Source organism: Arachis ipaensis, chromosome B9, assembly GCF_059453495.1.
Source record: "Arachis ipaensis isolate K30076 ecotype BB chromosome B9, ASM5945349v1, whole genome shotgun sequence".
NCBI classification, from domain to species: Eukaryota; Viridiplantae; Streptophyta; class Magnoliopsida; order Fabales; family Fabaceae; genus Arachis; species Arachis ipaensis.
In genome coordinates this window covers 142406191-142478279 of record NC_142444.1, presented here as the reverse complement: position 1 = coordinate 142478279, position 72089 = coordinate 142406191, and the positions used below count along the sequence as shown (strand labels likewise).

Here is a 72089-nt window from a genome sequence, read left to right as displayed (position 1 = left end):
GATTGATTAAAGATTGATGAGCATTTGGTATTGACATAATGAATAATGTTGTAATGATGGTGGAAGAATTTCATGATGATGACAATATGTGTGTATATAGAGTAATATATTAGTTTGTGACTAAAACTTGTAAAGTTGGGTGAAATGTGATGTTATTAGGCTAATGTTGCAAGAATTGTTGTGCTATGGTTAAGGGCCAGTTATATTGATGGTTATGGTCTGTTGAGTTGAGTGGAAATGAGTTTTGAAAGGAAAATGTGATTTTGGTAAAAATGGGATTTGGTACAATTCGGTGAAAAGTGTGCTTGTATGATATAAATCATGGTAATTTCTGATAGGTACATGGAACTAAGGTTTTGGAGTAGAGTTATGATATAATTAAAGTAGATATGGTGATGAATGAGAGAAATTGTGGATTAGTATAAGTTGGAAACCTAGAGGACTAAATTTGGTTAGTGAAATTGAGAAGTCTTGTTGCAGAAATTCCTAATCTGTTTGGACAGCAACTTAAAATGAAAACTGGAAATAATCTGGATATGATTTTCGAACTAATCTATTTTTTTAACAAATTTCTATAAGTCAAGATTATTCCAAAAATATTTCAGGGAATTTAGCCAAGTGGTTTGGAAGATATGATTTTTTGAAGTCTAGTGGTTGCTGTAGATTTTTCTGGTTTTTTGGTTCTGCAGTACCAGTTTCCAAATGCTATAACTTTGGATTTAAACGGAATTTTGAGTTGCTTCCAAATGAGATTTAAAAATTTATCAGTCTATTTTAAGTAAGAATAAGTTTCAGGTCCATATCTATTTTGTAGGCTTAGATAAGTCATTTGAAAGATGGGTTATTTGCTAGAAATTCTAAACTGATTCGTAAACTTAGGAATGTTGACTATAATCCTACCAAAATTTAGAGGAAACGGATTAGAATTAGAATTATTGAGGAATTTATAAAAATACTGCTACTGTCTGTTTTTCTAGAATTTTGTAAATGCAGTAGCAGAATTTTAAATTTTGTAAAAAATTCAATTCTAATCCAAGTTCAGCAAAACCTAACTTAAATTGAAGATTAGGTTCTCTAGAGTTACCTTACCAAGAAAAATAGGTCGTGCATAAGTATTTACAACACAAGAAGGTTTTAGATTAAACAAGCTTAGGAAATGAAAAGAAATGTAAGTTGCCCTTAGGAAGGGTTAAAGTTAAAGACAATGATATTGAGAGATAAAGAGAAGAAAGAAGAATGTGTAGAACCTATGCACAATTACTCAAGAGGGGGGGGGTGAATTGAGTATTGCAACAACAATGAATATTTTTGCGAAAGTTAAAGACAATATACAAAAGTGTTATTGTACTAGTATTTTTCCAAGAGCTTAACTCAATTGCTAAGCATTTATAAGGAGCTTTTACTTTCCAATAGACACCAACTCAAATAAATTGATCAAGCTTTTCACCAATCGGACTTAAGCTATTCCTTAAGTACTTACGAAGCTACTTTTCGATCACAATTTATTTGCTCAAAGGTAAAAGACAATAATATTGAAGAGATGAGTTTGGAGAGATGCAAACGCTATTTAGAGTGGTTCGGCACAATCCTTGTCCTAGGTCCACTTTCTTTCTCAATCGCTATTGAGAAGTTCCACTATTGCTAAGCTTCAAGGTGCTCGCGCAAAACCTTTTACAATCCGAGTCCTTAGTTTCTAACACCTCACGGTATATGATCACCACTCGTATACTAACCCACTCCACTTAGAGATACCTTCTCTAAGATTTGCCTTGAGTACTTAGTATACCTCTTTGGTATTCTCACTGACTATAGTGTTTATAACTCTTGACTCAACCTTGGAGATCACACTCCAATTTACAAAGTGTTACAAGAAAACAATTCTCAAAGAATTGTTGAGATGAAATGAGTAATCTCTAGAAGAGTGTATGATTACAAGTTTAGCACTATTGAACCAATTGATATTGCTCTCTCAAATTGTGTATTATAACACCTTAAAAAATGTGTAGAATGAAAGAATATGAACAAGATAGTTTGCAAATACTCACGTATATGAAATAAGGCTTCAATCCATCTATTTATAGACTCCCCAAACCTTAGAAACGTTGGGGAGTTAATGGGATGGAGCCTTTTTGTCAAAACTAGCCGTTTTTTATGTTTTTGAATCATTTGCATCGATGCATAACACTTTGCATCGATGCAAATGTGTCTTTGAAGCTGAAATTTGAATTTTCAGCTAGGTTGCATCGATGCAAACATCTTTGCATCGATGCAACAAGTCGTCGCATGCTTTGCATCGATGCAAGATGAGTGTGCATCGATGCAAACCTTAAAGAATGGCTTAAAATCACTTCAAAATACTTAGGATTGATCTCAAACTTGTTGGAGTCAATTCCTATGCTTTTGTACCTTTGAAAACAAGTTTTAAACCATTTGGCTAGCATCGAATTGCAAGATGTGCATATGATATGATAATCAAAACATTTTGTGAGTGTGTGTTGAGAGATTTAGCAATTAGTTCTTAACAAGAAGTTACCTAAGTTCTAAGACACTATACTTGTCTTCAAATGTTGTGGACTTGAGTTTCTTGTTGTTGTTGTGTTGCTTTCAACTCTTCATTCCTCAACGTTGAATGTTGGTTGATCTTTCAACATGCTTGTTCATTCAAGTTGTTTGTTGGTTTGTCTTTCATGTCGTTTGTTGGTTTGTCATTCATCAAAACCTACGAATACAAACTTCGCATACAGGCAACATGATTTACAATTTCCCCCTTTTTGATAATGACAAACCAATTTTGAGGATATGCATTTATAAATGATTTTGAAAGCAACAATAATGCACTTTGTTTTATAGAAAGCTTTGGAGAAGACTTCACAAAAAAATTTGCAGGAGTTCCCCCTAGATATGTGCATTTGTTCCCTTAAAGGGCGTTTATCAAAGAAAACGATTTAGATATCAAAGTTTTTGCTTAGCGGAAGTCTTTTTGAAATCATTGTTTCGCAAACTTATTTCTTCTTTTCAAATCCTCAAACTTATTCTTTTTCAAAAGTTCAAAACTTCAAATATCCTCAAACTTTTCTTCCCCCTTTTGACATTATCAAAAAGAAAGGAGTTTGAAATGTGTCATAGAAGCATGCATAAAACAATGAATTTTTTAAGTTCAATATCTCTATTAATCTCAAGGATGAGATATTCCCCCTTTCAAAAAGAATTTGATTTCCTCTTTTTATATATAACAAGCATGCATAATTCCCCCTAAAGAAGTGAAATATATCAAGGCATGCACATTAACTTAAAATAGGGGTACCAAGCCTATTTTGAGTTATTCACCAAATAAGCATACAAGCATTAATCATTAAACAAAATTATGAAGGAAATATCAAAGTATTTAAACCATAATAGAAATCCTTAGCTTACTAGGAGTTAGTTTAACAATTCATATAATCAAATAAACATAAAGCAATAAAAAGTGACTTGATGAAGAGGAGACAATCAATCTTGGTCTTCATCATCATCATTATCCTCTTCATACGGTAGGTGGATGCCGAAATGCTCATATAAGTCATCAATACGACGATCCAAGCGACCCGTGCGATGATCTACACGAGACACACGACGATTAAGTGCTTCAAGTTGCCTACCATGCTCTACTTCAATCCTTTGGATGTTTTGGTTGATGGATTGTAATTCTCTCATTACATCAACCAAGGAGGGTGGTTCTTGAGCTTGAGGTGCTTGTGGAGGAGCTTGCTCTTGAGGACCTTGTTCATCAACATTTCTTCTTCTCATTTTGTTGAGAATATGAGTGTTGATACAAGATTGAGGTGGTACTTCCTTGGCAATCTCATTTGATATATCAATACCAACATAATCAAAGACTTTAGACCATAGGCAAAGGAATCCTAATCCACCATTCCTATCCTTCATCTTGAGCCTAATCATATGTTGTACTATAAAGTATGGCCAATTAATCTTAATCCCATTCATCATAGCCCACATGACAATCAAATCTTCATCATTTACATTCGCATGCCCGGATATTCTAGGTTGCAATACATAGGTGACTAGATATAACAAAGTTCTATGTTCCGCACTCATTGAATTGCAACTAGTTTTGGAGTGAGCTCCTTGTACAAGGTTGAACAAATGCATGGCATTGTCCTTTGAATAACCCCATTCATCAATTGGGGTTTTACCACCTTGAAACAAGTCACCTTGATTTGGCAACTCCCAAATGGTGGCTAACTCATCACCATCTAGCCTATAATCCTTTCTTCCTATCTTGAAGAATAATGTGAAATTTGATTCATCTTCCTCATTAATCTCAAGCATGAGTGTACTATAGGCTATGGCAACTAAATCCGGATAATATTTACTCTTAATTTGAACAAAATCCATGAGGCCTTGATGAACTAGAATAGCCTTAAGAGTATCAAACTTATGAATGACAAGAAGGGTCGGATCCAAATACCTCGGAGGAATTTCCTTTCTTCCGGCGAGCCTTGCCTCATAGAATTGAAGTTCTTCATTAGAAGAAAAGTACCTTGCCAAAGGATGATCATTTGGAGGTGGAACCACACTTGAAGAGCCTTTTGACTTCTTGATGGTTCTCTTGATTCTAGGCATTGTGGATGATTTTGTTTTATGGGTTTTGTAGAGGAGAATGTGGGGACTTCAAATATGTAATTTGTTTGTAGTGGGTGTCTAAGTTTTGTGAGTTGTATGAAGCTATATGTGAGCTTGTTTTGGAGGTTATGGAGGTTTGAATGTGGGGATATGAGTTGTGAGGTTGAAGATGATGAAAAAGTGGGGTTTTGTTGCTCAAAAATGCCAAATTCACGTATTTTTGTGCAATTTGGTCGTGTTTGCATCGATGCAAAGCTTGGTTGCATCGATGCAACATGCATCATTTTGCCCAAAATCACCAAATTTTCATCCTTTGGTGGTTCTTTCTTCAATCCTTTGAGTTCCATCATGTATATACTCACTTAAACCATTATAAACTTCAATTTGTTGATCCTCCATTGTTTATAATCTTCAAATTCTTCAATCTACCTCAAGATTAATCACTCATTCATCAACTCATAAACCTACAAAACAATGGCTAATTGGATATCTCCAATGCTTAAGTTAGTAAGAGATACAAAAATAGCAATATAAATACAATGAATTCAAACAAATCATATTAGATTAGAATCCAAGATACCAAGTTCATTTCGGATGTTAAAAAAACTTTCTTTACATAAAGGTTTAGTGAAGATGTCCGCTAGTTGTTTACTAGTTTCGACAAATTCAATAACCACATCACCCTTTTCAACATGGTCTCTTATGAAGTGATGTCTAATCTCAATATGCTTGGTTCTTGAATGTTGAACCGGATTCTTGGTTAAATTTATTGCACTAGTATTATCACATTTGATAGGAATGTGATCAAGCATGAGTCCATAGTCCACAAGTTGTTGTTTCATCCATAAAATTTGGGCGCAACAACTACCGGCGGCTACATACTCGGCTTCGGCGGTAGACAAGGCTACACTTACTTGTTTCTTACTATGCCATGAAACAAGAGAGTTTCCTAGCAAGTGACAAGTGCCGCTAGTACTTTTCCTATCCAATTTGCAACCGGCAAAATCGGAATCGGAATAACCAATCAAATCACAAGTGGATCCTTTCGGATACCACAATCCAACATTTAATGTTCCTATGAGATACTTCATAATCCTTTTCACCGCACTTAAGTGAGATTCCTTAGGATTAGCTTGGTATCTCGCACACATACATACACTAAACATGATATCTGGCCTACTTGCCGTTAGATAAAGTAATGATCCTATCATGCCTCTATACTTCTTTACATCTATGCTTTTACCTTGTTCATCTTTGTCAAGGTAGCAAGTAGTGCTCATTGGTGTGTCCATTGCCTTAGCATTGTCCATTCCAAATCTTTTGAGCAGTTCCTTGCAATATTTGGTTTGGCTAACGAAAGTTCCTTCTTTTCCTTGTTTGATTTGAAGACCAAGGAAGAAGTTGAGTTCGCCCATCATGGACATTTCAAATTCACTTTGCATGAGGTTTGAGAAAAACTTGCAAAGTGATTCGTTAGTTGAACCAAATATTATGTCATCGACGTAAACTTGTACCAAAAGGATATTTTTGTTTTCAATCAAGATAAATAAAGTTGTATCAACCTTCCCTCTTCTAAAACCCTTTTCTATTAAAAACTTGCTCAAACGTTCATACCAAGCTCTTGGAGCTTGTTTAAGACCATAAAGAGCTTTCTTGAGTTTAAAAACATGATTAGGATTTTCATAATCCTCAAAACCGGGAGGTTGTTCAACATATACTTCTTCTTGAATGAAACCATTAAGAAAGGCACTCTTAACATCCATTTGATAAAGTTTGAAGTTATAAGAGGATGCAAAAGCAAGTAACATCCTAATTGCTTCTAATCTAGCTACGGGAGCATAAGTTTCGTCATAATCAATGCCTTCCTCTTGATTATAACCTTTAGCTACTAATCTAGCTTTGTTTCTAACAATTGTACCATTTTCATCGAGTTTATTTCTAAAAACCCATTTTGTTCCTACAATTGTTTGATTACTTGGTTTAGGCACCAATTCCCAAACGTCATTTCGTTTGAATTGGTTAAGCTCCTCTTGCATTGCCATAGCCCAATGTTCATCATCAATTGCGGACTCAATGGTAGATGGTTCAATTTGAGAAACAAAAGCACTATATGCAAATAAATTTCTAAAAGTGGATCGAGTTGTTACCCCTTTCGAAACATCACCAATGACGTTGTCTAGAGGATGATCCTTTGAAGTACGCCAGTCCTTTGGAAGTGCATTTATTTGTGCTTGTGATGGTTCAATTTCTTCAACTTGAACACTATCCTTTGTTGAGCTTGTAGAGGCTTCATTTAAATCTTTTTCTTTGTCTTCACCATTCAAATTTAGTGAATCAAAGTTTTCTACATTTTCATCAAAATCTTTTCTAGCACAACAACGGTTAGTTTCATCAAAAGCGACATGAATACTTTCTTCCATAGTCATGATGCGTTTATTATATACTCTAAAGGCTTTGCTAGTTAAAGAGTAGCCTAAGAAGATTCCTTCATCAGCCTTAGCATCAAATTTGCCTAAGTTATCTTTTCCATTATTTAGAATAAAGCATTTACAGCCAAAGACGTGAAGGTGGAAAATATTTGGCTTTCTTCCTTTGTACAATTCGTACGGTGTTTTCTTAAGAATAGGTCGAATGATAATCCTATTCATAACATAACACGCGGTACTAACTGCATCCGCCCAAAAGTACTTAGGAACATTAGCCTCATTGAGCATAGTTCTCGCCATTTCTTCTAAATGACGATTTTTCCTTTCAACCACACCATTTTGTTGTGGTGTTCTAGGAGAGGAAAAATTATGCTCAATGCCATTTTCTTCACAAAAAGTTTCAAAAAGATTGTTTTCAAATTCTCCACCATGATCACTTCTAATAGATGATATATGCAAATTCTTTTCATTTTGAATAACTTTGGCTAATCTTTTGAATGCTCGAAATGCATCACTCTTGTTTGCTAGGAACAAGGTCCATGTAAATCGAGAGTAATCATCAACAATAACTAAAGTATAGTAATTGCCACCAAAGCTCATAGTCCTAGAAGGACCAAATAAATCCATGTGCAAAAGTTGTAATGGCCTTGTTGTTGAAACAATGTTTTTGGATTTAAAAGAGGCCTTTACTTGTTTTTCCTTTTGACATGCGTCGCAAAGGATGTCTTTTTCAAAACATAGCTTTGGTAAGCTAATTACTAACTCTTTAGAGACCAACTTGCTAAGATGGTCCATGTTAGCATGAGCTACTCTACGATGCCATAACCAAGTTTCATCATTTTTACTAACAAGGCATTTCACATCATTTGAGGAAACTTCATCTAGATTAATCATGTATACATTGTCAACACGGTGCCCAATTAGCACAATTTCATTAGTGTCTTGCCTTTTTATCAAACAACATTTTGAATCAAAGGTGACTAAGTTTCCTTTGTCACAAAGTTGGCTAATACTAATGAGATTATGTTTGAGACCTTTGACAAGTATAACATTATCTATGGAGGTAGAAGAATTTTTACCAACTTTTCCAACGCCGATTACTTTGTCGGTGTTGTTGTCTCCATAGATCACGTTTCCTCCGTTTGTAGGCTCTATTGCAGTGAACTTTGATTCATCGCCGGTCATGTGTTTGGAGCATCCACTATCAACATACCAATTTGTATCCTTAGCTCCAACACGTACCTACAAAACAATTAAAATTGGGATTTAGGTACCCAAGTGAATTTGGGTCCTTGATGGTTAGTATGAGCATAACGCCCATAAGGTGCCCATCTCGTATCTTGACTACGAAAGTTTATATGTTTAATTCTAGTAAAGCATACGGGTGCTATATGACCTACTTTATTACAATAATGACATATGACATTTGGATTATGCATCCTATGCATGTTTCTAAATGGTTGCCTAGGTTGTTTCCTAAATGCAACATCTTTTGATCTATATGCATTGTGATTATAATTTCTAAATGAAGCATGTTGAGGAGGATGTTTAAAGGCTTCATTCCTTTTAGGCATGCTTGCCTTTTGGGCTTGCGGTTGCCTAATAGGAGTTTTAGTATTTTTAAATTTTCCTTTTTCAAAACCTAAACCTTCCTTATTATGAACATGCTTTTGGTTTTTCAACATTTTATCTAAGTTCTTTGAAGATTCATTGAACTTAGCTAAAGTGTTCTTAAGATTTGTAATTTCATTTTCATGCATTTTACAAGATTTGTATGGATCACTACTTGTGCTACACTTATCTTTTCCAAGATTGATATTCTCGTTTTTCAACATCTCATTTTGTTTTAAAAGATCCATATTCTTTTTCTTTAGGAGAGAATAATCTTGGGTAAGTTTTGTGTACACCTCAAGTAAGGCATCATATTCATCTTGTAAATTAAAAGAAGTGGAGTTGTCATCACTAACCTTTTCTTCGCTTGCCATTAAGCAAAGATTTGCAACCTCGTCGTCATCGGAGTCAGATTCATCCTCGTTCTCCCATGATATGTATGCTTTCTCCTTCTTCTTAAATTTCTTGTTTTTGTCCTCCTTTTGAAGTTTTGGACAATTGGGTTTAATGTGTCCAACTTCTCCACACTCATAGCATTTTGGTACCTTTGTTTTGCTCTTGAAGTTTTTCTTCATTGCAAACTTATTGAATCTTTTTAATAAGAGTGCAAATTCTTCATCTCCTTCTTCTTCATTATCATCACTTTCTTCTTGTAGTGATGTTGTTTTAAGGGCGAGACTTTTCTTCTTGCTTTCTTCACCTTTTTGTCTATTTAGCATAGTCATTTCATAGGTGAGAAGATTACCTCGTAGTTGATCAAATGTAAGTTGATCATAGAGCCTTCCTTCCACAATGGCGTTCACTTTGGAGTTCCATTTTGGTGTAAGGCTTGTAAGCACCTTGGTCACAATTTGTTTATCATTGTATTTTGTGCCAAGCATGCTTAGGTTGTTGAAGATCTTGGAGAGTCTTTCAAGAGCTTCTTCAATGTTCTCTTCATCTTTCATTTTAAAATTTTCCCATTCATGAACCAACATAAATACCTTTGATTCTTTAACGTGGTCGGTTCCTTCGTAAGTGATTTGGAGTTTATCCCAAATCTCTTTAGCGGTTTCACATGTAGAGATCTTCATATAATCATGCTCGTTAAGTGCACAATGAATGAAGTTGATGGCTTTATCATTCATTGCCACTTTCTTCCAATCATCGTCACTATATTCATCTTCTCCTTTCAGTACTTGCTTTGAGACGGAGACTTCTCCTTCTTTAGCGCTTGTTGTCTTTGTTGGAATGTGATTTCCATTCTCAATCACTTTCCAAATTCTCACATCTTGAGAACGGATCCAAATTCTCATCTTATTTTTCCAATAAGAGTAATTTGTTCCGCTAAAAAGAGGAGGTCTAGCGGTTGAGTTACCTTCACTAGTGTTGTTGTTGTTAAAGCTTGTGCTTGCCATGATCTTTTCCCTTAAACGGTTAAGTCTTTCAAAGGGTTAAGCTCTGATACCACTTGTAGAACCTATGCACAATTACTCAAGAGGGGGGGTGAATTGAGTATTGCAACAACAATGAATCTTTTTGCGAAAGTTAAAGACAATATACAAAAGTGTTATTGTACTAGTATTTTCCAAGAGCTTAACTCAATTGCTAAGCATTTATAAGGAGCTTTTACTTTCCAATAGACACCAACTCAAATAAATTGATCAAGCTTTTCACCAATCGGACTTAAGCTATTCCTTAAGTACTTATGAAGCTACTTTTCGATCACAATTTATTTGCTCAAAGGTAAAAGACAATAATATTGAAGAGATGAGTTTGGAGAGATGCAAACGCTATTTAGAGTGGTTCGACACAATCCTTGTCCTACGTCCACTTTCTTTCTCAATCGCTATTGAGAAGTTCCACTATTGCCAAGCTTCAAGGTGCTCGCGCAAAACCTTTTACAATCCGAGTCCTTAGTTTCTAACACCTCACGGTATATGATCACCACTCGTATACTAACCCACTCCACTTAGAGATACCTTCTCTAAGATTTGCCTTGAGTACTTAGTATACCTCTTTGGTATTCTCACCGACTATAGTGTTTATAACTCTTGACTCAACCTTGGAGATCACACTCCAATTTACAAAGTGTTACAAGAAAACAATTCTTAAAGAATTGTTGAGATGAAATGAGTAATCTCTAGAAGAGTGTATGATTACAAGTTTAGCACTATTGAACCAATTGATATTGCTCTCTCAAATTGTGTATTATAACACCTTAAAAAATGTGTAGAATGAAAGAATATGAACAAGATAGTTTGCAAATACTCACGTATATGAAATAAGGCTTCAATCCATCTATTTATAGACTCCCCAAACCTTAGAAACATTGGGGAGTTAATGGGATGGAGCCTTTTTGTCAAAACTAGCCGTTTTTTATGTTTTTGAATCATTTGCATCGATGCATAACACTTTGCATCGATGCAAATGTGTCTTTGAAGCTGAAATTTGAATTTTCAGCTAGGTTGCATCGATGCAAATATCTTTGCATCGATGCAACAAGTCGTCGCATGCTTTGCATCGATGCAAGATGAGTGTGCATCGATGCAAACCTTAAAGAATGGCTTAAAATCACTTCAAAATACTTAGGATTGATCTCAAACTTGTTGGAGTCAATTCCTATGCTTTTGTACCTTTGAAAACAAGTTTTAAACCATTTGGCTAGCATCGAATTGCAAGATGTGCATATGATATGATAATCAAAACATTTTGTGAGTGTGTGTTGAGAGATTTAGCAATTGGTTCTTAACAAGAAGTTACCTAAGTTCTAAGACACTATACTTGTCTTCAAATGTTGTGGACTTGAGTTTCTTGTTGTTGTTGTGTTGCTTTCAACTCTTCATTCCTCAACGTTGAATGTTGGTTGATCTTTCAACATTCTTGTTTATTCAAGTTGTTTGTTGGTTTGTCTTTCATGTCGTTTGTTGGTTTGTCATTCATCAAAACCTACGAATACAAACTTCGCATACAAGCAACATGATTTACAGAATGAGGAACAAGAAATGAAATACAAGTTGAGAATTGATGATGTTAATCAATCAAGAATAATAAAATGTATGAGCAATGAGTTAAGTGAAATAATTAAGAATGATGAGATTGAGACATGAATTAGTATCGAGAATGAAAATGATAATTATGAGACATGATTGAATATATTGAGTTTGGGGAATTGTTTTCCTCATGTGAGCTTGGGATTCGTCCCATGGATAATGTTGAGGAAGTGAGGTAATGTCGCGAGTATGCCGGAGATGCATATGTGAGTTAAAGGTTGAGTATTTTGAGATTGGGGGTATTACTTTTCCCATGTCAGCTTGGGGGTGTTGTCTCTTCTCCCCATGTCAGCTTAGGACTCTTCCCATGGATGTTATTGAGCTTAGGGTGGATTCTTGATGCGTTTGCATCTTTGCTATATTAGCTAGTTAGTTTAAGTAGTTTTAGCTTAGTTTCATTCATTTTCTTTGAAATAAATAAGCATTTTAATGAGTTTCATCTCCATACATTCATGAACCAAGAACTAGGTGAAATTTGGCATAATCCATACAAATGATTCAAGGAGTTTATAAACAAGTTGATGTGAATGATTCCCTTGAAATTTATTGCATAAGATGGCAAGACTTTGAGGAAGATTCTTTAGTTTATGTCAGGTGATGAAGAAAGAAGACAATGGAGCAAGAATTTGGAGCAAAAAGGCTTGAAGATGTATCAATCTTGGCAAGGAAATAGAGGAAGCACGTTGCCAACTCCGGAGTGTTTGTGGACAACGCCAGGAAGCTTGAAACGTTACCCAGTAGGGGATGAACTGGCGTGTGTGGCAACAACGCCAGCAACAACGCTGGCCCCTGTAAGGTAGCCATGGAAAATGATCTTGGGCGTTGCCAACTTGAAGTTGAATGTGCGTGTTCCTTGGCAACGCAAGGCCAAGAAAGTGAGCCAAGGAGAGCTCGAAGGCGTTGTTGTCTTGTAGTTGAAGTGGCATATTCATCAACAACGCCAGCAACAACGCCAAGGCTAAAAACTTGGGCCAGGGGAGGATCGAGCGTTGTTAGTGGCGTGTTTGCCAACAACTTCACCAACAACTCCAACCAAGACAGCCTGACCTCACCTTCTTCAAGGATGTATAACTTGAGTTACAGAGATCCAATTTGAGTGTTTCCAGTTGCGTTGGAAAGCTGATATCTAGAACTTTCCAAAGATATATAATAGTTTATAGTGTGACATGAAATGGGAGCTCAAATCAGAGTCATCATCAGGCCCAAAAACAAGAAAATGGAGTTAAGAGTTAGGGAGGCATGAATGAGCCACAAAAAGGTGATCGAGAGTGTTTCCAGGCAGGGATTGAACTAGCGTGTTCCCTGGCAACGCCCACAATAACGCCAAATCCAAGAACTTGGGCCAGAGGAGGTCGAGCACGGTTTTGGTGGCGTGTTTGCCAACAACTTCACCAAAAACGCCCAGCCAAGGCAGCCTGACCTTGCCTTCTTCAATGGAGCATAACTTGAGCTAGAAAGATCCAAAGGAGGTGATTTCAGTGGCATTAGAAAGTAGACATCAAGAGCTTTCCAATCATATATCATAGTATGGGGTCGGTATTCATTTGAAGCTTCAAAAGCTGGCTTCATTTAGAGCTTCAGAATCTGAGCACGTTGGCACTGGCGTGTTCACAAAAAACGCCTGCGATTTTGGCAGGCTGACCTTGCCCTCTTCAATGGAGCATAACTTGAGCTACAGAGATTCAATTGAGGTGCTTCCAGTTGCGTTAGAAAGTTGACATTCAGAGCTTTCCAACCATATATAATAGTTTATATTAAATCAGAAGATTGAAGCTCAAACTATAGGCAACTTTAAGCATCAAAAGTTGAGTCCAAGAAGAAGAGAGTCAAGTGTTTGGTAATAACTTGGGCAGCAACGCCCAGTCCTAAGCTCCCAGCCCAGGAAATTCAACAGCACGTTGCCAACATGTATTTGTACTGGCGTGTTTGCTAGTAACGCCCCTCATTGGGCCAGAATTGATGCCAACTTGCTCTGCCTCCTATGTTTCTCATAAAGGCTAGCAACTTCACTCTAATGAGCCAGCCAAATCAACAAGGACAAAGCCCAAATTGCTAACCCAATTGATGAATCTCTAAATAGCTCTTAGGACTAGTATAAATAGAGAAGGAATTTGTAGTTAAAGGGGGGGGATTTTTTTCTTAGGCTTTTTTTTGACACTTAGACATTTTTTCTATTACACTAGCATTTTTACTTTTTACTTTTTCTCACCGGTCTTCTATTTTATTTTTCTTGCAACTTTGAATTTCAGTTTTAAGAACTTCTTCTTCTTCTTCTTCATTCTTCTCTGCACCTAGTTTAATTTTTATCTATGGCAATTATTGTTGAAATTGGAGCTATGATTCACTAAACCCCACTTTCATTAGGGGGAAGAGCTCTGTTTATTTGAATGGATTGATAACTTTTCTTTTCCTTCTCAATTCAAGTGGTTTATCTAAGAGGAAACTCTTGTTCTTCAAAGATTTAATCACCATCGAGAGAGGGGTTAAATCTATATGAATTGTGTGGTGAACTTGAGAAAGAAACCATATAATTCAGTTTAGAGTTCATCCTTTCATAATTTCCTTGATTAATACACCTTGGGTTGGTATGTGAGATGTAATCACCCTTGGTTGAAATCCTGGAAATTGTGTGGTCTTGGATTAGAAATTAAACTTCACCTCTTCTCATGACCAATTCGATCACGAGAGTGGCAATTGATTGTGTTGAGAGAAATTGAATTACCAAGAGATTGTGATTCAATTATTCACAATCCGCCATGGATCTATACCCATGATTGAGAAGGAATTGAGCAAAATCAATTCATGACAATTTACATCTCTGACTCCTAATGATCCCTCCATCATTAATTCTTATTTCTTTTGTTCTTTAGTCATTTTGAATACCCACTACCCACTACCCAATTCCCTTTTATCTTCTTGCAATTTATCTTTCTTGCCAATTACATTCTGTTTTCTATATCTTGCAGTTTACTTTTCTGCTCTTTATAATTCCGTAATCTTTACTTTCTTGCAAGTTATCTTTAATATCATTTAAGTTCCTTGCATTTTAAGTTTCAGTTATTTACTTTCATTGTTCTTCCTTATTCTAGTTCTTTAAATTCTTTGTCATTTAACTTTCCGCAATTACATTAAAAAATCAAATCTCATGAATTCAAAACCATGTTTGCTTGACTAAAATTACCATTTAACTAAAGTTGATTAATCTACCAATTTCCATGGGATCGACCTCACTCTTAGTGAGTTTTATTACTTGATACGACCCGGTATACTTGCCGGTTGCGCGTTAATATTTTAATTTTCGCGTATCAATTCTTCCCCATGTCAGCTTGGAGATTCTCTCCATGGTGTATTTTTGAGCTTGAGAACATGTCGAGATGGCTACGTAACCGACAATTGATATCAACATCCATAGGACAGGCATGCATCATGTTGCATTTGTTTGCTTTGTTTGGGTGTGCATAACTGTTTTGATTTGCCTATCTGATACATTCTGTTTAATTGATAACTGTGATACTTGCTGTAACTGTTCGTTAAATGTATTTGCTTGTGTTTGTGATTGTCTTTCTATGTTGAGTACCTTGGTGGTGGACGAGTGATAATATTAATTTGATTTGAAATGGGCCAGAGGCCGGGTTGAGTTTAATTGGGCCGGAAGCCGAACTGGTTTGATTTGGGCCATAGGCCGTGACTGGTTGGGTCGGTGGTAAGGGTTAGAATCGAATGAGACAGCAAGTGGATCGTAATTTGAGAGATTAAGTTAGGATTAAGTTAGAACCTTAAGAACCTTAGATATCTACCCCTGCTTATGGTTTCTGTTTAGTTCCTTAAGAATTATAATCTGAGTGTCGGCATTCTAGGATTGCCTTTGGCTCTCCCGGGATCTTATTTATTATATATGTAGGCACCTTAACCATACTGAGAACCCTCGGTTCTCATCCCATACAATGTTTGTGGTTTTTCATATGCAGGTTGAGAAACACCACTCTGTATTCTGGAGACGCCGATGAAGCGAAGAACTCTTGGGACTCGGAGCATATCTTTGTTTATAGTTATATATGTATATAAGATCTCCACCTTGTATTTTATATTTGTCCCTCTTAGAGGTTGACTCGAAGAAACAGGTTGTCAGTTTTCTACTTTGGTTTACTTTTGGGTTTAATATATATATATATGCTTTGGCCGGTTCAAGCTTCGCAAGCCGAGTCGAAAGCCTTGCTATATGTATCTTTGGAATTCTTCTATCATAGATATCGTTTACGCGAGTGATGCGATGTTCTGTTCAACGCTTTGCTTAACTCTTCTTCACAGGCTTCTAGTTAAAATTTCTTTCAACTATTATTACATATATTTTTTCTTTTAGTGGTCGTAATACCTTGCCACCTCAACTTTATGACTTAAGCATAAGACTCTGTGTGGTAGGGTATTACAAAAAATAATTACAAAAATAATTTAAATTAAATTTATTTATTTTATTTTTTATTTATTAAATAATTTAATACTTATCTTGATAAAATCAAATAATTAATATAATTGATTAGTCATAATTAATATTATTCGTCTTAGTGGTATAACTGAAAGTAAAATTAAAACTGAATATTATAAATAAAATTAAAACAAAATAATATTTTGCTATCTTATAATTTTTTAAAAAAAAATTATATTTATACACCTTTAAAATATATCATTTTAATACAATGATATTTTTTATTAAAAACATAAATTTGTTAGTAAACTATATACAAATATTTTTGAAACATATTTTTATTATATGAAAATAACTTAGACGCCTTTAAATATGATTATGGTAATTAACTTAGTATAATATATTTTTTAACAATTTACCTCTAATAATATTTTTTTGTTCAATTTTTTTAGGCATATGTCTTTTTTTTTTTCAAGTCATAAATTTTAATTGATATACATTAATGATAATTAAGTGCACCAAAAAAAATAGCAATCAATAAAGAAATAAAATTTAAGGCAAACATGTTCTAAAAAATTTAAATAAAATAAAGGCCTCCAATTATGATCATTAATCATAATCATGTATATTTACTTCAAAATTTATACTTCAAAAATTTAAAGTACTAATATTTTGTATTTTTTATTTTTTTTCAATTTTAGATTAGCTATCAAAAACATTAGTTGCTCTTTAATAATGACAATTCTTTTAAAATTAAGCATAACTAAATGATCCTAAATATGTATATTAATTTTTAAAATAAAAAATTATATATAATGACCTAATTAAAATATAACATTTGTGTAGAAATTGAAATTAAATTGTCAATATAAAAATTATATATAATATCATATCGTAATCAAATAAGTGTTTAATCAAAGAATTTAATATTTATATAATATAATAAAATAAATTAAAATTTGAGTTCAACCATAATAAGTGCTCAATTTTAAATTTTTATAAATTAAAATTTATATTTGTTGTCAAAGTAAATTATGTAATAAAAATACTCATAAGGGTATTATTGATGCTCAAATAATAGAAATAAGATCATATTAATTGTATTTATACAATAATTCAAAATTATAAAGTTAAATATTTATCATATATATTAAAGTAAAAAAATAATCTGTTCATAAATAAAAAAATTTATTATTAAAAGTTAAATATGAAAATAAAAAAGCAAATTATAACTTACAAAAATTATCTTTATAAGTTGGTACATAAATAGTAAAAGTTATGTATTTATATAAATTAAATTATATTCAATTATAAGATATTTAGATATCTAATCAGATTAATTATTTGATATAATTAAGAGTAAAGTATCGTTTTTTTTCCAACGTTTGGGGTAAGTTCCAAAGTTGTCCCTAACGTTTCAATCGTCCTATTTAATATTTCAAAATTGACTCAATATTGTCCTGCTGTTAGGGATCCATTAACAGAATTGACGGCGGGACAAAATTGAGACGATTTTGAAACGTTAGGGACTTAAGTAGGACGAAAACGTTGGGGACAAAAACGATACATAGAAATAAATTTTACTTTTATTTTTCAATAATATCAATTTTTTACTGTATATAGTATTCAATTATTTTTAACCACATATAAGTAAATTACACTTAATCACATTACTTTTATTCTAAATAATTTTATTTTTTTTTATAATTTTACACTTAAAGTTATAAGTTAATGTAAAAATAACTTAGTCACCAAAAAAATATATAAAAATAACTTAATCTCACAATTATTTAAACTTAAAACTTTGTTTCTATGGAAAAAATCACATTATTATATTTATGTTTTGAAAAAAAAATATTTACTCGTTATTATCATTTAAATAGAATATAAAATAGATATTAAACTAATTTTTTTTAATAATTACTTAGTCACAAATATCCATAAAAAACATGAGGTATAAGAACATACAAAATAAATATAATACTCACGTCACACCATTTACGCTAACACAATTAGATCATTATTATAAGTCTCTTTAACACAAATTAAATAGAATAATATATATAATATAAAAAAATAATCAAATTAAAAAAGCTATAAAACACTTATCATGCGCCATGATTATTAGCAATTTAGCATACCATGATTATTAGCATTGAGTAAGATTTAATCATGAATTCTTTTATTAGCTATCTTTTTGTTTACTGTACATTTCATCTACGAATATCTCAAGTACCAAATTTTATAATTAAATCTTTCAAAATTTCATATATTCTTGCCAAACATGCAAATACAATATTATTCGTGTCCTCTACACACACCAAATTAAATAATTGAAAAGAACAAAATCATCCATCTTTTTTTAATAGAAATTATTAGATAGAAGAATAATCGGTAAAAAAATAAAATTCTCTTCTAGTATATATGTGATCTTTTATGATGGTAAAATAAAAATAAAAGTTTTGGAATAATATTGTATATATTTAAATTAATTTTAATTTGTTTTAATAACCAAATTTGTCATATAGTGTAACCAACCATGACAATTAATATAGATTGGATATGTTTCGAGTATAATATACGTTTTGTTATTTTGTATGGTACAATATATTTTTTAGTTTATATATTTATTATTATTTGATATTAAAAATAAACAGCGTTTGTATTATTAGTATTTTTTTACCTTCTTTAACTCCAAACGTAATTAGATCCAAAAGTTCGCTACCTCATTAAAAACAAATGTAATCTAATAATTTTTTATTTGATAGTGCTACATATTGACATAATCATAGAAGAATTAATTTTAGGAAGTTAATGATACAGTGTTTGGTCATCATAAGAGAATTTTTACATAGAGCTATCAATCAATAATCATGTTTGGTTTTTGATGAAAATAATATATTCAATATGGATATTGTTTGTTATAGGTAAAATTAAAAATAACGGATTGACAATGAAAATTCATTACAATAGGTATATTTGTTTTAAAAATTATTCTTCTATCCAATATGGTAAAAAATACACTGATTACCTTAAATTACTAGAGGTCTAACTTTCATTAGTAGTGATAAAAGTTTTAAATTGAGACATTTTTGGGTTATAACATTCGTCAAACAAATAATTAATCAAATACTTATGCATGTGATCTCATCTTGAGTATATTTATACATAAAAAAAAATTACACATAAAAAAAGAGAAAATAAGAGTTGAAAAAGCAAGAGTGATAAATAATAATTTTTATAACTTTGTTTGGCTATCTGTATATAGAATATCAGAAGACTGATTGTCTAACTAAATTAATTTGTATTTATTGCATTCAATTTGAATAAGTAAGAAATTATCTTACTTTCGTTTAGTACTTAATTCACATGATGATTTGAATTTAACTTAATACATATAAGGGTGGAAAAAGGCCACCTAGGCTGCAGTCTAGCCTGTGTTTAGTCTGACTTGACCTGACCTGTTATAAAATAGGCACAAACTCAAACTCTTGTAAAAGCCTTAATGTGTTAATAAAATGATAAGATATTTGAAATTTATTATATTTTATTATAAATATTTTTGTATATTTTAAATACTTTAAAATTTTAAAAATTCTTATAAATATTAAATATAATATATTACATATAAATATTTTTATTAAAAATAATTTTTTAGAAATAAAATTTTTATTTTTGTAAAAAAAATATCAAATTTTTTAACATGTTTCAAGTCAGGCCAGACTGAATAACAGACCAGGTTTAATATTTTAAAAAAAGTCTATAGCAGATTGTAGAACAAGTTCAAACTAATTAATTATATAACAGAGCAGACCAGTTAAAAACAAAACCTAGTCTAATCTGATCTATTTTCATTCTTAAATACATATGATTTAATTATTAATTAAAAATATCTTAATTAATTATCTATTTTATTCGTAGATTATTATTTTAATATTTAATAAATTAATCGAATCAATTAATTAATATACATAATTAATATAATTAATTTAATTTAATAAATTAAAAAAATATTATCAAAATATTAAAAGAAATAAATTTAAAAATATTATTAAATCAATTGATATAAATTATAATAAATTTTATGATATTTAAATATCTATTTAAATTAATTAATTGATATTATTAATTAGTTATTAATTTATTATTGATTTAATTTAATAAATTAAAAAATAAATTAAAAAATATTTTTAAAAATATGTGACATCAATTCTATTATTAAAGATAAAAATTTAATTTTTATATAATAAAACACATAGAATAAATTTAAACTCCGGCACAAGTAGGTACTAGGTAGTAGGTAGCGTGATACACGAACTAGGGTTTATGTTAGTCAACATGTAATACGTGGATATTTGTATCATCCCAAAGAGGCCCAACCTAAGCCCACTAATGCCGTGTGCTATGAGGATAGCTACTACTATACTACTAGCTAAACAATTGGGTGCACGGCTGCACGCAAAGCCTTAGATAAGTGGTTGATAAGTGGTTATGATCTTTGTCTTATAATTGTTAGGAAGGGGGGAGAAGCAACAATAGGAAATTTTTTTTTGAGTATTTAAATTGTGAAAAATAATATAATATAAAAAAATATTTATAAGTTTTAAGAGAATTATAATAATAAAGATGTAATATTTTATAATAAATATTTAAATATACTAAATAATTTTAATAAATGTTAATTGTTCCTAATATATTCTGACAATAATAAATGTATTTAGGTTTGATACTTAATTGAGATTAATAATAGATAAAAACTTTTAATATAAATGTAATGTAAATAACTGTTGTGATATTATAATGTTTAAGATTAAAAATTATTTTACCCACTCTTTGAAAAAAAAATATTGGCCACTAGGATCTAGGATAAATCTTTTGCTTATGAATATATTATCTCATTTTATGATAATTATTAAAATCAGTTATTAATATAAAATATATATTAAAAATAAATTAAATAATATATATATAAATTCTTTTAGTGTACAATTAATATTTTTATTTTTTCTTTGGACAGATTCAAAATTGGCCTTAGGTTTTTTAGACTATTGGAAAATTATTTCTAATAAAATAAAACTAGTCTCTAATATAGAAAAAACTAGTCTCCTGTGTTTTTAAAATTTAGACAATTAAAAAGTTTCTCTAATCTCTACCATACTATTATCTTAAAAAGATAAATTACTATTTTGTCACTTTTTAAAAATATTAAAGACTACTTAGTTTAATATTACAAAAATTAGAAATCAAGTTGTCAATTTTTCTATCAACTTTTTTTTTTTTCGAAACAAGATTTTAAAAACTAAATAGGATATTACTCTAATATAGACAATACTAAACGAGAGCTAATAGAAAAGGTTATAACATTTTTCATTTATCAAAATCTTCTAGACATTAAAAAAGTCACGACTTGTGGCCCTTTTAGATTAGTAGATCTTGGCATGTTTATTCTTCCGTTCACAAACCAAACCTCTCTAATCCTTGGCTTGCGTAGTAAAGAGTGCTTCCAAGTTAGGGAACTAAGATGATTTCAGCCAAAAATCAGTCAAATGTCTTTGGGGTGAATTCAAAATCTCTACGTGAATGGTGTTTATGTTAGGCATTAGGATGTTTTTTTTTTTTGTAAATTGAATGGTTCTGAATCTGTTTTCTAATTTATCATGTTTTAGGCATTTGAAGAGAGAATAAGGGTGAAGAGATGGAAGCTAATTGAATCAGTTTTCGTGATTCACGTTGTAATGATACTGAACGTATATCATCTTAATTTAAATGTAGTAAAACATTTAATAACTAATTACTATATCTATAATTAATTAAGGAGAACAACTAGGGAACCAAAAGCACATCAGCCAAAAATCAGCCAAAATGTGTTTGGGTTCCATGAAAAATTGGGTTTTGATTTGTGCTCTGTGATCTCAGGAGCGGTTTTCAAACATATTATTCAAAAAGTGATTTTAATTAAACGGTTTTGTTTACTTTTTGGCTGGTCTCATTTTAGTTCCATATACTTTTCCTTAATTAAGTTATTCTATTCTTGATTGATTTGGAGTTGGTTACATATACTTTTCCTTGTATTATGGAATGCGAGAAGGGTTAGGGTTGTGGGAAAAGTAGAAATCATTAAACGGTTACGTAGGAAAAATAATGTAGATTTTGTGGGTATAATTGAACCAAAGAAGGTGGGAAGGCAGTAATAATATAAGGTGGAAAAATATTGATACAGTTCATATTTCAGGGGATATATGTTGTATTTGGTGTACGAAAATTTTTGATTGCAAGAGTGTTGTCCGTGGTGATAAATGGATTGCGCTGAAAGCCGTTATAGAAGAAAGTAAATTTGTGTGTGCAATATGTGTGGTGTGTAGCTCACTATCACAAAGTAGCCGAGATTTTAAGAAATAGATGGATTGCATGGAGTTAGTGGACCTGAGGTTGGTGAGGCGGAGGTACACTTGGTACAGTGGTTGATCATGTAGTAGAGTTTTTTATCATTATACACATAAAGGAGGAGCCGTATGAGATGAAAATATCACGTACGGTTCTGGAGCGGAGATTCTTTGAACTAAATGACAACCGTAACGGATATCGGCGCAATCTAAAGGAAATTATGCAGAAGTTTTACAGAATTATTATGAGGCTATGCGACTGGAAATTGATCCCTATGATCGAAGTTATATACTTTATAACATAGGCCTTATTCACACAAGTAACGGAGAACATACAAAAGCTTTAGAATATTATTTTCGGGCACTCGAACGTGTTCTTGTTGATAGTGAATGGCTAACAGTGTTTAAGGACCTAAATTTAAAGGGGTTGGATCGCTCCTTATCGCATTTGTATCAGGAAGAAGAATTCATGATGGTGTATTGGTGGCTTGTGAAATTGTACACTGGTTTAAGAAAACTAAAAGACCATGTTGGCTCATCAAACTAGGCTTTTAAAAGGGCGACGGGATTTAGGGAGGTGTGGAGAGAATGGATGAGATGTTGTCTAGCTGCTTTAATGTTGATATTAGTAAATAGAATTCCAACAAAACCATTCCAGCTACAGAGGAGATTCTTTATCGCCTTTCCTATTTGTCCTAGTCGCGGAAATTCTAAAACTGTGGAGACAGTAAAGAATTATAGAAGAATTCTAAAGGGTTTCGAGGTGTTCTCTATCTTGAAGATCAACTTTGACAAAATAGCAATCCTAGTTATCAATTGCAGTGAACGGTGGAGGCTTGTAATTGCAAACGTGTCCAATTTCTGATAAAATATTTAGAGACGTGGAGACCGATAATTCAAAAGATCGAAAAGAGATTAGCATGGTAGAAAGGTAAGCTCCTTTCCAAATCGATCTAAGCATTTTTAGATTTCCAAAAGATGTTGCAAGTGATATTCTATAGGAGAAGTAGCCAAGAATGTATATGCTAACAAATGTCAAGGATTGCACAATTAGTGTTTGCAGTTTTTGGAATGGTCTAACATGGACGTGGAGGAGAACACTTCGAGGGTGGAAGTCTTAGTCGAGTTGAAGTAAAGGGAGATGCGGAAGATAGATTGGTTTGGAAGTGTAATAAGGAAGGTGAATATTCTATTAAGTCTCTTTTCTGCAGGTTCTCTAAAGAACAAAAACTCTTTGGTGAAGCCTCGTACCACCAAGAGTGAAACTTCTCACATAGTTCGTGATATTAGAGAAGCTTACCACAAGAGAAAAACTTGTAAAGTGTGGGTTACTTCAATAGCAAATGGCTAATTGTGTCATATGCCATGATAATATCGAAACAGTACACCATCTATTCTTTACTTGTAAGGTTGTTTGGTCATTGTGGGGTGGTAATTTAGAAAGCTGGAGTTTCAAATGGGTATGGGAAGGCAACGTTAGACTACGTTTTAAATTATGAATCTCTTACAATGTTCAAAGGAGTCTCAAGAAAAGTTGGGTTATATTGTTATTTTCGGTTGTGTGCATGTGGTGTGTGTGGAGGTGTAGGAATAATTTAATTGTCAGGAACAAGGAGTAGACTATACAAAAAATTCTTGGTCTTATTATAACATGCAAGGATCAATGGCTACAAGAAAGAAATCAAAAGAGGAAGGATGCACGAGAACCTTGTAGTTTTGATGATTTGATGACTTGTTTATGTGTTAATAGTGTAGTTTGGTTAGTTTATGTTTAAATGATGATTCTGTTTTATGGTTTGTTTGTTTCAAAATGGCCCTCACCTCTCTGTTGCGTGATTTTTCATTTTTGTGAGGTTTTACTAATAAAAAATAAAATAAAAAATATTATTTGTACACCAAAATCAATCACTAAGGTAGTGTTTATTTGCAGAGACTAGAACTGATACTGGGGGACAGGGACTCAGTATTGTGTTTGTTGAGGTAGAGACTAGCACTGAAAATTGTGTCTCTGTCTCAATAATTTGAGTATTTCAGTGCTTCAAAAATTTGGGGACACTAGAGACTGGGACAGAGACAGAACTTCAACTAATTCTTTTATCACTAAAATATCCCTAATGTAATTATGTAATGCCAACATTACCCTTTGCAAATCTCAAATTAGGGCTCGAGTATATTGCTAGCCACTCGAGGACATCTTCTCTTTCTTGCTTGAAGGAGGTGCTGATCGGCGTCCAGAGTGAAAGGAGAAGCCACCGCGCCGGACGAAGAACTTGAAGGTAAGCCGTTGGCACTTCCCACATCCTCTTCCGAGCCTTCTATTTTGGTGATGTGTTGTTGCTTCCTCACAGATTTGGTGGTCCGACGAAGCTACTGGAGGGAAGCTTCGGTGTCGGTGTAGAGGCCATCTGGGAGTTGTTGCGAGCACAGCTTCGTGTATCCAGGTTAGTTAAGCTCGTTTTCTTTGATCTGGGTTGTCGTGTCTTCAATTGGTGTGTTATCCAGTTCGTATGAAGGGGTTCGATTGTGAATCATTTTGTGGCTTATGCTCTGTTTGTGGTTTACTGGGTTTGGGAAGTGGGAGAAGAAGGTTGAAGTGGATTGAATGATTTATTTACTGTTTAGGGGTCCTGAAAAAGGCATAGTAAGAATTGAACATAGAGGATTATTCATTGAAACAAGCTGTGTAGAAGGTTAACCACCACAAATTGCATGGTCAATTCGAATTTATGCATGTGTTCAGTGTTTATCTAATTCATGAATGCAATTGAAAGACAGTGCACGTTGTATATGACAAATAGAATCCATTTTTTATGTTGTAATTAGGTTTTCATAGTTCGTGACAACTGACAATGTATGAAGTTGTGTCCATGGTTGTGATGTGTTTATTTTTTGTGAATCTGATGCTATGTTTGTAGTTAGGGAAGAAATGAAATGAATGACGGAATCCTAATTGAGAAGCTGTCATTGCTTTGTTGTCAACCATGCTTTTCGTAAAAATCCCAATGCCCAAACTGCATACTCCCTGTAAAGTTTTGTCTTTCATATTCTTGAAGTTAATAAAAATGTATGGTAACCATTTGTTAGGAAGAAAGCACGTGATTAATAAATAAATGGTAAGGAAAATTCTGAAGTTGTGTAATTAGTTATGTATAGAGGAACACTACTTTTATTCTTGCAATTGATAATTTTGTATATCCTCTTGTACTTTTCCCTCTCTATTTCGTTATTTTAAGCTGATTGACTGGTTTAAGAGACTATCTACCCTAGGTCAGGTTCTGCATCATGAGTTTAGTTTTGTTTCTATTTTTAAATGATAGTAAATAATCGAAATGTATGCCAATTTCTCTAATATTTTGACCTGAAAGGATTTTTAGTAAGTAGGTTAGCTACCGTTCATGTGTAATAGATAATTTTGAGCATGATTGTATGGTAATATTACTCACAGTTGAATGTGCATGCAAATTACGTGATTAATTGTATTGTTGGTAGTTTATAGTTAGTTTAAGAGTGTAAACAATGTTTTACTTTCTATTTTATTTTCCCTGAGACCTTAAAATTTGCGCATAGAAATATTTTGTTATTGAGCAGCCAATCCCTGTTTGGGATTTATTAAGAGTTGTTTGGAAAGTTTATGCCTTTTTTTTATGAAACGATTTTGTTAGGAAGAAATGGATCGGTCGGAAATTATTAAGCGATGCGTGTCTTCTTATGAAGAGACGAGATCCAACCATGAAGAAAGAATGTTGTTCTTTGTGCTTACGCTGTTTGTTTACTTTAGGGGTAGAACTAGTGGCCGACTATCGTTAGGGGGAAGAATGAATAGTAGAATTAGACGTGAGGCCTTAGAGCGTATTGTTGGTGAGGGTGATAGGAATTGTATCTGGGAGTTGAGAATGAACACAAATGCCTTTGCTAACTTGTGTGAGTTGCTGCAAGTTCAGGGAAGACTTACAGAGGATGGTCATGTAAGCTTGCCGGAGCAGGTTGCGACCTTTTTAATTATCTTAGCGCATCACAAGAAAAACCGTAGTCTACAGGTTATATTTTGTAGGTCCGGCGAGACAGTTAGCAAGTATTTTAATAAAGTTTTGAAGGCTGTAATACGGATTCAAGGGATGTTGTTCGCGAAGGCTACACCAGTTGCCGAGGACTGTGTTGACCCGACATGGCGAAGGTTTAAGGTAGACCTTATTTGATGTTCTGTGTGATTGATGTTTATCTGATGGATTCTCTATCTGAATATGATAGCTTTCTATGGATGGTAGGGTTGCTTGGGAGCATTAGATGGCACTTACATAGAGGTGACAGTCCCGGAGTCTGAGAAGGCAAGGTACCGCACAAGAAAGGGTAAAATATGCACCAACATGTTAGGAGTGTGTAACCGGGAGATGGGTTTTGTGTACGTACTCAGTGGATGGGAGGGTTCGGCATCTGATTCACGAGTACTTCGCGATGCAATAACTCGTCGTAATAGTCTTAAGATACCCCACGGTAATTCTGCCATGTCTAGAGTTAAGTATATACAACTAGATTGAGTTCATGATAGCTATCATCTTACGTTGTTTGCATTATTTGTGCATAGGTAATTACTATTTAGTTGATGCTGGCTACACAAATGGTCCGGGGTTTCTTGCACCGTATAGAGGGACTCGATATCATGTAAGAGAGTGGGCCCAGGGAGCACGTGCACCGCGCAACTACCAAGAATATTTTAACCGGGTACACTCGTCTACAAGGAATATCATTGAGCGATGCTTTGGTTTGCTGAAGAAGCGCTGGTCCATCTTAAGGAGCCCTAGCTTTTATCCCGTAAAGACACAATTTCAAATAATTATTGCCTGTTGTTTGCTGCAAAATTTCATTCGAAAGAGTATGGAAATGGACCCGGAGGAGGAAGGTAGCATTTTGGATGAATTTACGCCCGATGGAGACGAGGAACAACATGGAATGATCGATGTGGTCGAAAACACGAACGAGTGGAGTCACTGGCGTGACAACATAGCACATGAGATGTATGAAGAGTGGCGTGCAAGTCGTACGGAGTAGCGTTGTGTGTTTTAGGGATGTTGTAAGGACGGCAAGTGAATTTGTATGAATAGTAGAGTGTTGAGACATTGTAAAAGCACATTCTTTAATTTTCGGCTACTGTGTGTTTGTGCTGTTGTTTGCTGTTTTATTTCTGTTTGTCGTGGCAACGACCAGTGTTGTAATAATTGAACTACTTGTGTATTTTTTCCTGATTTCATTTCTTATGGCATAGACCAGTTTTACTAATTTTTGGATATGTCTAACTCTTTGGTAATCCGTTTGTGTGGTTTGATGGCATATTTTATTACCTTTGCAAAATACATGTTATTCTAACTTAACTTATTAATGTAGGGTTTTAATTAGCTTAATCTTGGAAGCAAGAAATGGAGAACAAGCAAATGTGGAGTGATGAAGAGACACTGGCCTTTGTTGGCTTCATGGAGGAGTTTGTCGTTGACGGTCAGAGGGCTGACTGTGGGCAGTTTAAACCGGGAACATTCGAGAAGCTGGCTTTGAAGATGTTGGAGGCTTTCCCTGGTTGTACACTGACCGCGAAGCATTGCAAGAATAAGCACAAGCGGCTCAAGGAGAAGTACCAGTACGCCGCTGATATGCTTGCTTGTAGCGGATTCGGATGGAACAACGAGAAAGAATGTGTAGAGGTTGACAGCAAAGACGTCCTTGATGCCTGGTTGAAGGTGCGTGTGTTTTAGGAATTCCGTTGGGTGGTTGCCATTTTTGTGTTAATTTAGTATAACTGTTTGACCAGGGGGTTATAATTTAATCATTCATGCTTGGTTATAATTTAATCAAAAAAATGCTAATATCCGTTTTAAGATTTTCATTTCGTACTTCTTCCATCAAAATATAATCCATTCAATTCAAACCTAATCACCTTCTACCAAATAGTAATGAATATTACACATATATGACACTTTATAAAAGTATATTATGTTGTTGGTTCACCCTAATTAGTTTGTTTTCTTTGATCCCGAGATATGGCAATGAAATTAACGAACCAAGCTAATAGGATTAACTATTCAGGTATTGTTGCACTGTGACATATCAGCCACTTGTAACAGAAAAATGTTTGAGTTTTAGTTCTTAAAAAGGTTATCAAAAGACTTGTTGCATGGTGAGTAATTAGCCACTTGTAAAAGGAAAATGTTTCAGTTTTACTTGTTAACAAGGTTTTCAAAAGACTTCCTGAATAGTGAGTAATTATCACGTCCCCATACCTTAACCTCTTCCTTTCATGTTTTCTTTTGGACGCTATTTATGCATTGTGCCACTTTTGTGCATAACCATTTTTAGCACTTTGATTTTGCATCCGGTTCATAAGCATTTGTAACCATTTGTAATTATGTTATTTCCTAAACATTACTAATTCCGGTGTACATGTTTCGCAGGCACATCCTACCAAGTTCTACACTCCTGGCAAGCCATTTTCTTTGTTTCACCGGCTGGAAGGTATCTTTGGCAGGGATAGAGCCACGGGAGCCGGGGCCGTAAGTGGCTTCGATGCGGAGGAGCAGGTTAACGAGGAGACCGACGACACCGCTGCTGGCTTTGATCAGTCTGAGATGTCTCCACCTCCAGACCAAGAGGGATTTGCAGCAACACAAGGACAAGCATCACATTCTGAGGCTGGGGCGACCGCCGGAAGCACAAGGCTATGCGGGAGGAAGAGAAAACAAGTTGATGTACTGGAGAGGATGGCCGACCAGATTCAGCAATCATCGGCTGACCAGCGCAAGAATGCCTAGCTGATAGCTGATGCCATTGTTGGTGTGAACGAGAAGTGGAAGGTTGGCGAGAAGCTCACACAGCTTGGATTCGGTGATGACGAGGTCGTCAGGGCGATTCTGAAGTTTGCCGAGAGTCCTAATGTGTATGCACATTTCTGGGGCTTGTCAGATTCACAAATGATTGCGCTTGTGCGTTCCATTATATGAAGTACAAGACTAGTTAAGTTTATTAACAGTGTATTCTGGTATTAACCATGGTTAAGGGTGTTAACTTTTTGAGTCTTAGGTCTTAGGATTTAAGAACATTGTCATGTGTAACACGGTCACAGTTTGGTACCCTTTTGTGTGTTGCTATGTTATCATTCCTTAACTATGTAATTTCCTTTGTTTTGCTCTTTTTTGGATGAATACCATGGTGGGTGATTATCAAGCTTAACAAGTTCCTCCATTTTCCATGCACATTAATTTGTACTACGATTTAACTTACAACGATTACATCCTAGTGAGTCTAGAAAATCTGTTTTATTTCTTTTCAATAGAAATAGTGTTATCCATCTCACGCATAAGCAAAATGTTTATACATTTGGCAGCCAAATGCCTTCCTCAGAACTACATTATGATTGTCAAAATACATATCCACTTATACAAAGAGAGGTGAAATTTCTCTCAGGCAAAAATGGGCTTGACACAATGTTGGTTCAAAATATGAATTCCTTCCATCTTTTATACCAAGTATGTGCTATATTTATTACAATTTCTGAATTCCCTATTTGACTTCGAAGGCCATACTACAACTTACACAACACTACAATGATCAACACAACACAAAAAAGGGAAACAAGAAGTTGAACGCACATTAGAAACTTCAGATACACAACTTCAGCATTAATTCTTTCCACTCGTTCGCTCGGCTTAAAATCAAAGTTAGGCTGAGAAGATCGATCATCTCCGGAGTCAGAAGGCTTGACATTTGGGCTTGCCCATCTAAACCATCCACATCGCCTTGTTGGACACGCGTAGTACTTTCTTCCCGGGTTGGCCACGCTATTTGAAACTTGTAACGGTGCTCGTAACCCACAATCACAAAACCGGTCTCCCGTTATGTTTCCGCTGCCGTATGTACCACTTGTTGATCTACGACTTGAGGAAGCCATTACTAACCACCCTACACATTTAACAGTAACTGAAACAATTTTAATGTACTTCACACAACATATAACAGAAGCAGACGACTCACATATGAAACAACCAACGATGATTCAAATGAAACACATGCAGAATTGTAACACAAATTTTTTGGTTGCAATATCATGTCTCTGTACCAGTTCTTATGATTTTTTTAAAAAACAGCAACAACGTTTCTTAGCACAGTTTCAGCATCCACACATACTATATCATCAACACTGCTGTATACTTGTATGCCAGGTTCCACTGATTCAGAAATTGTTAACTGAATCACCATTCAGAAACAGCAGGTTACATTATAACAACATTCAATACGGTCAATCACTTACAATCACCATCATGTAACAAGACAGGAACAAATCCTTTGTAGGAGGGTCTATTATTAGTCACCAAAACATTTCCACTTTGCGCAATTACAATGTCTATACAGTTTCTACAAGATAGTTTGCATAAACACTCCCAACCATATACAACAACAAATTAATACACAGGCACACACAAAAAGGCTCTTGCTAACAACTGCACTACGAACAATTGCTACGAAGCAAAAGGGACAAACTCATTGAAACCATAAATTTTGTAATTCTAAAAAACTTAATACATACAAAAATTCAAGGCATGCAGTGTGCCTAGTGCATTATCTAGGTAAATTACTTGCTACTACACTTAGCAGTAAAGTATGGTCACAGAACAGTCCCTACTCTGAATTGCATTAAATTGCAAGACAATTACACGAACCAACAGAACCAAGTACAGGATACATCTTACGAGAATCTTTCAACTACAGCAAAACGGGCTAACAACTACTTTCGTTGCAAACATGTCACAAAGAATTACAAGCAAAATTCTACAATAACTTGCATTTCAATTGTTAACTGTGTCACCTCTCATTTGGAAAAGTTCAAATAAAAAAATTTGACTACACATCAACACTGTATGATGAGTGATTAAACCAGGAAGATGGTTAAGTGGACAAATAAATCAATAACTCAAATTTAACAGGTTATTTAACTGATAAAAGGTTAATTTTTTCATACTTGCTGGAACATGTACCTGTTTAATTAACCTCACTTCTCCTCTCAGCAGAGATAATATTCGCCAGCAGAAATCCAATTTCACAGTCCAACATACATACACGAAATACTATTGGAAGACATATCTGAGCAAGTTTTCACAGCAACTCCTGAGAAATGCGTTCACTCAATAATTCAATTTCTAAATTCTATCCTATTTTTGGCAAATTGTTGACAGGTCTGAACAGAGAAGCCGAAATTAAATATCAAGTAGTTAACGTTTCTGAGAAACGAGCAAAACATAAAAGACAGGAATGCAAGCAAAAGGTACCTCACAAACGGCGACGACCTTGGGCACAGCTACGGCTCCGTCGCGACGCACACCCTCAACTTTCTATTCGGCAGCGGCGGCTCAAAACAGTTGGCGCTTCCGGGTCCACCCAGCCGAACCCCGCAACACTCCCTACGGGCCGTCGTCGATCGGACGCAACACCGGTGAAAACCTGGGGTCCAAGCGGCGGGGGCTCCGGATCCAGCCTCAGTTGCCCGCAGAGGAGAGCAGGAACGGTGGCTACCAGGAGAAAGGGGGTGAGGGTTGGCCACTATCGAAAACGAAATCGTTTTTGGGGGGAGGTGGAGGGTTAGGGTTCTTTGCTGATATTAAAGGGCATTTTAGTAAGTTTTCAAATTTAGTCTTCAACTTTTACTTCAAACCAAACACGATACTAGGACATAACTCAGTCTTGTACACCATCACACCAAACACAATACTATATTTATTTCTGTCTCTGTCTCTTGATCTCTGTCTCTCTGTCTCTGTCTCTCTGTCTCAGTCTTGCAAACAAACGCTACCTAATATATTTGTGTATAAATACATATGTGGTTTAATTTATTTTCAATATGTATTTATATTCTGACATGTATTTTATATTAGTGGCTGATTTTGATGGCTAATTTTAATGTACACGTAGCATAACTTTAAAAAAATATATAAATTATAATTATTTTTACAACATAGCGTACATAATTAAATGCAAATTGTTTTATATTAATAGTATATCGAAATAAAATTTATGATAATACAATATTCATATGACACTGGATTTAACACTTGACTTGATAATTCTTCTCAACAATTTGAGGCTTCCACCAAGTTCTAGTGATGCGCCTTCTCCTTTCTTGTTGTTACAAGAAGTTGTTGGTCACTGCTTTCCCTTTCCACCAAAAGAAGGAATATGATTTGACAATTATTTTACATTATCATTGTATTAAATAAAACTTTAATTTTATTTTGTTTTATTTTTAAATTGTATTTTTAAGACGAGATTTCAAACTTCATAGTTGTATATATCACCAACAAAAAATGAACAAAAAAGAGGAGATTTTTTAGAGTTTGTTTATTCTATTTAAACTCTTGTCAGATATTAAAATAGGACTTTGAAATTTGTTGGGGTTGAGATAGGAGATTTAAAATATTAGAAACTAAAATAATATTTTATTATTTTTTATAAAAAAATAATTTTTTTTGAAAATAAATAGCATAGTCATGTATCATTCATACTATACCCTTCTTTAATGCACCTAAGAGATCAATGGAATACCTTCTTATAGAGTCTTGAGATTTCTTAGCAAAAATACCATCAATATAATAGGATGCAATTCTGATATCATAATAGCAAAAAATGTTAACATTCTCATCTTGAGCAACAATTATCAACATGCCACTATACTTTCTATAAATATGTATGCTCAGAAGACCTTAATATAATTAAGGGTTAGTTTGGACAATTTAAAAATAAATAGCTATTTTTTATTATAAAAAATTGAGACGTTGATAATATTAATTATGACTAATTTAAATAAATTTTATAACTATAAATAATTATATTGATTTGACATTTCTAATCAAACGTTAATTTGTGAAATACACTGTTAATCTTCAATCTTAAAACTGTTGACGTTACTAATGTCATCTAAACCCCTTTCTTTGACTTGGAACACTCCACCATTTCTTCTTCTCTTATTCCTTACAAAATTAAAATCCTAAGCCTCATTTAACGAATTCAATATCATTTTATAGTAAACTTCACAAAAATAAAATACCATGAACAGAGAAATCTATTTAAACCTTGAAAACGATAAAAACCATAACAAATATCAAAGAAATTGATCAACCACACAGAAATCGATCAAACTACCTGCACCACGGCAATGGTCGCAGAAGGGGTGGACAAACTTGTTGGCGGCAGAGCGAGCGATGGGGGTAGCTGGGATCGGCAAAGAACAGGAAGCTGAAGATCTTTGGGCATCGTCTTCTCTTCTTACATGCTTCCATCAGAGAGAAAGATATTGTTAACTCTCTCTCTCTCTCTCTCTCTCTCTCTCTCTCTCTCTCTGAAATGATCTGATGTCGTTGCGAAAGGCGGCAGAGCAAGCAACGGGGGCAGTCAGGATCGGCGAAGGATAGGAAGCTAAAGATCTTTAGGCATCGCCTTCGCTTTTCCATCAGAGAGAAAGACATTTTTAACGACCTCTCTCTCCCTTCCTCACTCCCTCCTGTTAGTATGAGTGTAAGTTTCATGCAATGGCGAAAGAAGAAGAGAAAAAGAAATGGTGAAGTGTTCGAAATCAAAGAAAGGGTTTAGATGACTAATGCTGTGTTTTACAAATTAATGTTTGGTTAGAAATATCAAAAAGATATAGTCTTTCTTGGTTACAAAATTTATTTAAACTATCCATGGTTACTATTGTCAGTACCTCAATCTTTTATGATAAAAAATGATTATTTATTCTATTTAATTAAGGTCTTTTAAAAAAAGGAGCTTAATACACAAAGATTTATATTAAAAGCCATTTGGATAAGTCCATAAGTGATCTTTTTTAAACTTTTAACTTATGAAAAGTTACAACATTAATGTTTAGTACAATTTTTAAAACTAACTTGTGACTTTTTAAAAAGTAATTTAAAGTGTTTATAAAGAAGTTAAAAAAAATGACTTCTCCTATAATAAAAAGTTTTTTGTCATTCTCTTTTTAAAATAAACATTTTTATGATTAAAAAATAAACACAAAATAACTTAAGTTACTTTTAATATAAGTCCTTATATTTTAATTTTTTTTAAAAGAATTTAATTAATTAAGTTGTTTATCCAAACTGACCCTAAAAAAATGATAAAAAAAAATATATTATAGTAGAAGTCATTTTTTTTAACTTCTACATGAGTACTTAAATGACTTTTTAGAAAGTCACAAGTTAATTTTAAAAATTGTATCAAATATTAATGCGATAACTTTTCATAAGTTAAAAGTTTAAAAAAAAAGTTACTTATGGACATATCCAAGAGAATGAATCCTCTCAAATTTTTTTTTCTTAATTGTTTGGTAAAGTGTGATCTCTCACTTTACATTCTTTAAGTGGGACTAAGAGAAAACATGTAAGAAAAGATATTAAATAGTAAAATATCACACTTTATCAAATAATTAAAAGAAAAAAATCGAGAGGATCTGCTCCCCATATCCAAACTAACCCTAAATCTCAATAAACCAAGTTTTCTTTAAGACAGGACATGACGCTAAAATCTGTAATTAGAGATGCTAAATTGTCTCAAATTCATTGGGTTAAATTCGCCAAAAAATAGATAAGGTTAAGAATTTGAATCTATTAAATATAAAATTATAATTTTTAAATATACTTTTTCTAATTTTTTTCTTATTTTGATATTCTATTTATTTATTTTATTTTATAATTTTATTAATTTAAAAATTGACAATTAATTTGTGTGTTAATAGGTTTAGATATTTCATATTTGTATGATAAATTAATAATACAAATATAAATTAAAAGAAAAAAGTATTAAATATGTGGAGCTCTATATATTTGGAGGATTGCCAAAAAGAACTGAAGTAGCCACTCTAAGCCAGGTGCAGAAAAGAAAGGGAAAAAGGACGAGAAGTAAAAGTAGCAAGAAAGGAATATATTTTCTTTTTAACAGGAAGAAAGGAATATTACTTGGAGCTCTTTTGGTCTTTATTTCCTGTGTTTCCTTTTTTCTACAACAGAAACTTTTTTTGTAAAGAACAAAATTGGATGAAGAGTGAATATTTTAGTTAAATTTTTTTGAAATGTGTGTATTGCACATTATATTTTTATTTTTATTTTTATTTTTTATTTATAAAAAATATAATTTTCACTCTTCACTTTGCATCACTCTTTATCATAGCATTACTATTTACTCATAACTCATAAGACAATTATCATAAAGCTTTTGGGAATTCTACTTATATGTGCACTGCTTGGTTTATCAAATTTGCGAAGAAGGTTTTGATACTTATAGATTGAGAAATCTTCAATAAACATCAAATTTTTGTCCTAAGAATTACTCGCATATAATTTTGAGTAATTATATTAAGAGTGACAACCGTATGCACGTAACTGTATTATGCGAGTAATTTAACAGAGTATGTTTCGCTAAGAATTAATCATCATGTTTCTGTGTACAGAGAAAAAACATCCAAATCAAAGCAAGCAATAGGCTAAAGTATGTCTGGTGTTTGTAATTGCAACGGTGTCCCTTTCTTCCAGAGTTGTAGACACATAAATAATAGGGATAAGTACTTTTTTCGTCCCTAAGATTTGAAGTCAAAATTAAAATCGTTCCTGACTTTTTTTTGTTATTAAAATCATCCTTAACGTTATAAAATCGTCCTTTTCTACTTCAATTTTATTTTTTTTACCAAATTATCCTTATTAAATAATAAAAATAATTAAAAAATTAAAACAAAACTAACCCTCCACCCCCTCCTACTCCCGTAACTCCCCACCCTTCACCCCCTCACCGTAACCCCCACCCTTTACCCCACTCCCTCAATCCCTCACCCTCTCGACGTAACCCCCCATCCCTCCTCCCCTTCCTCTTCTTACTCTTTTCCAATTGCCTTCCAACTTCTCACTCTTCTTCATTTTACCAGGCAGACAGAACATAGCAAAAGGTAGAAGCAAGAAATTAAATTAACAGCAACATAGCCATCACCTCTTCCCCTTCGCACCTCCTCATTCTCCCTTTTCTCACCACCATCACCATTGCTACCATAGCCAAATCATCATCATGCAATTACTATAATCAGAAGAAATTACTAATTTACTATAATCAGAAGCAGTATCACCAATAATAAATTAACAACAACAATTATGAAGGGTGAATCAACAATGGTGAAGCAACAACTAAAGCAAAAATAGAAGTAGAAGTAGAAGCAAAAGGCAAAAAGCAAAAGCAGACAAGCAAAAGCAACAACAAGGCTCGATGGCGACGGGACATGGCTCAGTTTCTTCCTTGGGAGGTGCCGAACCCGCGGACAACCGCCACTGATGACGATGTGAGGAGCAGAGCCGCCGTCGGTGATTTCACGGCGCGAAAGGGAGAAGTGCGTGACTAATCCACTACCACTCCTGGTAGCGGTCTTCCCTTGGAATCGAGACAGAGGACAAAGCGGCTAGGGCTTGCAGGGGCAAGTGGCGGCTTCGGGAAGAGGCAGGGAGAACTCGAACAGCGAACAACGGAGGGTCGGGAGCTGGACGGCAGCGGCGGTGCCTCCATGCAAGCTTGCGACGGCCGGTGGCTGCGGATTGGACGCAAGGGCGGCGGCGGGTGCACCTCCGAGGCAGCCCAAACGACGGCATGACCTCCCCCCTTCCCCTTCTCCCTTCTTTTTCCCTGCTCCCCCACCCTCTGCGTGATTCCCCCTTCCCCTTCCATTTGTTTTCTTTCTTTATTTTATTTTATTTTATAATTTTTTTATAATTTTTTAATTATTTTTATTATTTAATAAGGGTAATTTGGTAAAAAAAAATAAAAATGAAGTAGAAAAGGACGATTTTATAATGTTTTGTAACGTTGAGGATGATTTTAATAACAAAAAAAGGTTGGGGACAATTTTGATTTTGACCTCAAACCTTTGAGACCAAAAAAGTACTTATCCTTAAATAATACCTAGAGATGGAAAAATCGTTTAAATAATGAAAGTGAAACACATAAATTGATTTATTTTATTTGGATGAGTATTCTACCTAAACAGAATAAAATCAGACCATAAACAATCCTAGTAAATGTAGGGGAAAGTTTGGAGATAAGAACATGTTTTTAACTTTTTAAATTTTGAGTTTATCACACACTGCTTGCTTACTGAATCTATTAAGTTTGGATTTGGATCCTCTAAATTTTGAATTTTATTTTAGAAAAAAAATGTGATCTTTTACTATTTATTTTATAAATAGGACCAAGAAAAAGTATGAGAGAGAAACCATTTAAGAGTGAGAGATCACATTTTACTTTCTAAAATAAAACTTCAAAATTTAGAAGATCCAAATTCATTAAATTCACCATGCATGTGAGAAGTAGTGAAGTACCCACATGTAAAATTTACTAGATCTAGTTGTGTATGGGCCATTGGTTAACAGGTTAGTGTTGTCTCCAAAACTACATCATGCAACTTGGTCCACCATAATTAATTATTTACACATGATCCAATCATGAGAAACTTGCACGAGAAATCTGAGCCTTCTACAATGCTGAGAAACCTGAAATAGACAACCATTTTACTAAGAAATTCACAATATGAACAGCATTGAAGGAAAAGTCATCAAATTCAACAAACCTGGAGAGTTAGGGTACAAGAGAGATTGCTTAAATGTAGTAGGGAAGGTAATAAGTGAGAAAGAGATAAATTTCAAAACATACAAGAATGCGCTACTGGGAATGTGGAGAAACCAACAAGAAGTGGCAGTTACTAATATTAGATCAAAAAAATTGTTATTCAGCTTTAAGGACAGGAAGAGAGGGCTGCAGATTATACAGAACGGCCCTTGAAATGTCAAAGGAAACATGGTCAACCTCAGATTATGGAGGGAGGGAGAATCGGTGTTTGAAGTGGATCATGACTTCATGGAATTTTGGATCCAAGTGCATGGTATCCCACATGACCTCATGAAAAAGGAGACAGGCATTGTTATCGGAGAGATGCTGGGGGTTTTGGCTGAGGCAGAAGATCCAAAAGTCGATGGCGTTCTTAGGAGATCGTATCTGAGGATAAGGGTTAGCATCAACATAACCAAGGCTCTGCCAACAGGATTCTGGCTCGACAGAGAGGAAATGCCACCATTGTGGGTCTTCTTCAAGTATGAAAGGCTACCAGACAGCTACTGTTTCAATTGTGGTATATTAGGACACGAGAAAAAATCGTGCAAAAACCCAACAGCAATGGCTTGCTGGGACCCATCCAAGAAGAAGTACTTACCAGGATTGGGAATAACCCAATTTAGACCAAATCCAACCATGAGAGGAGGAACTTCAAAACAACAGGGAGGGAAGGAGGCAGAGGAGGAACAGGCGCGTGAGCAAATGGGCCCTAGACGGGAGAGTGGTGATGAACAAAGCTCTGAGGAGAGTAGGATAAGGGCTGAGCAGGCACCGTAGTAGAAAATCAGGGAAGAAAGCGTATGAAAAAACCAAACAAGGAGAGAGGAAGAAATGGCAGAAGCAGGAGAGCAGGTAGAGGGAGTATCAAAAATCCCCGAATTTCAGGATGATAGGGATATGCTGTTTGACCTAGGAGCAGTGTTTAAATTTAAAAATCTTATTATGGATATAAGAGAAAGAAAGAATGAATGGGCCATCAACACAAAGGCCCAGAAGGGACAAAAGGGGAAAGAGGCCCAGAAGTCAAGTGAAAATGGACTAAGAAAAGATTTTGGGCCCATCTTAGACTTAAATCCTTTGCAAGCAGAGAATATTGAAGGGAGTGGGCTGAATAAAAACCCAAGAGAAGAAATAGAGGTGAACAGCTACAAAATTGAAGACTGGAAGTTGGGGCAGGAGGATAAAAGAGAAAAAGAAATCATAGGCCAGGAATTAAAAAGGCTCATGTTAGGAAGAAAGAAGGATGAACAAGTTAGTAAAGGTAGAATGGAGAGTATGAATCACCAGGAAGTGGGGAGAAGAGGAATGCCTGATGATGAACTGAGCAAGCCATCTAAGGAGACAAAGAACAGAGAGTTGAATTTGGTTAGTCAACATGTTAATCAGGGTGAAAATGTCTACTTTGTGGAATTAGCAAGTGATGAAGATGAAGACAAAGCAGCTGAAGAACAAGTTGAGTAGGAAGCACCGTTAGCCAAGAAATTGGAATTGAAGTTGAGTCTGAAAAGGAAAAAAGAGAACTGGCAGGTGCCAAGGCTCACATACAAGGACAGAAAGGAGGAACAAGAGGACAAGGAGCACAAGAAAATGAAGAATGGCAATACAACTGTGGACACAGGGGAGTTTGAGTTAGCTATGCATGTGTCTAGGCAGAGTAGGGGAACACATATGGCTGAGGAGGCGGGCCTTAACATGCCCCAACCTCAGCCATGAGTATTATAAGTTGGAATTGTCGGGGAATAGCGGTTGCCCCGACAATTTCTGAGTTATATGAGATATGTAAAAAAGTAAGGCCGTTAATAGTGTTTTTAATGGAAACTAGGGCTAGAAAGGAAAAAATGGATAGGGTTAGAAGAAAGCTTAAGTTTGACTACATGTTTTGCGTGGAATCCCGGGGCTTGTCCGGCGGTCTAAGTTTGTTATGGAAATCTAATACTAATATTAATGTTTACGAGTGGTGTGATAATTACATTAAAGCAAATATTAACATTAACAATGATTTGAATTGGCAGGGTATTTTCGTGTATGGGAATCCAGTTTTTCAAAAGCGAAGGAGACTATGGCAGGAGCTTACGGTAAGCAACATGAGTAAGGAAGTACCTCAAGCTTATTTGGGTGATTTCAATGATATTTTAAATCAAGATGAGAAGGTAGGCATTCATCCACAATCTAGAATTTATTTAGAAATGTTTAGAAGGTTTGTAGATGATAATGGTTTAATAGATATTGATCTTAAAGGCAGTAAGTACACATGGTTTAGTAATCCAAGAAGTAATGTTATCACTAGGGAAAGACTAGATAGAGTGTTAGTGAATTGGAAGTGGTTGCAAATATATCAGAATGTCAATTTAAGAGCCTCTTCGGCCGTTACTTCGGATCATTGTGCTTTAATTTTGGATACATAGTGGCGAGTTCGGATAAAAAAGGATTTCAGGTTCGAGGTCTATTGGGCAGAACATGAGGAGTGTAAAGAGGTCATCAAAAGGAGCTGAAAATGGGAAGATGGTAGTAGAAACTGTTGGAATCAATTCACAAAAAAGAGGAACAGATGCATTAGGGAGTTAATGGAATGGAGCAGTAGGAAGTTCAAAAGAGCAGATAAAGAGATAGAAAGGAAGAAAACAGAACTACATCAAATTCAAGAGGCAGGTATGACAGAAGAGGAGCAAAGAAGGGAGAGAGAATTAAAGAAGCAAATATCAGAGCTATGGAAACAAGAAGAGAAATATTGGGGGCAAAGATCAAGGCTGAAATGGTTAAAGTGGGGCGATAAAAATACAGCCTTCTTTCATGCGACAATTATTCAGAGAAGAATTAGGAATAGAATTGACAAATTGAGAGATGAGACAGGACAGTGGATTCTAGGGGAAGCAAATATCATGAGATTGGTAGAAAGACATTTCACTAAGCTGTTTACATCGGAAGGAAATAGGAACTTGGAGGAGTGTGTAACAGAAATTCCTAAGAGAGTCACAAGAGAGATGAATGAGGAGTTAATGGCGAACATCACTGATGAGGAGATAAAGGAAGCGGTGTTTAGCATGGGAGGCTTAAAAGCTCCAGGCCCAGATGGACTAAATGGATTATTTTTTCAACAACACTGGGATATTTTGAGTAAAGAAGTGTGTGGAGTAGTCAAACAGATTTTTAAGGAAGGCAGCGTACCGGAGGACTTGGGAGAAACAAATGTTGTGTTGATTTCTAAAACGAGTCAACCGGAAAGCATGAATCAACTTAGACCCATAAGCTGTTGCAACTTCGTGTACAAGATAGTGACGAGGGTCTTGGTGGGGAGGTTAAGGAGAGTTTTAGATGCTATTATATCTCCAGTCCAAAGTGCCTTTGTAAAAGGAAGACTTATACAGGACAATATAGTAATTGTGCAAGAAGCTTTTCATAAGTTAAACAAAAAAGGAAATCATGAAAGCAATGACATAGCCATCAAATTGGATATGAACAAGGCATATGACAGGCTGGAATGGAATTTTCTACAAAGGGTAATGGAAGAGTTTGGTTTTAGCAAAGATTGGGTCAGATTGATGATGAGTTGTGTGAAGAGTGCGAGTTATAGATTCAAAATAAATGGCAAGCTATCAACCAAGATCATTCCACAGAGAGGTCTCAAACAGGGAGATCTCCTATCGCCCTATTTATTTATTTTGGCTACTGAGAGTTTTACTATTCTCATGGATAAGGCGAGGAAGGAAAATCTTATATCTGGAATTAGGCTTGCTCCAACAGCACCGGTCATTACTCACCTACTTTTTGCTGATGATTGTATTATTTTTGCAGGGGTACAAGAAGAGGAGATTTATCAACTTATCCAAACTATAAATAAATACACAGAGGCATCAGGACAGAGAATTAACACAGACAAGTCCGGACTGATATTTAGAAGGCATGTATCAATACAAAGGAGGGTGAACATTGAGGAGATCACTAGAATGGCATCATGGGATGATCCGGAAAGATATCTAGGGCTACCAGCAAGATGGAGAAGATCCAAGAATAAGGCATTGGAGTGGATACATGAGAAGATGTTGGATAAGATGCAAGGATGGAAAGAGAAGCTATTAAATCAAGACGGAAAGGAGGTTTTGATAAAAGCAGTAATACAGGTGATTCCTGTCTATGATATGAATATCATTAAATTCCCCAAATCCTTTTGTAAGAGAATTGAAGCAGGAATAGCCAGATTCTGGTGGAGAAGCAATGGTAAGAAAAGAAGCATTTACTGGAAGAGTTGGGTAAAAATGACAAAAAGCAAAATAAATGGAGGTTTGGGATTCAAGGATTTAGAATGCCAGAACATAGCACACCTAGCTAAACAAGCTTGGAGGTTGTTAAAAGAGGAGAATGCTATATGGGTTCGGACTCTAAAGACTATTTATTACCCGAATTGTAGCCTATGGGAGGCGGGAGTAGGTAGGAACGCTTGATGGATATGGAAGAGTTTGCTAGAGGGAAGAAATTTCCTTAGAAGGAAAGAAAGTTGGAATATAGGGAATGGAGCAGATGTAGATATTTGGAAAGAAAATTGGACGGTAGGGATAGAAAAATTGGGAAGAGGTGGAGCAGGAGGTATTAGAAAAGTGAGTGAACTGATTAGAGAAGGGGAGGGTTGGGATAGGAACAAGATTAAAGAAATATTTCATGAAAGCGTAGCTGAACTAATAACTAAGACTCCTATTAGCCTGATCAACAAGAAGGATCACTTTGTTTGACAGCACAGAAAGGATGGACAGTACACTGTGAGAACCGGTTATCATGTCGCTAAGGAGGAGAAGGATTCGAAGGAAGAGGGAAGAATCTGCAAGGCTTCGACTAGTCAAGATTGGAGGGAGATTTGGGAAGCTATTTGGAGATTACCGGTGCCTCAAAAGGTTAGAATGTTTCTATGGAAAGCAGTGCATAGAATTTTGCCAGTAAACACGAATCTGCACCAGCGGAGAATTACAACGACGCTCACATGCAGCATATGTCAGGAAGAGGATGAAACAATTGAACATGCGCTATTATTGTGTCCGTGGACTAGAGCAGTGTGGTTCGGATCCAATATTCAAATTGTTCCTACGGCCTATAATGTAAGATCTTTTGGAGAATGGATAATGGATAAAATCAAAAGAATAAAGACTGAATTAGGGAGTGAACAAGAGAAAACTTTATGCAAGCTAGGATGTGTTTGTTGGTGCATATGGAAAGCAAGGAACCAGCATATATTCCAGCAAACAGAAATCAGCTCACAAAAGGTAATAATTCAATCAGAATATCTAACAGCAGAATTTCATAAGGCAACACAGGAATCCAGTATAGCAAACAGTCTAGATACAGGCAGGGGCGGTGTGAGAAAAAGAATTACCTGGAGACCGCCGCCAAAGAATAGGTTGAAAGTGAACACAGATGCAGCTTTCCACAAGGATACCAGTACAACAGCTCTAGCAGCAGTAGTAAGGGACTGGCAAGGAAAAGTCATAACTAGGACAACAGCAACATTCAAGACAATATCACCATGAATTGCGGAAGCTCAAGCATACAAAGAAGCACTCATACTTATTAAGAATCTTCAGATACCCAATTGCATAATTAAAACTGACAGCTTACCTCTGGTTCAGGCAATCAAGGCTAGATCGCCTATAGCGGAAGCAGATGCTATTCGAGATATTCTCCAACTGCTGGAAGAGGCTCCAAATGTGGGAGTTACCTGGACTCCAAGGGATGGCAACAAATTAGCTCACCAACAGTCTAGATAATCAAGGAGCACCATCGCCTCAAAATATTGCACCTACCTACCAACGACAGCCACAAGATAGTCTCAGATAGAGCAGATAAGGACAGAGGAGGAGGCGCAGTCGATCGGGCAGAGATTCAGAAGGAGGTATGCCGGAGAGTGGGTAGCGATCTTCAACCCAAGGATCCGATGGAGGTTGCAAGGCAGATCCGATTGAAGGCTATGGATAGAGGAGCAGCGCGCGAAACGGGGTTTGGAAGGAGGCAAGGGGACGCAGATCAGGAGGAGAAACCCGTCGTGAGGCGCAGCAACGGCCTACTTCAGCACGAAACCTTCAGGATTAGGGACGACAGAGGCAATGGGAGAGGAGGAGCTCGGAATCACGAACATGCACAATCGCTGGAGGAGGAGAACACAACGCTGGATAGCTCGCAGTGAAGGATGGAGAAGTCCAGGTTGAGGTGTTGAGGGTCAAATTGTATCCGGGTCGGGCGTGGGTCTGGGTGGGTTATGGGTATCTTAGCTTCAGGTGCCTTGGGCTGGGTTGTTTGGCTGGCCCAAGGCCACGTCCAAAAAAAAAAAGAACATATATTATGTCCAACAAATCTAATCAATAAGCTTTGCAAAAGATTTTGTTAATCAGTAAAAAAAGTATGCGTGAGTGGATAATGCTTAGGATTAGAAGTTGTCCAATTCATCAATAAAAAAAAAAAGATGCTGTTAGCTTTTTTTTTTCAGTATCTCTCGAATTTAAGTTTCTTTAAGGAAAATGAGGCAATACTCAAATTCTCAATCTTTGTTTAAGTTGACAAATAAACTGAACAATCGACAACTTAAATTTGTTAGATTTATAATAACTAAACCCTTAGATTTATAGTAAAATCTGATTGGCTGAGAAAAGCCTCCATACACTTTCTGCACAAAACAACTTCTATACCTAAGAACTCTCACTTTTTAGATCATTTGATCCACACACTATATATATATATTTTGGGATAAAAATGACATTTCATCCTTTTTAAGAACGTGATTGATCTTGATCATATAAAAAAACAATTAGTTTTTGAAATAACTAAGAAAATATTTATAAAATCTTTCTAACGTTAACAAACAATGTTTTCTAAAGTTGAAACACTATATTATAAATTTTGATAGATTAATGAAATTAATTTAAAAATAAAAGCATATAAAAATATAGCATCTTTTGTATTTGTTCAATGATTCTAAACTTTCATTTAATTTTAAAATTGACAAGTTTGAAAGAACCTTTAACATTGTCCACACAATTAAAAGAACAACTATATTACATATACATAAAAAATCAATACTAAATTTACTACATCTATAAAATATATATTAAAATACAATAAATATATATTAAAAGTGAGTTAATTAACAATATATTTCTGTATAAATACATGATAACTAATTTGATGTTTAATTTTTAATGTACATAATATTTCTGCTAACAGAAAATTTTTGAAAATTTAAATAATTACACAACACTTATTTTTTTTCCCTCTTAAACATGTCGTAATTCATTTTAAAATAATAACTCAAATTACAGACAATTTATAATAAGTGAATCAAGACAATTATTGGTAACAAAAATTATTTGAAAAATATTAGAGAATCATCACAATTTTTGTTTTTATTCATCAATTAACCATCAATGTTTAAAAGTATAAGTTAAAAATATATTGTTAAATTACTAAACTAAAAGAATTATTAAACAATAAATTCTGATAGTCTTGAACATTTTTCAATTTATTTTTCGTTTTTTTTTTCCGTTATATAAAAATTATTGTGTCGAATTTCAAACATCTAAAGAAGTTACAAAAATTGCACAAGCCTGTTGCTTGGATCCAAGTCTCTTGTAAATACAATCTCAATAAGCTACTCAATTCGTTAGAAATTCTTTGAAAATGAAAAATGGCTAGACAAGTCTTAATTGCAACATCGTGTATTCCTAATACCATCAACTTCTATGCACTTGATTCCAGGCAACTCTCGGTTGATAAAGTCTCCAATATGTCATAGTGGCCATACCCATGAAACAACACATTAATACACACGTCCTTCTCATTCCTGTATTCTTCCCCATATTTAGCTATGTTTACCAAACTAAGAGAGCTTGTGTCCCTCATGAAGACTGAGATAGGTGTCCTATTATTTATGCAGAGTGTATTATTAGACACAAATGTTAGAAATAAACAGAAAGCATATTCACTGAATCCTAGCAGTAGCATTAGAACAATAAATTTTATATCTATCTACAGATAAACACATCTGCCTTTTTTGTATCATATTTCAAAATAATTGTGGTTTGTTCTGAGATTGATTCTAAAAGTTTGTGACTTATGAGACTTGGGTACTAAAAAATTGTAAGAAACAAGGATCTTGATGATTCGTTGTAGTTTTTGAATTTCATTTTTTAACAACAACAAATTCTTGTTAATGAAAGATAACTACTGTCTAGGCATGACATCAAGGCAAATTTAACCAAGCAAGTAAGTAGAACCAACACAGAGAAATCAAATTCTATAAAAATTAATACTCACTTCAAAACATGAGAAGCCATCAACAACTCAGGTTCCCCGCCCCATACATAAGGCTGCTGAATTCTCTTTACATATGTATCAAAGTCCCCTTCTATAAACCTAAGGAAGCAACACAGGAATAATAAATAATAAAGTCATTGAAAACATAAACCAACAAATTCTTGTATATATATATATATATATTATATCATATCATATATGACAAATCCTACCATTCAGTTTCCTCGCGTCTCTTCATCAACTCTTCTACCACCTAAATAAAACAATGGCATAACGGTCTACCATGGTTACAGAGATCATTTTTAAAAAATAAGTGTACTAAAGCAAATAGAACTATCTTATTTGCATTTCAAACAGCAAGATCTTACCTGAGCTCTCAGCTCGTCGGCAAGTTCCCTTTGGCGCCTCTCGTCAGGTGCTGCTTCCCCATTTCTCAAACAAGCTCCATGAGCTATGGCTCTAAAAAGACATCGACCATCAGCAAGCACGCCTATACCATTCATTGAGATAATTGATAAATGAATAGTTCAATAAATATAACAAACATTCTTTAACTTACAACCCCATAAATACAATAAATAGAATAGCTCTTCATGTTGCTTGTATAAAGAGGACAAAGGGTTGTGGTTCAAGAGAACCAGTCCTAACGATTTTTAACAAAAGAAAAAAAAGAGTCTTAAATCATTCAAAGGTTATACAGGGTTGCTTTGCATTTCTTTGAAGTTTTAACAAAAAAGCTCTAGCACAAACACAAACTAAAGGAAAAGCAACCCCAAAACAAGCAACATATAACAAATTTCCTTAAAACAAACAAATTAAAGAAAAGGAAATAAATCATTCATTAAAGACAAAAGTGGGGTTTTATTTTACATAAAGTGACCATCATTGTTAAAAGTTGCATACTCCCAAATTAAAAGCATAGTTCATTTATCTACACATTACTCATGCAATCAAACACTTTTCATATTATAGAATTAAAAACAACCATGCAACACACAAAAAATAACAACTATATCAGCCTCTCGTATATAGTTAATCACTGTCTCTTGATGGAAAAAACAAAAGGTCAGATATGAAATCAGGAAACAGAAAGAGGAAATTGAAATAAGAATGAACGAACCAGTGACTCTGTAATCAGAAGAGAGTCCATCAACCTTCACTCCCTGTCCCTCGGGATTTATGTCGCGATTAACCACAGTCGCAGTCGCCGGCGGCGTAGCCTCGAGATCGGTGACAGAGGAAACCGGTGGGGCAAGGCAAGCACAGACACCGAACAGGAGCCACGCCGAATCGGGACGGTGGAGCCACCTGGCAGGCCGCGCGTCCCACGCGACGTTCCAAGATCCCTCGCCCTTCAGCTCGTGGTCGTGGTGGTGCACCGCCACCACGCCGCGATGCCGGAGCTTCTTGCCACTTCCGGCTCCGCCACCACAAGGCATGATTGCGTGCCATATCGAAGCCGCACCTCCGCCGCCGAAATCTCCGCCATGATTGCAGGCACTGGAGTGGTGTCTACGGGCGTCCGTTCGTCGGAGGAGTTGGGGAAAAAGCGGCGGAGCATGGAGGAGACGAGCGGAGGAGTGGTGGAGAGATGCATGAAGGATGGCGGCGGAGAGGATCCAAGGCTTGGGACGTGTGGCGCAGAGCACACCTCTGAGCATGGATTGTTGGCGGTTGAATGGTAGTGCGTAGTGTAGTAGTGGATGAATGATGATACTATCGTGTGCAGTGGCTTATCCTACGCACCCATGGTGGTGGTGGTGAATGAATTGGAATTAGTAGGCAGAGAGGGGTTTTTGGTTGGTGAGAACAACAACGTGTATCTGTGTGTGACGGCGAAGCATGCTTTATTGGACACACGAGATAGAGAGAATAACAATAACCATAACAATGAGAAAAAGTAAAAGTGAAAGAAATAATAGAAAAACAAAAAGGCAACCACTTTGGGGTTAGGTGGGGTCTCAGATTTTGAGGTATATTTCAAATGCTATTGTTGGAGCTAATTAACACATGCCTATTTGGCAACTAATTTTTTTTAATTTATTCATTGTTGTTATCAAATTATTTAGGATAGCTCATTAGAGAAATAACTACTATACTTTATTATAAACTAATTAAATGCAACATACAAAACTATTTTATATTCATTAATATATATCTTTGCATCGTATAAGTACTACATCAGGTAAAATTATAAAATATAAAAATTTATGTATAATTATCTTTACATAAAGTTATTAATAAAAAATTATTAAATATTTTAATATATTTAATTAAATTATTATATATATATAACTGTATGTAAATTTTTACTATTATAAAATTAAAGATGAGTACATAACAACGCTCTCTTTCAAATATATTAAGGGTATAGTTTATTTATATTATGATAATATCAAGACTTTTGCTATCAAGCTTCATATGAATAATTAAGTTTAATATCCTTTGTAAAAAAAATTAATATAAAGAATTATACTTTGGTATTAAACTTGAACGTATTGTTAGCAGATGAACACATGCGGCATAATTTGGTTTCCTTTTTTGAATTTGATTCTTATGCAAGCATCAGTAAATCTGAAAATTCAAAAAAAAAAAAAATTTGCTCCAGAGTCCAGAATCATCTAATCGCTAGCTTACCTATTCTGGTAGTTTTCTTTTTCTTTTTCTTTTTTTTTTTTTTACTTTTTCTTTTGTCGAAGATAATTACGGCGAATAAAGGATATTCCTTTCTTTGTGCTGCTGTGTAAGACTACTAGACTGTGATGGTCCCATCTTCATCCACAGTAGCGTGCATATCGTTTGGTCAATAAAACACGTAAAAAAGGCTAAGAAAAACAATTGTAACCTATTAGAATATGGCTCTTAACAAAGAATAAAATGATAATTTGGTTATCACAAAAAAATTGAGATAAAAAGAACTAATGTCTTACTTTTGTAGTTTATTTTGGTTATTAGGTACTTTTTACTACTACACGCATCAATAATTTTGTTCTTTATTTTTAGTTGCTGTCTGTCTGAATTCTTTAATTTGTGAGGAGGACAATTACATTATGCGAAAGATTCCATTTTCTCTTTAGAGATTTTATCCGCAACGTATCACGTATATTTGCGTTATAAAGGAAACACCATGTCACAATTGTCACACGTTATAACTTTATATTCTGGCACATATATAGAAGTTAAAACTATATGGATTACAAAAGATTTCAGCCGGGAAATAGTGAACGTATATATATGCTAAAGATTTATGTCTAATTATTTTAAGTAAAGTTAATCGATAAGTATTATTAGATGATTAAAATATTTAATTAAATTATTTAATTATTTTTAATTATTAATTTTATATAAAAAAAATGTACATAAATTTACCTATATATATAAAAAATATTATATAAATATAAAAAAATTAATTATTAAATTAATCATATTTATATATATTATAAACGGATAATTTTGTTATTATAATAATAATAACAAAACCTTATCCTATTAAGTAAGATTGGCTATATATATCAAACAATATTATTGTGTTCTATTATGAATCATGTTTATAGTGAAACTGATATTAAAATTAATGTATGATACACGGATACTGTCATGAACATGGGATACGACATGATATGGGACACGCGGACTCATGAATTTGAATTTGAAATTCTTATAGGACACGGGGACACAACATATATATAAAATATAAAATATATTTTTTGAATAAATTATATTGGTATTTTGGTATTTTATTAATATTAAAATATAAATTAATTAATTATTTTTATTATTTATTTTTAATTATATAAAATATTTAAAATATTTTTTATTTTAATAATTAATAATATATACTATTTCTAAATTCATTTCAAGAATATATATTAAAAATAAGGCTGGACATGCTGACACCATGATATTTAGGTGTGTCCAGAATTTTTTTTTTTATCTTTTATTGAAACACGATTGGACACAGAAGATACGTCAAACGAGTGTCGTGTCCAAAATGTATCCGTGATAAATAAAAAAAATGTCCGTACTTCATAGGTAAAAACAAAAGAAAAAGATTGTACTATTAACCATAAGATTTAAAGGATAATATTAGAGTGCTAAAAAAATTTAGAGGTAATGACCAAATCAGTACTCGAAAGATTTAAACGCTGACATTTTGGTACTTGACTTTTGTTATTGACAAAATAGTCTCTAAAAAATTTTAAAATTTGACAAACGTGTCCCCGAACTCGCCGGAGCAAATCTCCGGCAAATACAATGCTGACATGGCCACCGTATTTTGGTGACATGGCAAACCATCCCTCAAACCCTAAGCTCTCCCTCCCCAACGCAGACTCCCCCTCCATCTCCCTCCCCATCGCAGCCCTCCCCTACCAACGTAGCTCCCCTCCCCTCCTCCTCCATCCCCATCGCAGCCCCCAACACACTCTTCCCTTCCCTTTCCCTCCCCATCGCAGCCCTCCCCTACCCAACATAGCCCCCTCCCCTCCCTCTCCATCCCCATCGCAGCCCCCCAACACACTCTTCCCTTCCCTTTCTCTCCTCATCGCAGCCCCTTTCCCTTTCTCTCTCCATCGCTGCCCCCTTCCCTCTCCCTCCCATCGCAGATCATATAAAGGCACAGATAGAAGCATGCACAGTAGAACACAATATCACAATTCAAATTACAATCTACCAATACCATTTGTATTTCTTTCCAAATGTATTACAATATTCCATCAATTACATTAAAAAAAAAAAAGAAAAAGAAAAAATCCACCTACAAATCCCCCAAATTTCTTACCAAGATGATTATGTAAAACACTCTTATCAATTCCTTGGTGATGGTAACTCTTGCAAACAGTAAAAAATATTCTGCACCAACAATCCCACCAAATTCACAATAACCAACACACCCACAATAACGTGAAAAACTGCATAAACCAGTTCTGTGTATCAATTGTTATAATAAACAAAACTAAGAAAATCACGAAGACAGTTACAGATGAACATCAAAAGTGTGACCCAGAAGTAAGTGATGAACAAACGCTTGAAGATTTTGGGAATTGCAGAGATGGTGGAGGAAAAGAAGACAGCTTTGTTGGTGTAGATGGAAGTGACGGTAAAGATGGCGGTGGCGGTGGAGAGGAGAGAGAAGGCGAAGAGGAAGAAAAGGTAACATATTTTTGGGATGTTCAGGAATTGTAGCTTCTTCTTCTTCTTCTTCTTCAAATTCTCGTCCTGTTCTTCTCTGATCTGAGAGAGAGAATCAAAAGTTTTGCTTTGTAGTTGCTTGAAAAAGATGGAATTTTGAGATATTAGATTGTTGTTCTTTTTTATTGCAGAAATGAGATGAGATGAGATGAGATGATATGAGAGGGAGGGAGAGGGAAGGGGCTGCGATGGAGAGGGAAAGGGAAAGGGAAAGGGAAAGGGGGCTACGATGAGGGAGGGGGAGGGATTAGGGTTTGGAATAATATTTTTAATTATAAATTCCAACTCAAAATAAATTTCTCTTGTCAGCAAAAACCGGTGAACACGTAAGCATCTTACTCGCCGGAGCCATGGTCCTGCAAGCACCAGGACACGCTTGGCAAATTTTTAAAACATTCAGGTACTATTTTATCAATAACAATAGTCAGGTACTAAAATGTCAGCGTTTGAATCTTTCGAGTATTGATTTGGTCATTACCTCAAAAATTTATTATTTTTGGCTAATAATTAATCAATAATATTTAAAAATGTTAATAAAAATATATTATTGAACTATTAGAATAAAAGTATTGAACTATTGACAAAAAATAATAACCAATATAAAATAAAATTGTTCATTCTTGACTTTTCTTTTTCCATATGAAAATTGATAAAAATGCTAGGATGTTAGTTTAAAAGCATGGTAAGTTGTGATATCACAAAATCTTATTCCCGGGCAAAATTGCACGTTACTTGCACGACTTTGAGACTAAACCGAATTCATACCTACAGGGACAAGTAACATGTGTATCGTTAATTATAAAATGGACAAGAACCAAACAATGTTCTTGAAAAAGAAAGTGATAAGCATCTTAGTGTCATTAGTATGGATAATTCTAAATCTCAATTGCCAACAAGCTGCTAGTGCTAGCTAGCAAGAAAATATTCGATTAAATTTCTAAGCGAAGAAACCAAAGAGAAACAGCTAACTTTTTACATTGGAAAAAATATATATATTTTTTAATTTGTTAAAAATTTTAAAAATACTCTTAAGTGTTATTTTGTTTTAATTTTGTTTTTGAAATTTTTGATTTAAATCAAATATACTCTAAATTTTCAAAAAGTTTAAAACTAATCCAATACATGACAACTATATCTGATTTGCTTGTACTGAAGATTATTCTTGTAAAATTATTGCTAAATTCATTCTAATTTTTTTGAAAAATTAGCGGTCAAAAATATATTTGATACAAATAAAAATTTTTTAAAATAAAATTAAAACAAAATAAAACTTTAGATATTTTTAAAATTTTAACAAATTTCAAAAGAAAAAATATACTTTACCCTTTTATATTTTGCTGAATCAACGAGCAAGTAAGCAAATTAAAATACTCTAGGAAGTCTGGAATAAAGACTTATCGAACCATTTTTAAAGAAGCTCGCACCTCTTAAAATATTTAAAAATCTGTATCGGCATACATACGGATTTTAGGATAAGAAAATATATAATCCTTTCCAAATTTTAGCTTTTAAATGTAATAAATATATAAAATATTCTATTTTATAAGAGATCGTTTTAAAACTCGAATACAATTTTAGACTTTAAGACTTAACTCGAAAAATGACACTTTTTTTTTTTTCAAAATGCCTAAATAATTGTGACATTTTTCTCTCTTCTATCTATAAAATGTACAATTTCTTCTCCTAAAAAATTAAAATAACATATATTTTAGTCTATTAGACCAAAATATTTATCAATAATCATTATAATTATATATATAAATTAATAATAATTATTTGATTGATATTAACAACAATAATAATAATATATTGGAACAAACCTTATTTATTTTTAATATTTTATCACATAATATAAAATATTTTAATTATTATAAAAATACCTAACTTAAAATATTTTATATACTTCATGATTAGCGATAAAATATTAAACTAAACTAAAGATATTGCAACAATAATAATTTTTTTATCAAATTAATAATAATTAAATATATAAAAAATTTAAGTTAATTATTTTTGTAACAAGTAAATATTTATATTATGTGATAAATATTAAAAATAAATAAATTTATTACAGTACTAATAAATATATTATTGTATTATTATTATTATTATTATTATTATTATTATTATTATTATTATTATTATTTGAGTCAACCAAATAATTATCACTACTTTAAATATATAATTGTAATGATTATTGATGTTTATTTTAATCAAATAGACTAAAAGTATATGGTATTTTAGTTTTACCGAAAAAAAAATATCATTTAAACATCTTGCAGAAGAAATAAGTATTATTTTTTCTTTTTATAATTATAAGAAAATTTATAGTTTTTTATAATAAGTAAAATTATTTTAAATTTTTTATATTTTTTATATGAATTATAAATATTATATAATATATAATTAATTCCTATAATTTTTATTAATCTAACTATACAAAATTTTTTTTTTGCAATTTAAACAACGCATATTATCTTAATATTATTTCTCAATTATATAATAGAAGAATTTTCAATTAAAATATTTTGACATGAAATTAATTTTTGTATAATTAATTTTATAATATAAAACAATTTTAAAATTAAATGACTATTTGAAGGATTTCAATCATATATAAACTTCAGTAAACAAACACTTGGTATCTTTTAAGCTGTGTTTATATCTCAAAACCAATTTATAAGAGTAATATTACATAGTCAATAAATATTATTATATTTTATTATTTTATCAATAATAATTTATATTTATATATATTAAAATTATATATATATAATTAATATATTTTATATTAATTTTTTTAAAATGTATACATATAAATTAATAAAATTTATTTATTAAAATAATTTAATATTTATATTAGTCAAATAATACCTAAACAATTCCGTTACATTATCAACAGTATTTCTGCCAACTTCTGACAATTCTTATTTATAACTGTGTTTAATAGGAGTGTCTTTATGGATATGTCTAATAAAAATATCTTTTTTATGACTGTGTTTAATAAAAATGTCTTTATAAATATAGTTTTTAGATGTGTCTCTTTATATATGTGTTTAAAATATAATAATTAATTATTATTAACAATAAATTAGTAGATAATATATTGATTCCCTATACTTTTACATACCTAAAAATATTAAAAGTTGTTGGAGCAACCGAGCAAGAGTGAGAGTTTCTCTAAATAAAAAATCCGACTCTGCGTTAATAGTAGACTCATAGGGTTGGTGTGCAATGAGTAAGCTCGCAGTTTTCGAGGATGATCCCATTTTTTTTTCACTAAGATGAATGCGTCCATCCCATTCCCATGTGACAACAAATAAGTAGGGGTACTATTATATTTCTTCAGCTTTTCGGCTGTGCAAGGACCTTTTGCATTAATTTCATAAATACCACGAATTTTAGTAATACTTTTTTCCTTTCTTGTTTTGGGAATGAACATTTTAATGCTTAAAACTGGAGATTTCGTTGACTACAGAAAATGAGTAAATAACTAAATATACACAAACAACCGCTTATACCTACGAATTTTACTTCATTGAATAAGCATTTAAAATACATAGTACACCGTAATGGGAACCTTCTTTTTTCAAAATAAAAAATAAAAAATAAAAATTTAACAGAAAATAATGTTTGAATTTATACAGAGATTATAGACATGGCCTAAAAATCAGAACAACGCAAGACATTAGCCACGAGTTATAACAGCTCTCAACTCTTAACTGACACTAGCAAGAAACCATTTCAGCTTTCCTTTGAACCCAATAGTAACACAAAACTTGCCAGCAACTCTTTTCTTTGCTCTTCAATCCGTTGTTTAGTTCCTTCAGGCTTTAAAGTTTGGGCATTCATATAACATATCACTCAGCCGATTTCATGCCAAACGATGTAGACCCCAGAAGTCAACATTAAAGAACCTCATTCCCCAGAGCATATTGTTCCATTTACTTCAGATAGTTGCTAAATATGATTCTTTTGTTTCTCTAATTTTAATGGTGGTATGACAAGTGGGGGTGATTTGGGGAGATAATCATTCATACTCATACAACAATGAGACTCTTGCAAATGCGCAAGTAGGTATCTTTCGGTCTGGCGCTCATCAAGAATCTGACCTGGGAGCTGTGAAAGATGAAAGAAGACCTGCAGCTTGAGCAGGTAGCATGTCTCCAAACGAAGACATAGCAGATCTATCCTTGAAAATGCCGACTTGCCCATCAGTTAGTATGGATCCCAATTTAAAGGTACTCTCCCCAAACCTGCTTCCAACCTAGAATATAACATAAAAATGGTATCAACTACTATCAAGTACGTAAAAACTATGCAAGTCAAGCATATTCCACAGCAAACTTGGATATATCTGAATGGTGAAACATTGGTGGTTCTGTGCCAACTGCCAAATGAGATCTTGTAAAAGTCAACCAGAATCGAGAATAATGTTAGGTGTAGTTAATTTAAAAATTCCCACATGAAGTTAATTTTGCAAAACAACGAATATCAAAATTTAATTACCCATATAAAGCTTTTAAAGCTCGATAATATTGTAGATTTTGGACAAAACATTATTCCATATCTTCATTTGGCTTATTGATTAAGATTTCATAAAATTGTGCTCTACAGTGCATAAAGCAACTCATCTCTTTCACTAGAACATAACCTAAATGTCAATGATAAGCAAATTCAATAAAGCTGCAAGGCACCAACATGCAAAACTTTTTAGCAAAAAGCTCAGGTAATACAACAATGTGCAGCCTTAGATTGCACTGAAGCAAGAAAACTGTACCAAAATCTGAGAACTTACTTGCATGAAAGACTTCAGGAATGGTGTCGCCACCCCGCGACTTGAGTTGTCATCCAAATTTATATTCTGATGAAGTTCTCCATTGGTAAGAGAGTTCCACGAACTTCTTGAAGAGATTTCATTTGATGATGGAGTGAATGTCTTCTTTGTCCCTCTAGAGGACAATGCCGGAGCACTGGATTCATCAAGATGTATGTTTGTAATAAGATTTATTTTTAAATATTAACTTTAGTAAAAATTAATGAACTTCTCTATAAGACTAAAATGAAAATAGTCATTGCATAAACAATTGCATCTAGGTTAAGATATACAATCACACGGACCTGATGGGGAGGTACTTGAAACGGGGAACTGTAGAACACCTAAGAATATTAGACTCGGAATTAGTGGAGAGTTTCTGAACAGTGTCAGTGTACTTTCGGTTAAGTTGCACAAAGAAACCAAACAGCACAGCATGTCGCAGATATGACTGCCGCTCATTCTCCCATAGATATGGTTGATACCTTCACATACGAATTCAGATAAAAGAATCATTACCAGACCAACAGAAAGAAGGATACTACAAATTCTCTCGAGACAAGAAAACAAACAAAAACTACATTTCAACCTCCCATATTTAAACCATGGAGCCTAAGTATCTAGAAGTATCTGCTACCATATAAGCATTAAATGGTGGATGTTGCTTGACAAATCATGACATCTTCAAAATCAGGATTAGTAATTTAACAAATTTAGTTATCATAAACCATCTATTCATGGATTGTAAATTGCTTCCAACAAATATTATTTACAAGGGGAAAAAATGAAAAACCTTGAACAAAAGAATAAGAAAACTTACGTAAGCCAGTCAATAGGATCAAGCCTCTGAGAAAGGCGGTTTAATAACTGATCTGAATGTTCTCTAATGGCTGAGGTCTTCGAACTTTGGTCCTGCTTCCTCCTGACAGATACTTTTGCCTTTGCGTTGCTATGTAATTCCCCAACCACATTTGAATCACCACCAGACAGTATATCAGTGGCAAATTTTACATCTAACAAAACTTGCAAGACTCCTTTTTCTGACAATTGATGAGCACCACTATCTTGAGAAGAAAGGAACTCCTCAAAGATACCAATCACCTGTTTAATAAAATACAGTTACTGTACATATACACGTGCAAGCACATATACATGTATCCATTGAGAGGATAATATAAGTCACTACCTTATCCAATAGTCTTGATGCAAGTTTCTGCAAAATCTTCTTATCAAGTACATGACCTCCAACTCTATGAACTTCTTCACAAGCTCTAAATAGAAATGAAATGATATACAGAGAAGGCATAGATGGAAGAGATATTTTCATATCTGATTGGTTCTCATCAGACTGATCTTGCTTGACTATGGTATCCTCCCAGCCCTGTTCAAGCAAACAAAAAATAAGCAAGCTTCTTGGATCTATTACTCCATGAGATCTGTTTATATATAACTGCAAAGGAGATGATAATTGAGATCCAGTACTTATTTTAAAAACATTTCAATTCAAATTGTCTCAGTATCAACTAGAAATAAAGTAAATCTACAAACTCGTAATAAATTAACTCATCGAATTATAAAAGCAAATGTGCTTACCCTCCAGGGTGTACTCAAAGATAAAGCATCATCCTGTTTGAGATCTCGTGAGACAATGGCAGAAAGTTCATCAGATAGCCATAATATCCATAAGTTGTAAGCTCTAATGCAAAGATCCCCTATAGTTCTATTGAGTTCTTCCAATTCATGGGTGGTACCTTCTCTTGCTCCAAGCAAGGCAGCTGCAGCAGATGAAGTTTGCCTTTTAGAGCCAAGGCTTGTTTGTCTTCCTGGACTATCAGAGCCTGAAGGCTCGGATCCAAATCTAGAATGTTTCACCAGAGAAGGGACTTTCCCAACAGCAGATGCATTCCCACTGATCCAAAATCTGGGAGAACCAAGTATCAAGGGTATATGCTTCGAATGGTTCTGAAATGCAAACAACAATCGTCCAATGAAAAGTGATTTTTCAACAGTGACAGTTGTTGGAATCTCCTTGATGCCATTTTCCATAGAGGCATATAAACTATCAAGCTCTTTTTTCAGTGCCATCAATATAGCAGAGACACTGTCATAACATCTGCTTTGTAGATAAGGTGCAAGATCCTTCAATCTTCTAGAGGCCTTTGGAGATTCTAAGAAACTTAAAAGATCTTCAAGAATGCTCTGACAAGAAACATCCACTGCATCCCTGATTCGACTTACTTCAGGACCAAAATAGGCATTAAGACAAGTCTGAAATTCATTTTCCTCAGGCTGGACTTTAAACACAGAAGAAGCAGCTCCTGTCTTTCTAGAATTGGATTCTAGAAACCAAACTCCACCAGCCATAGAAGGTCTGTTCAAGTAAACCTGAACATCATTCAGCTTGGCAAAAGTGTCCCCTAATGATGAAATCGAGCTCATCACATCAACAGTACCAGTTAACTCCCTAAATCTCAAGTCAATTATTGCTTTCATCCTGCCAAGAAAAGCTTCCTCAAATATTTCATCCCAAAGATCTGAGTCATCTTCCAAGACAAGTTCCCGAATCCTACTCCAAGGTAACTCAACCTCAGACCCAAAGACACTCTTGAGCCATTCTAGACTGCCTTCAAGAACTTGTTTACTTTCCATTGTCTCCCTTATTGATTTCTCAGCAGAAGCTAGATCCCGGCCAGTACCAATGGCATCAACCAAATTCCTTCCACTTATCTTGTTTACGCATTCCCTTAACCAAGTAAAACAAGTATCAGCAATGTAACGTTTATCAAGCATTACCATGTTTGATTCTAATTTATCTCGGAAAGAATTCCAAAGCCTAACTTCCTCTTCTGGATTGGGAATCCCACCAAACAATTGTGATGCTGGAGGAGATCCAAGAATGACTTTGTAGAAAAGGGGCATATCATTCAACACTTGCAGAAACAACTCACCAACCTGACCCACACTGACCTGAATTATACCTAATACATCACACAAGACAGAAACCACCAAAGAGGAAGCATCACCAGCACCAGCATTACCCAAAACATGCGATATCCAAGACTTCCTTGATTCCAGAAACAAGCTCAAGACCTGCTTTTAACCACAAATCAGTTCGTTCCCACCAAATTAACAGTCACACACTTACCCAAACCATAAATCACCTACATCTAAAAATTCAGAGCAATAACACACTCCCTTACACCCCATCTCCAACTTAATACTCAGTCTACACTCTAATCAAGTCCACACCAGTTTGACACCTGTTTTTCATCCAAAAAACCAGTTCATACCCACCAAATCAACAACTAACTACCTAACAAAACCTCAAAAAAAAAAAAAAAAAAAATCCACAAACTCAAACAATCAAATGTGCACACACACCCGCCCTCCACGCCACCCGCATCCCCACCCCGAATTCCCAATTCAAACTGAGAAAAGAACCAATTTACCTGCTTAGGCTCGAGTTCGTCAATGACGGCCACGGCGGCCAGCGCATCGGCATAAGCGGCAATGGCAAGTCCGCGATCCAGCAACCTGTCACGGCTCCGCTGTGAGATCTGCGCCCGGAAGCTCTCCACAATCTGCCACTGGTGCTGCAGAAGCGGGAAATTTGACAAGATCTTGTTCTTCTGCTCGCCACCGCCAACACCCCCATCGTCCTCGGCCGAGAATAATCGGTGGTGCACGTGCTTGGCACGCACGTATCGCGACGCGGCCTCCAGGAACATCCCTTCGTCGAGGCATCCCCAAATATTCTCCGGCGTATCGACGAGATACTTGACGCGGCACGCCACGCCGTAGGTCCAGGCTCGGGACTGAGAATGGAGCTTGGTTTGGGAGCTGTTGGTTTGGGAAATGGAGGAGGAAGCGGAGAGGGAATTGATGCGGCCGTGGATCTCGGAGATGTTGGCGGAGATTGAGTTGCACGAAGCCTTCATGTGGACGATTGAGTCGGCGGAGTCGATGAGGTCACGGTAGCGGTTCCCGACCAGCTGCCGGAGCTCCTCCTTCTTGTCCTCGATCAGCTTCCGCGTCGCCGCCTCCGCGTTACGGATCTCGGCGATCGGCTTTGTCCGGAACAGCGACTCCGCATCGCGGTAGCCGGCGGTGGAGATGCGGTCAGTGGAATGCTGTGGGGTGGTTGGCGGATGCCGCGGCGAGGGCGACGATGAGGCAGCGGGAGATGACACTCTCATGGTTGCGGTGGTTATAGTTTAGGGTTTTATTTGTTTGACATTGGAGGTTCCGGCGAGGAACGGTGCGGAGAAAGGTGGTTATGCGGTGGAGAAAGAGTGGGAAAAAATTGAGAGGGAAAGGTTCACTTAGCAAAGCGGAGGAAGAGACAGGGTAATGGTTTCTATAAGGACAATTTTGTAGAATAAGTGCTAACGGCATCGTTTTGGTCAAGATTCGGGTTTGGATCCGGATCATGGTGTTGGGCTTAGACTCATTTTTTGAATGGGCTTTTAGGCCCAATATGAAATGCCTGGAAGTCAATGTGTGTTGATGAGAAGGAAAAATATACTAATTTGAGTTGCAGTAATGCCCCTGTCCCCAAGCCAATGGTTAAACTTAAGTGTTAGGTGGTTTCCAACTATAAGAGAAAACAAGAAAAGGAGCTGGGTGGATATGGTTTTGAGATTCTAGAATCATAATTGGATTTATCTTAAGTTTTTGCATATGATAAGCTACATCTTTACTTGTTAGGTAATAAGCAATAAGAAATGCCATAGTACAGAGGTCTTAAATGCTGCAGCCTTCCTCCGACGGAAACTTCGCCAATGGCGCGGGCTCATTCCGTTCTTGCCTCATCTTAATGTCACTCAGATCCATTTGCAACGGAAACTTCACCGTTCTAAACATCCCGTTGTAACGCTTATTGGAGCTGCAGCTCTTCTGGCACCGCCTTTTTATGATGATTGAATTTATTTATTCTGTTGAGCTGAATTTATGTATTCCGTTTTCTATATATATTTAGTTTTACATTCATAATACAATTCAATTCAATCAATTAAGAAATACAAAGTATAATATTCTTCATTTTTTCTTTTCTTATTCTTTCACAATTTTATCATGGTATCAGAGCATTGGTATCCTCCTTGAAGAGGATACATAAGCTATCATCTTTTCGATGAAAAATCACCCTATTTCTTTTTCAACCTCCTCCCACGATGAATAATCAATCTTTTAATTTATCTCAAAATCCAATCAATCTCTATTACGTCCATCCAAGGAAAAATCTAACATCAGTCTTGGTTATACCTGTTCTAACATGAAACAACTATCATTCAAGGAATAATTACTAAGGCCTGTCTGCGCCTTCTTCCGATAGTTTTATCTGCACCTTCTTCCGGGAGTTTCGCCTGCATTCTGTTTCAGCAGTTCAATCTGCATCTGTTTTAGCAGTTCCATCTGCACTCTTATTGCGCTCCACACGCCCTTTTTTTTTATCGCGCTCTACGCGCCCTTTGAAGACCACTCTTATTGCGCCATACACGCCCTAGAAACATCAATCTTATTGCGCTCTACGCGCTTATTTTTTCTTATTTTTTTTGAAGATCGCTGCTCAAGCACAGCATCTCCTTTTATATTTTTTCCGTCGGCAACTGTAGTTCCGCCGCACACATCTCCCTCTGCGTCACCACATCAGACGCGTCTTCCTCAACAATTTCATCGGAACTTATCCAAGCTGTGGATTATTGACATCTTCCATCCACCAGCTTGCGGGGGCATATTAAACTACTCTTCCATCTTAGCCCATGACAACAATAAAAAAGTCTCATTGCCCACAAATTCAGCCTAACAGAATACATAACTTCAGTTACAATTTTAGTCTTTATTATTTTATCTTATCTTATCTTTAGTTGTTCTTATCTTATCTTTATTTGCTTTTATCTTTCTTAGGCCAATGCTCTATATATATTTAGTTTTACCTTCATAATAGAATTCAATTCAATCAATCAAGAAATACAAAGTATAATATTATTCCTCTCTTCTTTTCTTATTCTTTCACAATTTTATCAGTTCTCTCATATTGAAGTCAATAACTCGAAATTCTTCTAATAATGCAAGTGTTCTATGTAGACTAGGGGTTCTGCCGATGTATAGTTCGGGCTCCTTGGGCACTGAGTTTTTTGATGTCATCAATCTATCTTTAGTTATATTGTAACTCCGAATATTGGTATTTCTGTAAAAAATACTCTGACACTCAAGTCAGTAAAAGAGTAAAAGATACTGTTCTTAATATATTTGTTCTTTTTCTTCTTTTTTGTTGTGTTTTATTTATCAGTTTCTCTCCTCTTTATAGAGGGTGGAGCCTATTGTCCTGTAACTATTTTGGACTTCGTGGTGCCTATTATCTGAGGTGATGGTAATCCGCGTATTTTTAAATTTCAAATGTTAGTTTGTTTTGTTCTAATCATGTGTGTAACTGATGCCCTTGATGTCGCCTTATGGAAAATTGTGCTTATGTTTGCTCTGTCTGAGATATAATCTCTTGACAGTTACGATTCCGAGGATTTAGGTATGGTTCACAATTCCCAAGCTTAACTTTTTTTATTTTAGCTAAGTTAAGTAGGTTGAGCTTTTGAAATGTTATATCTTCGGTATGGTGAAGTATGTTTCGAATAGAGTATGTTCATAGCCTCCAAGATCAACGTGTGTATATATATATACACACACACACACTGGTGTTGGCGCATTTTTCAATAAAATCAGGGCCATTTGAAAGCTTTTGTAAATAATCTGAAGAAAAGTGAAAAATAAGGGTCTTCTACCAATATGGTAAATGATAGTGAGTTAGATGGTGCTCAGTCTATGGCTTATTAGGGAACAGATTTGAAGAGGAGGAGAGTTGATTCCTCAACTAAGGTTATTGATTTGACCGAGCTCAAGGAGGGTGGTGGAGCTTTTACAGCTGATGAGATCAATACTACATATGAGAGTCAGCAGGTTCTTCACGGATAGAAAGAAGGGGGTCCAGTGGTTTTTTATGGTCTAAAAATTATCCTTTTATGACTATTGCTGATGAATTTTCACAGACTGAGATTGACGTGAAAACTGTGCATGAGGATGGAAAAATTGTTGTGGCTCGGTATTTGCAGGTAATTTGTTGTTTAGTTCTGAGTTATAATAGCATGGGTTAATTTTGCTTCTTAATTTGTATTTTGTTTGTTGATACTTAGGTTATTGCTGGTCGTTTGATGTCGATTGGGCGGACTTCCGAATTAAATGCGATTTAGGAGAGTGATAATATTGTTACTATGAAGAACTTGAAGGATTCTAATGCACTACTATTTCGTGGTACATTTTACGCTGAATTGAGTGGATTTTATCCATTATTCTCACACTTATTCATAGAATTCGCATATTTTACATTTTCCTTCCTGATTTTGTGCTATGATTGAAAACATGCTTCTTTGCCTTAAATTTGCTAATTTTCAATCCTCCCTTATTACCATTTGATGCCGTTATATGTGTGTTAAATGATTTCAGATTTTTCAGGGCAGGAATGGCTTAGAAGATGGAAAGGAAGCATGCAAAAGTGGAAGGAACACAAGAAAATGAAGATTTGAGAAGCTGATGCCGACGCGCACACGTGGACGACGCGTACGCGTGACATAACGCGTACGCATGACTCATGCATCTTCAAAGTGACGCGTACGCATGGGCAACGCGTACGCGTGACGAGCGTCACGTGCAGCAATTTACAGAAAACGCTGGGGGCGATTTCTAGGCTCCTTTGGACCCAGTTTCAGGCTCGAAAATACTGATTAGAAGCTGCAGAGTGGAGCTGGATGGGGAGAATAAATCATTCACACTTCATACACATTATTTAGATTTTAGATGTAGTTTTCTAGAAAGAGAGGCTCTATCCTCTTTCTAGGTTTTAGGGTTTTTAGCTTTATTTCTTCTTCAATTTAGATTTCCATCTTGCTTTATTTTAGTTTCTATTCTACATTCTATTATTCTAGTACCTTAGTTATCTTCTTTTGTTGATTTCCCTTTTTCGCTATTTTTATGTTTATAAGCTCTTGTTACATTTGATTCTATTAATGCAATTTATGTTTCCCATGTTTATTGTTACTCTCTTTTATTGTTAGTTATTGATGCTTGCAATTGGTTGTTTAGATTTAATATTCCTTGTTAATTTTATCATGTTTTTATGTTATGCCTTTCAAGTATTTGATAAAATGTTTGGTTGGATTTTAAATTAGATTTTTACGTTCTTAACTTTGATTGATCAATTGGAGACTCTTGAATTGTCAAAGTCTCTTGTTAATTGGTTGGTAATTAAAAGTTGTTAGTTGGCTTGAGCTTCACTAACTCTAATCTTTGATTAGGACTTGTGAACTCAAGTTGAATTGCTCACTTGACTTACCTTCAATTGTTAGAGGTTAACTAAGTGAGAGCAAAAGGCAATTACCATCACAAGTGACTATGATAATAGGGATAGGAATTCCAATTATCAATCCTTGCTAGGACTTTTCTTAGTTGTTATTTTATTTTTTTGTTATTTACTTTACTTGTTCCTTATTTCAAAACCCAAAAATATACTTTTCCATAACCAATTATAAGTAAACTTCCCTGCAATTTCTTGAGAGACGACCCGAGGTTTAATACTTCGGTTAATTTTATTGGGTTTGCTTAAGTGACAAACAATTTAAATATTGATTGAGGTTTAATTGTTGGTTTAGACTATACTTGCAACGCGATATTTTTGTGAAAATCTTTACCGACATTTTTTCTCCGTCAAATTTTTGGCCCGTACGTGTGACCTTGTGCATAGTCCAGCGACGCGTACGCGTAAACGACGCGTACGCGTGACAAAGCGTCACGTGCTGCAGATAACAAAATTCGTTAGGGGTGATTTCTGGGCTGTTTTTGGCCCAGTTTCAAGCCCGAAAATGAATATTAGAGGCTGCAGAGTGGAGCTGGAAGGGTGGAATCAATCATTCATACTTTCATACACATTAGTTAGGTTTAGATGTAGTTTTCTAGAGAGAGAGAGGCTCTCTCCTCTCTCTAAGTTTTAGGGTTTTTAGTCTTGTTTCTTCTCAATTTCAAAATTCTACCTTGTTTTAATTTAGTTTTCTTCTACTCTTATTTGTTCTAACACTTTAGTTATCTACCTCTTATTGATTCCTTTATTTTGCTAATTTAGTTTATGAACTCATGTGTTACTCTCAACTTTCATTAATGCAATTTATGTTTCACGTTTCTTATTGTTCAATTGCCTTGTTATTGTTATTTCCTTGCTTTGGTTAGTCTTAGATTTTGCTATGTCTTGTTAGTTTTCTCTGTTTTTATTTTATGCCTTCCAAGTGTTTGATAAAATGCTTGGTTGGATTTTAAATTAGATTGTTATGTTCTTAACTTGGATTGATCAATTAGAGACTCTTGAGTTATCAAAATTCTTTTGTTGATTGGTGATTGAAAATTGCTAGTTGGCTTAGACTTCACTAAATCTAGTCTTTGATTAGGACTTGTGAACTTAAGTTGATTTTGCTCACTTGACTTTTCTTCATTGTTAAAGGTTAACTAAGTGAAAGCAAAAGGCAATTACCATCACAATTGATGATGATAATGAGGATAGGAATTCCATTTCTCAATCTTTCTTAGGACTTTTCTTAGTTGTTATTTTATTTCCTTGTTATTTACATTACTTGTGCCTTATTTCAAAACCCAAAAAAATATACTTTTCCATAACCAATTATAAGTACACTTCCCTGCAATTCTTTGAGAGACAACCCTAGGTTTAAATACTTCGGTTTATTTTTATTGGGTTTGCTTTAGTGACAAACAAATTAAATGTTGATTGAGGTTTAATTGTTGGTTTAGACTATACTTGCAACGCGATAGTTTTGTGAAAATCTTTACCGATATTTTTTCTCCGTCAAATTTTTTGCGCGTGCGCGCGCGTCGCTTTCGCGCCTTATTTATGCCTTTTTTCTTCTTTCTTTCCCCTTTCTTCTTCTTTCTTCTTCCTTTCTTACATTCTTCTTCTCTCACTTTTCAAAAGCCCACTTATCATTTTTCTTATATTTCATTTGCATACTTTCATTCATTGCATTTTGACTTTGTACATGTTTTTATTTTCTTTTTTTAAGTTTACTATTTTTCCATTGGTGTTAAATTTTCTTACTCAACTATTGCATATTTCTTGTATTGTTTTGGGTGCTTCTTGACTTGTCTGCTATTTACTTGAAATGCCCTTCGCTTCTATTATTTTCTCACTCACATGTTGTAGCTACCATGTAGTTGAGTACCTCATTATTACTTGGCATTAGCACACCCATATTTTATTTCTTTTAATATATTTGTTTGTGGGTTATTCTTTTTCTTTTTTCTCTTCTTTCAGGATGGCCACCAAGAGGAGTAAAGGAAAAGTTTCTAACTGGGGCACAATAAGTCTCTCCGCACAATCTTTTGAGGAAAAGCATCAGTTATAGCAATCCGTCCACTTGCACATCTTTGCATGCACTGAGGACGGTGCAATCTTTAAGTGTAGGGAGGTCGATACCGACTTCCGTGGGTTAGTTACTTTCTTGTCTCAACACCAATGTTTATTTTTCTTTGTTAGTTCATTGTTACATTTGCATGATTGATTGCATGTTTGTTAGATTTTGTGCATATTCTACCACTACTTGGTTGAAGTAATGATTTTCTTTTCCAAGAAACTATTTTATAGCATTTCACTAATTTGAATTAAATTTTTTTTTAAACTTGTTTGAAGATATTTAATTTGGAACATAGTTTTAGAGCTAGAACACAAAACCAGTGAGATTTTGAGCCTATTTGATTAGTTGTATTTTATCAACCAATATTCTGTTTTAGTATGTGTTGTTCTCTCTAAAATTGTGATCTTTGTCTTGCTTAATTCTATATTTCCATTGTTTGATGTATGCATGCACTTATGTGATTTAGGCCTTTGTTTCACTATAGCTCACATACCCATATGGCCTTACCATTTCATTATCCTTTGCAAACTAATGTTGAGCCTTTTTAACCCAATTTGTTCTTTACTTTAGCTCATCACTAACTCTAAGCATAAAACAATAATGTCCTTAATTTGAATCCTTGGTTAGCTTAGACTAGTGAGAGTGCTCATGAATTAAGTGTGGGAAAATTGGATTTGGAAACGCGTTTGGTTTGGGAATTGGGTGTTGAGTATTTTTATTAAAATGTGAAAAAAATGTTGAGGATATATTCTTGCATTTAATATCTTAATCATATGCAGTGAGAAAATCAAAAGAAAAGAAAAAAAATAAAAAGAAAAAAAAGAAAAGAAAAAATTTTAATAAAAAGGGGACAAAATGCCCTAAAGTAAATGGTGATAGTAATGCATATGTACTGTACTCAAAGTTAGGATGCATGAATATGTGGAAAACATAGTTAATGGATTGTTAGATTTTGTATGTTGATTACATGGATTGTCTTAAGTTAGGTGGAGAGTTTAAGTTAATCAAGGATTCAGATTTTAGTCCACTTAACCAAATACAATCCTACCTTGACCCTAACCCTATTACAACCCTTAAAAGACCTCTTGATATGTGTATTTATGCATTAAATTTGTGTTAATTGGTAGAAGAAGAGCAAGCCTTAGAAAGCAAGGTTAGTAGAGAATTGAGAGAATCGAACCTTAAACACATGAGTAATTCGAGTGTATACACTTCCAGTGAGGGTTCGATGCTCGATTCTTTGTTTCTGGCTTTCGTGAGCTACTTTCTTTTTGCAAGTCTATTTGTACTTCATTTTATGATTTGAATTAGTGAAATCTCATTCATATTTGTTCTTGGAGAATTTGATTTACTTTTAACCAAGTAGGTAAAAGCATTTTGCATTTAGTTGCATTCCTATAGATACATTACATTTCTTAAATTCTACCATCCCTCTTCACTCTCTTATAGTTTCTCTTGAGCTTAGCATGAGGACATGCTAATGTTTAAGTGTGGGGAGATTTGATGCACCACTATTTTGTGGTACATTTTAGGTTGAATTGAGTGGATTTTATCCATTATTCTCACACTTATTCATAGAATTTTCATGTTTTACATTTTCCTTCCTGATTTTGTGCTATGATTGAAAACATGCTTCTTTGGCCTTAAATTTGCTAATTTTTAATCCTCTCTTATTACCATTCAATTCCGTGATATGTGTGTTAAGTGATTTCAGGTTTTTCAAGGCAGGAATGGCTTAGAGGATGGAAAGGAAGCATGCAAAAGTGGAAGGAACACAAGAAAATGAAGATTTGAGAAGTTGATGTCGACGCGCATGCGTGGACGACGCGTACGCGTGACTCGTGCATCTTCAAAGCGACGCGTGTGCGTGACGAGCGTCACGTGCTGCAATTTACAGAAAACGTTGGGGGCAATTTTTGGGCTCCTTTGGACCCAGTTTTAGGCCCGAAAATACTGATTAGAGGCTGCAGAGTGGAGCTGGATGGGGAGAATGAATCATTCACACTTCATACACATTAGTTAGGTTTTAGATGTAGTTATCTAGAGAGAGAGGCTCTCTCCTCTCTCTAGGTTTTAGGGTTTTTAGCTTTATTTCTTCTTCAATTCAGATTTCCGTCTTGCTTTATTTTAGTTTCTATTCTACATTCTATTATTCTAGTACCTTAGTTATCTTCTTTTGTTGATTTCTCTTTTCCGCCATTTTTATGTTTATAAGCTCTTGTTACATTTGATTCTATTAATGCAATTTATGTTTCCCATGTTTATTGTTACTCTCTTTTATTGTTAGTTATTGATGCTTGCAATTGGTTGTTTAGATTTAATATTCCTTGTTAATTTTATCATGTTTTTATGTTATGCCTTCCAAGTGTTTGATAAAATGTTTGGTTGGATTTTAAATTAGATTTTTACGTTCTTAACTTGGATTGATCAATTGGAGACTCTTGAATTGTCAAAGTCTCTTGTTGATTGGTAATTGAAAGTTGTTAGTTGGCTTGAGCTTCACTAACTCTAATCTTTGATTAGGACTTGTGAACTCAAGTTGAATTGCTCACTTGACTTACCTTCAATTGTTAGAGGTTAACTAAGTGAGAGCAAAAGGCAATTACCATCACAAGTGACTATGATAATGGGGATAGGAATTCCAATTATCAATCCTTGCTAGGACTTTTCTTAGTTGTTATTTTATTTCCTTGTTATTTACTTTACTTGTTCCTTATTTCAAAACCAAAAAATATACTTTCTCATAACCAATTATAAGTACACTTTCCTACAATTCCTTGAGAGAGGACCCAAGGTTTAATACTTCGGTTAATTTTATTGGGTTTACTTAAGTGACAAACAATTTAAATATTGAAGAGATTTAATTGTCGGTTTAGACTATACTTGCAACGCGATATTTTTGTGAAATCTTTACCGCCATTTTTCCTCTGTCAGATTCTCTTAAGCTAAAGGGGGAGCAAATGAGCAAACTTAAAGCTAAAGTGAAAGGGTTGAAGGAGAGTTTAAAAAATTTAAAGAGTGAGCATCAAAAAATGGGAAAGGAGCTAAAGTTGAATGAGGTTGAAGGTGGTAAGTTGAAATCCAGAATTGCCGAGTTAGAAAATGAGGTTTGAGGGGCCTTTATGCAAGATTTTGAGCGAGCTATAGCTCAAATCGGGGTGATAGCTCATGAGTTGGATGTTTCGAAGTTTGATGTCACCAAAATTGTTGCTAATAGTGAGTTGTTAGATGATGACGTGTTGGTCGAGAATCAGGATGAGAGCGTGACTGTTGGTCAGAAAAAAAAGTAGATGATTTGTTTTGTTAAATTGTTCTTTTTTAATGTTTTGGTATATAGTATAGCCACTTGTAGGCGTATTAGATATTTTGTTGTTTGGTATTTGTAGTATGATCATACTCTGCTTGTTGAACGTATGGTAATTTTGTTATTTGATGTATATATTATGCCCGTATGAGGACTTTCTTTTGATTTGGAAACTTTAGAACAGAACGTTATGTTTTGGGATTTGTATACTATAGTAATATTTATTTGAAAATTTTGGAAAGATACATGTCATTGATATAGTGTGGGGGACCTCATTAAAACCCCTCCAAGAAAAAATCCAAGTGGGAGAAAAACTTGTGAGTAGGAAAAAGAGTGTCTTCTCTTGTCTATATCAGAGTCAAATAAAATAATGCTTAAGTGAAGAAATGTTCCAGGTACCGAGGATATTAGCACCTTCGAGTGTTTGGAGTATGTATGCTCCTTTTCCGAGGACTTGTACTACTCGGTAAGATCTTTCCCATATTGTCGGTGATTTTCTCGCCTCTTCTGTGCACCTGAGGACAAAGTCTCCTTCGTTGAATGCTCGGAAATGGACTCTTTTGTTATACTTTCATTGGATTATTGTTTGCATTGCTCATTACCTTATTGTTGCTCTTTCCTGATCCTCGTCGACTGTATCAAGCTCGAGTCTTCGTGTAATATCATTGTTAGCTGGGATAGTATGCTCGACTTTTACTAAATTTTGTGCGATTTCTACCAGAATCATAGCATCTGCACCATAAATAAGTCAGAAAGGTGTTTCATGTGTTGTGCTTTGTATGGTAGTATTGTAGTTCTAGAGGATTTCTAGGATGAGCTTTGCCCATTGTCCTTTGGCATCTCCTAGTTTTTTCTTTAAAGCCTGTAGGAGGACTTTGTTAGCAGCTTTCGCCAACCCATTTGTTTGTGCGTATTCTACTGAGGAGAAATGATGTTTGATGTGAAAACCCTATAAAAATGCTACAAGGTCATGATCAACAAACTGTCGACTATTGTCAGTTATAATGGCATTAGTAAGCCGAAACGACAGATGATATTTTCCAAAGAAATGATCTTATTTTGTCAGTACCAATTTTTGCTAATGGTTGTGCCTCTATCCATTTTGAGAAATAATCAATTGCGACTAATAAAAGTTTTACCTGGTCAGGGACTTTAGGGAATGCTTCGAGAATATCTAGCCCCCATTTGTAGAACGGCCAACTTACCTCTGAACTGTGTAGCAATTCAGCTGGGTTGTGAATGATTGGGGAATGCTTTTGGCAATTGTCACACTGTTTGACCTTATCTATGCAGTCTTGTTTCATTGTTGACCAGTAATATCCTTCTCATGCAATCTTAGATGACAGGCTGATTCTGGCGATATGGTTGCCACACACTCCCTCGTGGACTTCTGCCATTGCGAGGTTACTCTCGTCTTTTTCAAGGCAATGTAACAGGGGTTGTGAGAATCCACGTTTGTATAATTCGTCCCTGATTATTGTAAATAGACTTGCTCTTCTTTTAAATATGCTCGGATTGGTTGTTTCAATTGGTATTTTTACTGTTTGTATGAATTTCTTGTAGGGTTCTCTCCAATCCTGTATTTGTGAAAGAGACAAAAATGTTTTGTTACTGATGCTAGGCTCAGCAAAGGTTAGTTGACAAAGAATAGATTCATTCATATATTTCATAGTTGTTGCTAGCTTAGATAGGGTGTTAGCTTCGGTATTGTGTTCCAGGGATATGTGTGATATTTGGAATGAAATAATTTGTGAAATAAGGCCTTTTACTAACATAAAGTATCTATCTAGCAATTAATCTTGGACTTGAAAATTACGTGTTACCTGTTGAACTACTAGTAATGAGTCGCAATATACCTATAAGTGT

At 34.5% G+C, this 72089-nt stretch overlaps 5 protein-coding genes across 5 annotated transcripts; 3 read left to right on the top strand and 2 right to left on the bottom strand.

Annotated features, from left to right (window-relative positions):
* The first annotated feature begins 26166 nt into the window (after window positions 1-26166).
* LOC148546616 (protein ANTAGONIST OF LIKE HETEROCHROMATIN PROTEIN 1-like) lies at window positions 26167-27544 on the top strand. The gene is made up of 3 exons (XM_088497748.1): window positions 26167-26679; window positions 26764-26989; window positions 27081-27544. Exons 1-3 carry the CDS (start codon window positions 26167-26169, stop codon window positions 27542-27544), a joined length of 1203 nt encoding a protein of 400 aa, XP_088353874.1.
* A 12458-nt stretch (window positions 27545-40002) lies between these two features.
* LOC148546615 (uncharacterized) lies at window positions 40003-40569 on the top strand. Its single transcript, XM_088499268.1, has one exon. The coding sequence runs from the start codon at window positions 40003-40005 to the stop codon at window positions 40567-40569; it is 567 nt and encodes a 188-aa protein (XP_088355394.1).
* A 159-nt stretch (window positions 40570-40728) lies between these two features.
* On the top strand, window positions 40729-44330 carry LOC148546614 (uncharacterized). Its single transcript, XM_088499267.1, has 4 exons — window positions 40729-42411; window positions 42892-43611; window positions 43777-43904; window positions 43964-44330. Exons 1-4 carry the CDS (start codon window positions 40729-40731, stop codon window positions 44328-44330), a joined length of 2898 nt encoding a protein of 965 aa, XP_088355393.1.
* Window positions 44331-45640: 1310 nt separating this feature from the next.
* Window positions 45641-48388, bottom strand: LOC107619558 (uncharacterized). Its single transcript, XM_016321847.3, has 5 exons — window positions 47574-48388; window positions 46822-46943; window positions 46666-46706; window positions 46454-46552; window positions 45641-46058 (listed from the first exon to the last, which is right to left on the bottom strand). Exons 1-5 carry the CDS (start codon window positions 48112-48114, stop codon window positions 45878-45880), a joined length of 984 nt encoding a protein of 327 aa, XP_016177333.1. The 5' UTR covers window positions 48115-48388; the 3' UTR covers window positions 45641-45877.
* Window positions 48389-55161: 6773 nt separating this feature from the next.
* Window positions 55162-60832, bottom strand: LOC107617964 (Vps51/Vps67 family (components of vesicular transport) protein). Its single transcript, XM_016319866.3, has 7 exons — window positions 59909-60832; window positions 58053-59549; window positions 57646-57840; window positions 57280-57560; window positions 56765-56944; window positions 56442-56616; window positions 55162-55910 (listed from the first exon to the last, which is right to left on the bottom strand). Exons 1-7 carry the CDS (start codon window positions 60653-60655, stop codon window positions 55743-55745), a joined length of 3243 nt encoding a protein of 1080 aa, XP_016175352.1. The 5' UTR covers window positions 60656-60832; the 3' UTR covers window positions 55162-55742.
* Window positions 60833-72089: the final 11257 nt, after the last annotated feature.

Bases quoted from the DNA above. Each gene is read 5' to 3' on its own strand.
- LOC107617964 (XM_016319866.3), bottom strand. From the start codon at position 60,655: ATGAGAGTGTCATCTCCCGCTGCCTCATCGTCGCCCTCGCCGCGGCAT. The intron at 57,561-57,645 runs GTAGTGACTTAT...TTTATTAAACAG, and splicing joins CATCAAGACTATTGGATAAG to GTGATTGGTATCTTTGAGGA. The intron at 55,911-56,441 runs GTAAGTTCTCAG...GTTATATTCTAG, and splicing joins TCCTGAAGTCTTTCATGCAA to GTTGGAAGCAGGTTTGGGGA.
- LOC148546614 (XM_088499267.1), top strand. From the start codon at position 40,729: ATGGAATGGAGCAGTAGGAAGTTCAAAAGAGCAGATAAAGAGATAGAA. The intron at 43,612-43,776 runs GTAAGGGACTGG...CCTCTGGTTCAG, and splicing joins CAACAGCTCTAGCAGCAGTA to GCAATCAAGGCTAGATCGCC. The intron at 43,905-43,963 runs GTCTAGATAATC...TACCAACGACAG, and splicing joins AACAAATTAGCTCACCAACA to CCACAAGATAGTCTCAGATA.
- LOC148546615 (XM_088499268.1), top strand. From the start codon at position 40,003: ATGGATAGGGTTAGAAGAAAGCTTAAGTTTGACTACATGTTTTGCGTG.
- LOC107619558 (XM_016321847.3), bottom strand. From the start codon at position 48,114: ATGCTCAGAGGTGTGCTCTGCGCCACACGTCCCAAGCCTTGGATCCTC. The intron at 46,707-46,821 runs GTAAGATCTTGC...TGTTTTATTTAG, and splicing joins CCGACGAGCTGAGAGCTCAG to GTGGTAGAAGAGTTGATGAA. The intron at 46,553-46,665 runs GTAGGATTTGTC...TTGCTTCCTTAG, and splicing joins AGACGCGAGGAAACTGAATG to GTTTATAGAAGGGGACTTTG.
- LOC148546616 (XM_088497748.1), top strand. From the start codon at position 26,167: ATGGATCGGTCGGAAATTATTAAGCGATGCGTGTCTTCTTATGAAGAG. The intron at 26,680-26,763 runs GTAGACCTTATT...TATGGATGGTAG, and splicing joins CGACATGGCGAAGGTTTAAG to GGTTGCTTGGGAGCATTAGA. The intron at 26,990-27,080 runs GTAATTCTGCCA...ATTTGTGCATAG, and splicing joins TAGTCTTAAGATACCCCACG to GTAATTACTATTTAGTTGAT.